This window comes from Silene latifolia, chromosome 2 (assembly GCF_048544455.1).
Source record: "Silene latifolia isolate original U9 population chromosome 2, ASM4854445v1, whole genome shotgun sequence".
Taxonomy (NCBI): domain Eukaryota; kingdom Viridiplantae; phylum Streptophyta; class Magnoliopsida; order Caryophyllales; family Caryophyllaceae; genus Silene; species Silene latifolia.
Window position 1 is genome coordinate 52,934,309 of NC_133527.1, and position 72,089 is coordinate 53,006,397.

The window sequence follows — 72,089 nt, forward strand, 5'->3', positions numbered from 1 at the left end:
AGATAAATAAAAGTGTTACTATCTCAGTTGCCTGAGGTAGTGAATACAAAGGTAAACGAAATTCGCCAGAGTACTTTAAATAAATATAACGTTTATATGGCCTTATTACATAATCCAAAATAAATAACTGTAATTAATTAAAATACAACTGCAACGGAAACTTAAATAAAATGAATAATAAATATTGTTTGACAAATCTAAGTGATCTAGACAGCTAAGTACATGCCATAGCCTCTCGCCCTTCCGCTCCCCTTCTAAGTCAGCTCAACTACCTGAAATCAATTTGCTCCCCAATTATTGGTTCATCACAGGTGTTTAACGAATACACGGTCAACCCAACGGTGAGTAGAAATATCTAAATAATAAGAATAATAAAACAATAAGACAGATCAATTATGTAAATGCTCAATTTCGTTCACAATTCCAACAATCATACATCCTCCGAGACATCCATAAAAATATTGGCAACTCCGAGACACCCTTTTTATAAACCGCCACCCCTGGTCCGGTTTATACAGCCATAAAAAACTCCGAGACACCCTTTTATAACCCGCCACCCCTGGTCCGATTCTTCAAATATAACCCGCCACCCCTGGTCCGGGTACTCAAACAACAACAATACCAATATGCAATACGGATAATAATATTTCAGTGCATAAACAATAACATTAACCATCCAACTACCAACATCCATTTCCAATTATTATTCAACTGATAAATTACCAATACTTATTCAAGTTGAGTAGATAACCTACCTCGGCAGCAAAATCCAATAAAGCAGTCCACGAAAAATAATCAGAAGTATTCCACTTCAAAACCGTCACCTAAAGGAAATATTATAATTTAATTATTAATTATTCAATTCATTATTATAATTTAATTATATTAATTATTTCCCATGTAGATTATTACGTAAAAAACCGTCTTAATAATAAATAAAACCCAACACACAATACCAATGCAGCCCGTGAGAACAACCCACAAAACACACCTCCTACACGGTTTACAAACCGTGACCAACACCCTTCCTAAACCCGCCTTTTCCCGACACCACTAGCCACCAACGACTCCACCCAAGCCTGCCACCTCTAGCTTGCACTACGATGCATCCTGTCATCCTCCTTCCACCTACTAAATCGTCCCCTACAACCCACTAAAACATGCCCTAAACAGTACCCTCAAACCCGACACAAATAAATCAAAAACACACATACTCACCACCATTACCAGCCCCATGACAGCCTGTGGCCACCACCTTGGTCTCTCTTGACCCATGGTGGTCCCACCACCTGCCACGACAACATACGACAACCCACGGGCAAACAAAACGACACATGACCCGTTTAATTACACAAACACCCATACCCGACATCCATCGTACCAACCACCACCTGCAACCACCCCGACAACACCACTAGGACCGCCTATTTCCAACATAATCAACCACCCAGGTCCCACAACCATTCCTCATATACACAACCCATAATTTTCGTCTTAAAGGCACACGACAAACACCTTTTAGATGCCAATTCCGCCACCTAAGGTGGTCAACGACGGTCAACAAAGGTCCTATTGGAATCACGATGGTCAAAGGCAACTACTAAGGTCAACGTCGTTGTTCATGGTGGTCTATACGGTGAATATACGATTAATTAATTGAATAAGACGATATAAACATAAATTACGACGGTCTTACCTTGAGGTGATAATACTTTGATGAATTCCCTTATTTTTCTCCCTTAGATCCTTCTCCCTTACCTTAGATCAATTATTTGTGTTTTTATGTTATATACGATTATGAGTAGGTAGATTAGCTATTTATATAGATGTAGGAAGGAAAGAGGGGGGAAGTTTCCCATTCCAATTCTCTTATTATTTGTTTTTCCTTTTCTTTTAATTACATAATATTAGTAGTAGTATACAAATATAACTCCGACAACACTCCCATCATACACGTCCTACACGTGTGGCCTACACGGCCCAACAAATCCCGTCTCAATCATTATTTAATTATTTTTTCCCGTCTTACCACTTAATTATACAATTAATTAAATTATTAAATATTATTTAAAGCATATTTTAATATAATTATACCGTCTTAAATACGGGGTATTACAACCACAATTGTAGCACCTTAACCCACCTCCTTCACTAGCGGCTCTACCTCCGAAGCCACCCGACCTTCCATAGTCACTTGCTTGTGCTCCACCCGAATAGGACTTAGCTTGATTATAGTTAGACGTATTTGATTGGTATCCCCCGCCTTCACTTCCGGTCTTTCTTTTCTCTCCGGACCTCTCCTTAGCATCCTTGGTCATATTGAGGAGTCTCTCCGCATTTCCGGCCCTAGCATATACTTCCTTCACGCTACACAATTTTCTGGATGGGAGTTTCTCCAAGATCTTGATGGTCAACCCCCCTCCAAATTTGAGAGCCAAATGAGATTGGCTAAGGTGGAGGTCTTCCACATAAGTAGCGAGCTCGGTGAAGCGGATGTAGTAATCTTCCACCGTCATAGCATCGGTTATAATGAATTGGTCGAATTCCGCCCGGAGTTTGCATCTCACGTGTTCGGGAATGAAGTCATTCCTCATTTGCACTTTGAAGTTGGTCCAAGGGATGGCGGACTTGCTTTTCTCTCCATAGAAGTCCCTCATGGCGTCCCTCTCCTTGTACCACCATCCTCCCGCAAGGCGTCCTAGGTAGAAGGCAGCTTGCTCCGCTTTGAGCTCTTCGGGGCGTCTTACCACTTCAAACACATTTTCTATTTACCTTACCCAATCATTAAAGAGACAAGGCTCCCCCATACCAATATACTTGGTGGGGTGGTGACGCGAGATAGCGGTGCTCACGGTCGAGGCATCCATCGCCGCGTCTCTCTCTAGTGACGTTTCTAAGGGCCTCGGTAAGGGCTTCATTTTGAGAAATGATCCTTTCCACCTCTTCTTCGGACATGCGGGGTGGAGGTGAAGGAGTCCTTGTGCGAGGTCTCTGCATTATGTCTCTTCAATAAGCGTAACAAACGTCAATATATGTCCCAAAATAGGAGATAAATAGTATTGACCACTATACAGGTCCACTCGATCGAGTGTAGGATCTCACTCGGTCGAGTGATGAGTTCACTCGGTCGAGTGGTTCTACCATTCGGTCGAGTATCATAACTTACAGCAGGTTCTCAGAGTCTAGAAAGTGATCCACTCGGTCGAGTGGCAGGGGCACTCGGTCAAGTGCCTTCTAATCGGTCGAGTCCCTCTTTTTACTTGGCCGAGTACACCTCTTATGGGGTTATATACTCATTCTGACTCACACAAGTCCATATATAACCCTATTTTCATGTTCCTAAACGTAAGTACGGAGAAAATAGAAACATAGATACAACATACAATTCACATGTGACGATAATTATCATATGATTTACACTCCTATTGGAAATAATTTATCATTTTATACCTCAACATGCTCACACCCACACATCCAACACGTTCTTCTGTAACTCTACCACCATCATTCATGGTACCACAAAAAAATGTCACTAAGCATGCAATAAATTCACAAACACCAAACAAGAAGTATGCAACAACCATATGCACCAAGTACGCCCCATTACCCATGCGTAGTGACCGACTTAATATAAGAGGACAAGAACATAACCTTCGAACGTCTCCCAAGCTTGTCACAAGTTCTCTATTACTCAAACCAGGTTTATTTTAGACTGACACACCCTAGTTCATTGGTTCATTGGTTTAGGCTCCAAAACCGTTGCTTTGATACCACTTTGTAACACGCCCATAAGTCAGGACCCTTCCTCTAGGCATTCCCAAAACATGGAGGCATCACAAGACTTGGTTTCCCAAGCTTGTAGTGCGAACAATCGAGTAAAGAAGTACTTAACATTAAACTTAAATAGATAAGTTGTAGTTAGATAAATAGTTGCAAATTTAGGGAATGCAAATACCATCCCATTTAATAAAACCAAATTGAAAGAAGTGGAGTTTAATTGTCAAAAAACTAAATAAGCACAGGTGATGACATCTAAGGAAGACCGCTCCCAAGCCCTCGAGTCAAATCCAGCTAACCTGTCAAACACTACTCCCCATATGGGCGGAAATCACCATATGGTTCATCACATACATTTAAAACCCAAGTGTTAACTTAATAATATAAATTTTCAATAAGTGCAATGATCAAGCCTACATGCTCATGTGATAAATGATAAGACAACAACCATAATTCCAACTAGCTCTGAAATGCATGAAAATCATTCTCCAACATACTCACCTTCACATACCGGTGGCCGGGACACGCCCAAGACACCACAAACCAACACTAGGTACTTAAAAAACGTATGTGGTACCGGGCCCGAGAGCGACTCGAGTCCCCTTCCAGACGTCGTGCCTCAACCACACGAGTCCCTCCAAAACTCAAGTACTAAATGTGCACATCCTCTTGGAGTGGGAAGCTCCAAGGGGTGACTCAAGTGGAAGACGGTTTTCCAACCACCTTCCGTCTCCATAATCATAACCAAATATCCTCCACCATTCTCCACCATCCTCCATTGTCAACCAAACAACAATCAAGCCAAATAATACCAACCAAGTGTGGACAAGGCCCTCGGGAACTGCGTCCGCGGGATCCACACCTGGCATAATCGACTCGAGGTTCTTTCGAATCGAATTAAGACATATTAGAGTCGCCACCAAGTTTTTTGGGAACTTGGAACCGTTCAAGTCAACTTTACACCTTTCATCGAAAAGCATAAAGCCCATCGACTACGAGTGATTAAAGATAAAGACTTGTACCCTATATCACTCGATTTGAATGACTCTCGTAATCCAATGGTATTTAGACGGATCCACAAACCATAGATCTTGAGTAAGGGGCGAGGGTACGTGTTGGGAAGCCCATAAGGACACCCAACCCCGCCCGTCAATAACGGCCTCTACTAAGTCAAGTGTCGGAGTTCAAACAAGGTCATAGCTACTACGATATATGATATGCAAACGTTGTTTTAACCCTATCATGTGACAATAATTTCTATGTCGTTTTAGATGCAACTAAACTAACTTTGTCAAAGTTGTAATTTAGCATGTGGGTTGATTGATCTAACAACATACAAAACAAAGCAAAAAAGGCTTAACGGGGAATGGGGGAGCCGTTGGGATCTACCTATAACAAACCAGGCATTTCATGCCGACACAACAATAAATTAAAGATACAACTCGATCTAAATACAATTGCTACATACAGAACCGTACACGACACATTACACGGCCATTCGGCCTAGAAAACCGTGCACAAAGGGGGTGACTCACGGCCTACATGACACACGGACCTGGGTCACTCCTCGTAATGCGTGCTTTCACTTAATCTTATCGAATTAGACATAGGGCTACGCACCAAAGCATGCATTAGCATAAACCGGGCCATGTTGCTTTAAACAACATGCGGTTTACTACGCTCCTACAAGCATTGGGGAACAACCGTCTAACCAAACAAGACTAAGGTTTTTTTGAAAGAGGTTTTTTGACTCGATAAAAGAAAACTAACTCGAAAATTACAACTCGATAAACAAACTATAAATTACGAGCTACAAAACAACAAAGAACAAATGATAAACAAGGAAAGAAGAACGAAATGAGAAAGACGGGAGACACGGCCAACTCACGGCCCAAACCAACGGCCACCCTCACGGCCAAGACAAGGCCATCCTAGTTCCTAAGTTAGGTTCATTGGTTAGATCGAATGATTGCAAAACGGATTAGAAAACGAGTTAGAAAACAAGTTATAAAACAGGTTGATCGATTGAGAAGAAACGCGCGAGTGTGTTATTCTACGCGGCCTAAAGGGTCCAATTAGGTCAGATATCATAAGATTAATGCTTACTCGTCGAGTATTAATAGGAAGGTGCTAATCACGCACTCCTATGCTAGCGAGAAATCAAGTGATAAGAAAGATGTATTCAATTAGGTTATAGAATTGTTAATCGATTTTTAAAGCTATGTCGATGTACCCTAATGTGTCTAATTAGGTTATTAAATTGATCTAATGTCATCTAAACGAATTACATGTTAACAATCAGAGGTTAAACTAAAATATAACGGATCCTAGGGTATGTCGAATTGCACGAGAGAAGAGGAGATGTCAAAAGCGAAGAACGAAGTTAAAATCGTTTTATTAATGCCCTACCTTGAACACGAGGATATGTAAATGAGACGGGGGTGTACGACCGACTGATGTAGCGGTTTCTTTTCCCATCTCAAGTCAACGTGGGTGTTCATGGTGGTACTTTAACTCATACTCGGACTAAACTAGTTTCATAGTTAATTTAAACGATAAGTAAAAAGCGATAAACAAACAAAACAAACTATAAAAGAACAAACATAAAAACGAAATAAAAAAAGGAGAAAGAGGAGGATTTGATGCACCCTCAACCTACATGTATCGTTGACACCGTCTTGGGTCGTAATCGATGGTAGATTTTATCTCGAGAGGCCGTCGTCGACGAAGAAACAAAGCAAACACGCGTTTTTGGCAAATCTGGACAGCAACTTTCAAACAGCGATTTCTCCCTCGTTTCACGTTGAAAATTCGATTTAAAAGATGTTTTGGAAACTAGAAAGAGAGAAGAACAGAGATCTTAAAGCAACCCCTGCTCGTTTTGAGTTATTGGGCACGAAAAACGAGCACAAACAGAACTGGACAGACAGGAACAAACCGCGAAAACAGAGTGTATAACACTCTGTTTTTCGAGGGATTTCGTGTACTCTCAAGGGCAATTTGGCTCATAAATCTTTGTCTAATGTGTATATGGATGTTATGTGGTTAATTAGGAACAAGAAAATCGAGTTTTGATGGAGGTTTGAGGGAGGAACGAATTGTTTTTCGAGGAGGACACACAAACAGTTTCAGTTTGTATGTCGGTTTTGTGGAGGGTTTTTGAGAGGCAATTAGGGTTTGTTTCTGAGGTTTAAAGCTTGTGAGTGAAGGTAGTATGTATGGGGAACTTAGAGGCATGAATGTATGGTGAAGGGGTGGTATTTATAAGGAGTTAAAGTAGGGTAAAAGAGAGGGAGAGGCAGTCGGGCCTGCTCACGCATAGCTGCTGTCCAGCAGCTTTTGGGAGGGTTTGAGAGGGGTTTTCTTGGTGATTAAGCTAGGATAATATGGGTAGGATACTAGGGTATGGTTTAGGGTTAATGGGTACGGGTTTTGGTGGTATTTGGAGCGGGTTTTGGGCTCGGGATTGAGCTGGCAAAACAGGGGGGCTGTTTGTATGCGCGGGCTGGTTGGGGGGTGTTTGGGGATGGAATTTGGGCCATGGTTATGGGGGTTCGAACAAGGGTGGATGGGTAGAGGCTTAGGTTGGTTAGTGTACTCGATATTCGTGCCAACTCGTAAAGAAAACGGGCTCAAAAACCGAGCTAAAATCGAGCTCAAAAACATGCTTTTAAAACGAGTTTTCTTCGCTTTTAAAATCGATTTTTCACATCAATTAACACATTAAAATAAATGATTTTTCAAATCAAATATATTCATAAAATGATTTTTCAAATCAAATATTTATTTTATTTTCAATAAAATAAATTTGGGAAAATAAATTCAAAGTAAAATAAAATAAATTGAATTCACCTAAAAAAAACCATAATTTAAATATCATTTAAATAATAAAATGAACTCACTAAAAAACATTAATTTAAATATCATTTAAATTAATAAAATGAATTCACTTAAAAAAAACATTAATTTAAATATAATTTAAATTAATAAAATACTTCATCGACGACGCCCATTCTACATCGTAAAACGAGCTCCAAATAATGACAGTGACAACTAAAGAATACATGTGTCCTATCATCATCGGGTGTTTGTCGGGTTCTCTATAAATTCCAATATCGACGGATACGGGTATCTACAGAGCCCCCACTTTGACTGAGGCTTGGACAAGGCGAAAGTCAAAGTATACCCCAGGTCCCTCTCGACCTGAGGATTCTTCGGGTCGTTTATAGTCCATTAGACTTGCGTATATAAGCTCACTTGACCATAAGAAGAGATCATACCCGAAACTTCGTCGGGGATTAACTCTTCCTTCTGTTGCGTCTAATTATCATCGTTGGTCGTCGACCCATAAATTGCATATATGGTGGATTGAGCCTTATCCTTAGGCGCCTACGTATCCGTTTCTGACGGAATCAAACCCGCGTCGTAGTTCGGCAACTGCTGACACATGCCCAAAGTTTATCATCTGCTGGCATTTGTCCAAAATTCATCATCTGCTGACACTTGCCCAAAATTTATCATCTGCTAGCAGGTGCCAAAATGGGACGGGACTTTCCGAGGAGGTTGCCGCCACTTTCATCATTTGCTTTCACCAAGGAATTCTTCCATTTCATACTCTTGTATTGAATTGAATTCTGAGTGGATGTCATCCTTTTCATCTTGATAATGGTCTCTCGAAGCCAACGGCCTTGAGCCCCCATTTGAATGGCTCTAAAGTCGAAGACTTTAGAGCCCCCAGTTGAAGCATATCCTGCTACATTCGAAACACAAAAACGTACTAGCAATAATCATCACATAAGCACATTTGGATCATCGATCCTAAAATTAGATCATTTGAAAGATTGGGTCATCGACCCAAAAATTGAATTTTAAAATTTTGAATAATTGGGTCATCGACCCGAATTTTGAATTTGACATCACTTGGAATGTTGGGTCATCGACCCGAAATTTGAGTTTGAAAGACTGGGTCATCGACCCGAAATTTGAACATGTTGAAAATTTTGAATAATTGGGCTATCGACCCAAATTTTGAATTTGAAATTAATCACTTGGATGTTGGGTCGTCGACCCAAAATTTGATTTTGAACTTTGAGATTTGAACCTTGACTTGGATCATCTATCCATAATGCGCAAAAAGTTTTTGAAATTTTGAAATTTTGAAATTTTCGGCATTTTGAAATTTTTGAAATCAAACCTTGATGGGTGAGCATGAAATACGACACAGACACTCTGTATGACTCGTAAACAACGTGGGCGTAGCCCGCTACCGTAAAACAAAAAAGGAAAATAAAACCGTAAGTGCGCACGAGTTTAAATTCAAATATTGACTTGTTGGGGGAGAAATGTAAATTAGCCATTCTGGCGCCAAAAGATGGCAAATGGGAATCACAAGGTCGTCGACTTGGCATTAACAAGGTGGATTAAAATCACGGAGCAACAACGTTGGCTTCGCCCAGACACTAAACACAGACTGATTTTATGAGAACACTTAGACATCACACATCACTCTTGTTGGGAACATTCTGTCACTCTTCTCCTCGCCTCCTTTCTTTTCAGCGAGTTTTCATTATTTCTTGCCACCGCCTTCTTTCTTTTCAGCGGGCTTTTACTATTTTTCTTCCACGCCTTCTTTCTTTTCAGCGGGTTTTTCATATTTTATGTTCCCAATACAAACCCACATCTATGTGACTCAGCATCTTTGCCTACACTGTTAGATAAAGCTCATTCTGAGACTTGATACTATTCATCCGAACCTATATCCTTATCCTAGCCTACATCGAGTACTAAGACCAACTCAAACAAAGGTGGCTTCATTTGGACTTGGTTAGGACCCGTAAGAAACCGACAAGATGACAACTTGGTTGATGAGTGGATTGAATCCCTTATTCTGAAGGACTGCCTACGTATTCGCGTGGAGCGAAATCAAATCCGACGTAGTTCGATCAAGGTGCATTAAATTGGTATTTTGATTGTGTGTACACACTCGAAGGTTTCACCTAAGGTATCATGTTATATCCCATCCTAGCTTGTAAGGTACTGTTAAATCCCGTGTCTAGGGTTGGTACAAAAGGTTGTGGTTCTTTGGAATGTGGAGCTTGGTAAAAATAGGTTCGCAAGGTAAACCATCATTCTGAAGGTTCGTTTTGTGGTGCTAAGGCCAAGGGCTATGGCTTATAACGTGGTTGGAAATGGTGTCTCGGGTTTCATGAACCACGAGTGCAAATGGGTTGGAAAATGATGTGGGTTCAAATTTCCATGTCTAGACCCTAAAGGCTAGGTATAACAAAACAAGCGGAAAGATTCTCAAAATTCCCGACTATCCCCTTGTAACTGTCTCAGGAAGGACTTAGGGGTAAAGAGGTTACTACTTACGCTTTTGGGCTTCGCCCATTGAACTTCAACTATGGGTACTTGACTTGACTTCTGGCTTCCGTAACTTCGACATTCAACCAAAAACCTTTTGCAATAACTTCAACATCTTTTTTCTTTTTTTCTTTTTCTTTCATCTTTTTTTCATTTTTCATTTTTTCATTTTTTTTCATTTTTCCAATTTTTCTCTTTTTCTCAATTTTCATTCTTTTTCATCTTTTTTCTCTCTTTGAAAATGATCTTCTATTCATTTTCTTAGTCATAAATGGATACACCTTGAAAACTGGGCTTCGCCAACTAATTTGGGTAAGAACTAACAATTCCTTGTTAGAACGGGTTGATATCTTCTCTCTTCGAGATTGGATGATTTTGTTGGGGAAAAGGCTTGCCTTCCATCATCGATAGGGGAAACAAGGAGCTAGTCCGGGTTTGTCCTAGAATCATCTAAAAGCTTGTTATAAGACTGGTTTTGATGGAGGTTTTCTACCGCCAGACATGGAATAGGTAAAGGAATCAAACACGGAATCATATTGTACCTTACGTTTTGAAACGGGACATATTTCTACCCCAGGGATGCCTTTGAGTGTGTTGTGCATTTTATTATGTTTCCGGAATGATTGAGGATTGGAAACAAGACATATTTGGAAACGAAACTACAACTTTTTATTGGGATGGCAAAAGCTTAACAAACTCGAAAGAACGACTCCTAGGACACACCCTAGGTCATCGCGGGACAAACGACTCATCTTCAAGAAAAGAGAGTCCTAGACTCGACTCGACTAAGAAAAGAAAATAGATCCCGACTCATAATTTTCAAATCTGGTCTTGAGATTTCTCTTGTTCAACTGTCAGCTTAGATGCCCGGCTCTGGTCCTCGATCCCTATGATGGTCTGCCTCCATCCCGAGGTAGTCCTCTGAGGATCTACGCCAGTGATGAAGGTTGGTGAATCAAATTGTCTTTTATTAACTTCGTTAACGAGAGGAGTACATTCTAGAGCAAGACTCCCGATTTGAATTTCATTCTTCGGGTTTGGCAAGAATTCAAAGCAATCCACAAATATTTTCCCGATAAACACCCCTTTCAAGTGACATGGGTGGATAAGATGGGAATAATCGACATTGTCTTCGACAGAAACAAAGTTGGCGTGATCGCCAAATGGATTGGTGATGTTATTGGGTTTAACAGTTGGGATCGGGAGTGTTCCATTCTCGATCATGTCTTGAATTTCGTGCTTCAGTCGATAACACCTTTCAGTATCATGGCCTTTCCCTTGATGAAAGGCACAGTAGGCATTTGGTTTATACCATTTACCTTGTTGATCAGCGGGAGGGTCCGGAGTTGGACCAATAGGCTTCAGCTTTTCTTGGGCTATGAGCCTTTGGAGAGCATATGTATAAGTGCATCCGATATCGGTGAATGCCCTAGGTGTTTGGCGCTGCGACTTATTCGATTGCCCTTCTAAGAGATTGATGGCTTCATCAATATGGGCCGTTGCTGAGGCCTTGCCCTTAGACGATGAGGCCCCTTGGTATCCTTTCGGCCTTTCAGCCTCTGCCCTTATGACATCATCTTCTACCTTTATCCCGATTCTTATCAATTCTTTGAAAGAGCCAAAATTCTGGTATTTCAGAGCATTGAGGTAAATAGGTCGTAGATTCTTTACGAACTTATCTACCATTTCAACTTCGTCAGGCTTCTTGGCTAGTTTCACGCTTTCAGCGCGCCATCTTGCAAGGAATTCAGTAAAGCCTTCTTTGTCTTTCTGTGTCATCACCTCCAACGTTCTTATGTTGGTTTGAATCTCGACATTATCAGCATAGTGCTTGCAGAACTCCACCGTAATATCTTCGAAAGTGGGGAAGTTCTTAAGGTCAAGATTATAGAACCACGCCTTCGGGTGTTCATCCAGAGATTGGGCAAAAATTTCAGAGAGCATGTCCGCAGGTACTCCCTTCAGTACTAAGTACCCTTTATAGGCCTTAACATGGTAGACTGGATCTTCGGTGCCCTTGAACTTTGGGATGTCAGTGAGTACCATGTTCGTGGGCAACTTATCCTGCACCGGGGCATAGGCCCTAGCATTCTCATAGTGAATGTTCTTCCCCTGGGAGAGTTTCAAACGGTCTTCGATGAACTTGAACCGTTTCTCCGGATCGATCGAGGTGGGGTAGATGGAGGGAATCTTCACCCAGCTTAGATTCGATTGCATCCATTCGGGTCATCATGAGGTTCACGGCCTCGGTGAGCTTGTTGACAGCATCTTCCATTGCTTGACGTCGGGTTTTTGGCGGCCTTTCTACAAGAAAACCCCGTACTAAGTCAATATTTAAAGTAAGAGCCCCTGCACACTTAAGGACACGACCCCAACTTGACTCAAACAAAGACTCGACTTGAGATTGACTAAACAAGGGTTCGACTCACGGTTTGATTTAGACCTTGGTTCAATTTAGACTCGACAAAACGACATGACTCAAACTGTCATAAATCGGTTATAAACCGGACTCGGTGTGACTAAACCCGTGATTGGACTAACATAGCCCATAGGTTCGGGTGAAACGCCCTAAATGGCCTAGCTTGGACGTTTTTGTGGACTATCCTAGACCAAAAGGTCGACCAACATGACTCAAGGCCCAAGAGGTGAGCTTGGGTGACCCAACAAGGTCGTGTTCTAGACTCTTAGAATGAAACACACCCGGCCTAACACGGCCATGACCTGGACACGACTCGACGCATTTCATGCTTGGTTGAGGTTCGAGAGGCATTTTGGATTGATTTTGAAAAAAAACGAAAGATTGATTCGAAAATGAGATTTGAAATGGGCGCATGCCTATAAAAAGCTCATTTTGGGCCGAAAATTCTAGTCCTATTTGGGCAGCATTCCGCGTTTTTAAAACCGTGCTAGTTTGAAAGTAAGTTGTTCAAAAGTTCGGTTTTGAAAAGGACATGGAAAAGACTCGGGAAAATAATTTGCACATTGTCATTCTCATGTTACAAGGATGTATGCTCCTAGACATCTCTAAGTCTCGGCAAGTCTTCTACAAGAAGGTCTATGCCCTCCATCCTTTTGCGGTCTTATAGAGCAAGGTGTCTTAAGGTAGAGTACCTAGAAGATCGTCCCCACCATCAAGAACCACGCGAGGTGAAGTGGAAGCGAGCAATGTGCAGCTTCCTAGCATAGTGGGACGTCGCCCCCCACGCATCACGAAGAAACGCTGGGACGGCCCGGGCAAGTCCTTAAGGGTTTATGCATGAATCGTAGCACTATGAGTAATGTTTTACTTTCCAACACTTTCTTTTCAAGTTTCACCTCGGAGGAAAAGACCCTAGAAACAAAGTGTAACTAGTCCACTTTTCCCAAAGGAGTCGCCAAACTGTGGACAAGGCCCTCGGGAATCTGCGTCCGCGGGATCCACACTGCATAATCGACTCGAGGTTCTTTCGAATCGAATTAAGACATATTAGAGTCGCCACCAAGTTTTTGGGAACTTGGAACCGTTCAAGTCAACTTTACACCTTTCATCGAAAAGCATAAAGCCCATCGACTACGAGTGATTAAAGATAAAGACTTGTACCCTATATCACTCGATTTGAATGACTCTCGTAATCCAATGGTATTTAGACGGATCCACAAACCATAGATCTTGAGTAAGGGGTGAGGGTACGTGTTGGGAAGCCCATAAGGACACCCAACCCCGCCCGTCAATAACGGCCTCTACTAAGTCAAGTGTCGGAGTTCAAACAAGGTCATAGCTACTACGATATATGATATGCAAACGTTGTTTTAACCCTATCATGTGACAACAATTTCTATGTCGTTTTAGATGCAACTAAACTAACTTTGTCAAAGTTGTAATTTAGCATGTGGGTTGATTGATCTAACAACATACAAAACAAAGCAAACAAGGCTTAACGGGGAATGGGGGAGCCGTTGGGATCTACCTATTACAAACCAGGCATTTCATGCCGACACAACAATAAATTAAAGAAACAACTCGATCTAAATACAATTGCTACATACAGAACCGTACACGACACATTACACGGCCATTCGGCCTAGAAAACCGTGCACAAAGGGGGTAACTCACGGCCTACATGACACACGGCCTTGGGTCACTCCTCGTAATGCGTGCTTTCACTTAATCTTATCGAATTAGACATAGGGCTACGCACCAAAGCATGCATTAGCATAAACCGGGCCATGTTGCTTTAAACAACATGCGGTTTACTACGCTCCTACAAGCATTGGGGAACAACCGTCTAACCAAACAAGACTAAGGTTTTTTTAAAAGAGGTTTTTTGACTCGATAAAAGAAAACTAACTCGAAAATTACAACTCGATAAACAAACTTTAAATTACGAGCTACAAAACAACAAAGAACAAATGATAAACAAGGAAAGAAGAACGAAATGAGAAAGACGGGAGACACGGCCAACTCACGGCCCAAACCAACGGCCACCCTCACGGCCAAGACAAGGCCATCCTAGTTCCTAAGTTAGGTTCATTGGTTAGATCGAATGATTGCAAAACGGATTAGAAAACGAGTTAGAAAACAAGTTATAAAACAGGTTGATCGATTGAGAAGAAACGCGTGAGTGTGTTATTCTACGCGGCCTAAAGGGTCCAATTAGGTCAGATATCATAAGATTAATGCTTACTCGTCGAGTGTTAATAGGAAGGTGCTAATCACGCACCCTATGCTAGCGAGAAATCAAGTGATAAGAAAGATGTATTCAATTAGGTTATAGAATTGTTAATCGATTTTTAAAGCTATGTCGATGTACCCTAATGTGTCTAATTAGGTTATTAAATTGATCTAATGTCATCTAAATGAATTACATGTTAACAATCAGAGGTTAAACTAAAATATAACGGATCCTAGGGTATGTCGAATTGCACGAGAGAAGAGGAGATGTCAAAAGCGAAGAACGAAGTTAAAATCGTTTTATTAATGCCCTACCTTGAACACGAGGATATGTAAATGAGACGGGGGTGTACGACCGACTGATGTAGCGGTTTCTTTTCCCATCTCAAGTCAACGCGGGTGTTCATGGTGGTACTTTAACTCATACTCGGACTAAACTAGTTTCATAGTTAATTTAAACGATAAGTAAAAAGCGATAAACAAACAAAACAAACTATAAAAGAACAAACATAAAAACGAAATAAAAAAAGGAGAAAGAGGAGGATTTGATGCACCCTCAACCTACATGTATCGTTGACACCGTCTTGGGTCGTAATCGATGGTAGATTTTATCTCGATAGGCCGTCGTCGACGAAGAAACAAAGCAAACACGCGTTTTTGGCAAATCTGGACAGCAACTTTCAAACAGCGATTTCTCCCTCGTTTCACGGTGCAAATTCGATTTAAAAGATGTTTTGGAAACTAGAAAGAGAGGAGAACAGAGATCTTAAAGCAACCCCTGCTCGTTTTGAGTTATTGGGCACGAAAAACGAGCACAAACAGAACTGGACAGACAGGAACAAACCGCGAAAACAGAGTGTATAACACTCTGTTTTTCGAGGGATTTCGTGTACTCTCAAGGGCAATTTGGCTCATAAATCTTTGTCTAATGTGTATATGGATGTTATGTGGTTAATTAGGAACAAGAAAATCGAGTTTTGATGGAGGTTTGAGGGAGGAACGAATTGTTTTTCGAGGAGGACACACAAACAGTTTCAGTTTGTATGTCGGTTTTGTGGAGGGTTTTTGAGAGGCAATTAGGGTTTGTTTCTAAGGGTTAAAGCTTGTGAGTGAAGGTAGTATGTATGGGGAACTTAGAGGCATGAATGTATGGTGAAGGGGTGGTATTTATAAGGAGTTAAAGTAGGGTAAAAGAGAGGGAGAGGCAGTCGGGCCTGCTCACGCATAGCTGCTGTCCAGCAGCTTTTGGGAGGGTTTGAGAGGGGTTTTCTTGGTGATTAAGCTAGGATAATATGGGTAGGATACTAGGGTATGGGTTAGGGTTAATGGGTACGGGTTTTGGTGGTATTTGGAGCGGGTTTTGGGCTCGGGATTGAGCTGGCAAAACAGGGGGGCTGTTTGTATGCGCGGGCTGGTTGGGGGGTGTTTGGGGATGGAATTTGGGCCGTGGTTATGGGGGTTCGAACAAGGGTGGATGGGTAGAGGCTTAGGTTGGTTAGTGTACTCGATATTCGTGCCAACTCGTAAAGAAAACGGGCTCAAAAACCGAGCTAAAATCGAGCTCAAAAACATGCTTTTAAAACGAGTTTTCTTCGCTTTTAAAATCGATTTTTCACATCAATTAACACATTAAAATAAATGATTTTTCAAATCAAATATATTCATAAAATGATTTTTCAAATCAAATATTTATTTTATTTTCAATAAAATAAATTTGGGAAAATAAATTCAAAGTAAAATAAAATAAATTGAATTCACCTAAAAAAAACCATAATTTAAATATCATTTAAATAATAAAATGAACTCACTAAAAAACATTAATTTAAATATCATTTAAATTAATAAAATGAATTCACTTAAAAAAAACATTAATTTAAATATAATTTAAATTAATAAAATACTTCATCGACGACGCCCATTCTACATCGTAAAACGAGCTCCAAATAATGACAGTGACAACTAAAGAATACATGTGTCCTATCATCATCGGGTGTTTGTCGGGTTCTCTATAAATTCCAATATCGACGGATACGGGTATTTACACCAAGACAATTATGTAATCACATTAAACACAACAAGTATCAAAATGCTCAATTCTTCATTAATTCACTTCTTCTCATGTAATTGCTTCTTAACATGTTATAATACATTGTAATCATCATGTGACCATTAACCATACTTATATTTGCATACTTATCATGAAACCATATTATGTCATAAACCCTAATTACCAAGAACATGTTATAATGCAACTACCATGAGACAAGTGCAATTAATGACAATAAATGCATAACCAAACACCCATATCATAACAGCTAAGTAGTTAAACTCTACCTCAAGTTTATCTTCACAAATCCTCAAGCTAGCCACTAGAAATGCTCCTCAATGAAGCTTCCTACACAAATAATTACTACATTCATTACCATAATCCACTACAACAATTATACTAATTAAACCCCTTAATTACCCATCTTAATTTCACATAACCTAATTAATTAGGAGATAATCTACTAAAACAAATTAAGGTTACTAATGTAAGATTAAGGAAATAAGACATAAATCGACTTACCAACAAGGTGGATGAATAAGAAAGGAAAGATGGTAAGAATCCTTCACTTGTGGATGCTAGGTTTTGAGAGGATAAGTTGGTGGATGTTTTAGAGAGATTTTAGGGAGTTTAGAGAGTGGTGTGAATAAGGTTGAGGAGTGTATTTAGGTGAGAAATATAAAAGATAAGGTTCGAAAGCGACATTACACCAACCAAGTTTCTCGCGTAATCTGAACTCGGCCGGCACTCGGTCGAGTGGGCGGTCCACTCGATCGAGTGGGGGCTCCACTCAGTCGAGTGGATGGTCACTCAGTCGAGTGACCAATTTCCAAAACTTCCAGCCTTCAACCAAAGTGCACTCGGTCCTCCACTCAATCGAGTGAGGCTCCACTCGATCGAGTGGGTCGTCTACTCGGTCTCTATAAATGCGAGGTATTACAATGTCACATGCTTATAAGTACAATTTTTTTTTTAAAAAAAACTATTAGTTTCAAACGCAAAAAAATAAATTATTACAAACCTTTTATTTTCCTCTCATAATTTTGGTTATCAATCTATCATATTTATTTAACCAATAATTTTTTTATTTAATGAGATGGCCTTTTTATTTCACTCACCATTATTATACTTTGATTTATGTTATTATAGTAGTAACTTTAACCCCTAAACACATTGAATATGGTCATTAACAACCTTTTTCCGACTCTTCAAATACTCCTATTAATAATATCATTTCATTGTTAGGTACCTTATAAATACTCCGTACTCATCATCGTAAAATACTAAGAAAATTAAAGAGGTAAGAGGTAACTATTTTTATAAGAATTTTTTGTTTTGTGATTTTTGTGTAAGGCGGTCTTTCACCTGAAGTTTGTAAAATGAATCTTTCAAATAATTATTTGTTTTATATTGAGTTATGAAGTATTATTTGTATTTTTAAAGATTTCTTTTACATAATTGTATAGGGAGCGTATAGAAAAATAACAATAAATTTGCACCCTCCGTTGAACTACTGAAAGTATGATCCCTTACTTATTCTTTTCTTTTGCAGAGTATTTTATAATATTACATCTTTGATCTTATTTATTATATAGTTTGTAATTTTTAATTCGATCAATTCATTATTATTTTCTATTATCATTTTATGTTTCTTTATTTCAATTCCTTATTGTAATATAGCTGGTGATGGAGTGACGGTATTAACCCCCTCAATGATAATTTTAATTGTGAATCAACTTTATAATAATGATTGTAGTAGGGGGGCTAGAATTTGAAGGTTTATTATATACTCCTCATATCACCATGTAAGCTATTTTTTTATCTATGTTGGTTTTGTTGTGCATAGTGTAAAAGATTAAATATGATTATGATTAATGTGTTGATGAGATGGTTACAAAGTGAGGTATTTATATAATAAAATGTTGCTAATATTAAGCTAACCAACAGCTAAACCTAGCTAACTAAACTCTAGATATTAGGCGATACATTAGGAGATACATTTGACTATTATTAACAACTAATGTAAACTAGGAGATAAATAAGGAGGAGAAGTAGGCTTCGGTTGAGCGTTTTAACTGTGAGAGCTTGACTCGGTTTTCGATGATATTATATTCTTAACAGGCTGCCGCAATATGGACGGCCGAAGGGTGAGTCCAATCTTGGAAGTTAATAAATTGAATCGAGGACGGGCTAAAGGCTTCGTAAGTGTGTCCGCTAGTTGATCATCGCCATTAATATGTTGAACCCGTATAACACCCATTTGAATTTGTTCTCGGACGAAATGAAAGGCCAATGCTAAATGTTTCATACAAGAATGAAAGACCCGATTGGCCGAGTAATTTGTAGCACCGAGATTATCACAGAAAATAACATGAGTAGTGGTCAAGGGAATGCATAGTTCAGTAAATAGCGACTTTAACCAATGCATTTCAGCAGTTGTGTCCGCAACTGTAATACTACGGTTTTATGAGTCTTTGGGTACTCTATCGAGTGGGGCTTACTCTGTCGAGCAAGTATGTTTTGGTATACGAAACAGTGTTCTGTCTGTAGGGTACTCGATCGAGTAGCCTTGGCACTCGATCGAGTAAGCGGAACTCGATCGAGTATGTTACTTACTCGATCGAGTAAGTTGGTTATCGGGTAATATTTTGACGGGTTTTGTTAATAATGCGAATTAGTATATATAATACGCCGTTATCTTTCATAAACACTTTTATAAACCTTATACACTCAAAAAGAGATTGCAAACTACGTTGTTCTCCCCATTCGCATTATTGGCAAATCTCGGAGCTACAGAGGTCGGATTTCGTTGTTCTTTGCATCATAGTGATCCTTGCGTCAAGGGTAAGATCCACGTTCCATTTTTTTATAGCATTTGGTTGACTTTGTTTAAACCCTAATTTTGGGAAATGGGGGTTTTTATGATTTATTGTGTTGTTAGTAATTGTATGATTATGTGTTAGGAGGAGGATTCGTAGAAGAAATATTTTGAGACAGCTGCTAGATCGTCTGTTGTTGGTGTTGCATTCCAGGTAGGGTTTTCCCTACTCAGTATTAGTTACATGATATGTGTGGTGATTGTGCTGTAGTTAGTGATTGTTGATTGATTCAGACGGTTGTAATTGTATACTGTTGATTGATTCAGACGGCTGTTGATTTTGGTGTTATGGTTATTGTTTATCTGTCTGTGTTCTTCGGGGTGCGTCCCTGGATGAGTGGAGTCACTTGCGGGAGTGGCTTCACGCCCATGATTCGCCTTCTGTGGAACCCGCCACAGAAGGGATGTGCACATTAATGGACTTGGGTTTATCGCTCGATGGAGATGAGCGGGGCTTAGGTGGGAACGGCTGCGGTCCCCCACTTGCGGCGAGGAGTAACCTGTTGCGATGGGGTACTCTGGCAGGGCTACATACTTTAGTGTGTAGTCGGTTATGAGGAGTTGATAATGGAGACTGGGGTTGATGTGACGATTGAGCTGTTTCTGTACTTGTTCCATTGTGGCATTGTTATTGTGTAATTAGTACTGACCCCGTTAAATGTTTTAAAAAATGTGGTGATCCACTCGGGGGTGGTGAGCAGTTATTGAGCAGGTATGAGCTGATGCGTATGGGATAACTGGGAGGAGTCACCACGATGCAGTTTAGAAGTCTTCCGCTGTGTTTGATAGTTTTATAGTCTTGGGATAGTAGACAGTTTTGGAGAACTTGTATCTCTTTATCAGTTTTGGTTTTTGGCATGTAATCACATTAAACGTTATTTACTATTTAAATATGTTTCTTTATTGTCTGATGATTATCATTGCCTTGGGTAACCGAGATGGCAGCACTTCCATGCCTTAAGTGGTCCTGGTAAGGCACTTGGAGTATGGGGTATTACAAAATGGTATCAAAGCGACGATCCTGAAACCTGTAACTAATGAATCTAACGAACATAGGGAGTCAATTAAAATGAACCCGGGGTAAAGGTTGTAGGAGCTAATGCAAAGGCTTGGGAGACGTCCTAAAGTCGCGAACTCGCCCTACAATTTTGAACCGGTCACGTGGGGTATATGTCGGGATCGTTATGTGATTATTGTTTACTTTGTGTATCTATAGAGTAGTATGTTGTGTGAATTTATGGATGCATGCATGTGGAGGATGGGAGATCTGAGTTGAAAGATGATGATGACGTGAATTATATGTTGGTTGATTATAAAGCATGAAAGTATAATGATTGATATATATATATATATATATATATATATATATATATATATATATATATATATATATATATATATATATATATATATATATATATATATATATATAATGTGGCATGTTAGAATTATGAAAGGAAAATTGTATTGTTTTTATATATAAAGCAATGCGTAAGTATGTATGTTGTTGTCGTTTTGTGTAAGAGTATATAAAGTTGGCAGTGTGAATTGAACATGTGTTGGGTGAATAAGTTGAACGAATATGGTGGATAAATATGAGGTATGATGGATGAATTGGTGGAAAAAGATGAATAATCGTTGTATGATAATATGATTTCTGATAAAGCATGTTATATGATGGAAGAGATTTTATAATGTTGATTATGCTAGTAACATGTGAATAGGAGACTTGATGTTATATATTTGTGATTTTGTTTACGTAAAGTTATAGAATAAAAACATGTAGGCAATACATGCTTGGTAAGTTGAATGATGTATATGCATAATGGATGTTGTTGCTTGGCTTTTGAAGATAGTAACATGTGGTTAGGGATACTAAGTTTATGAGTATTGAGTTGTTTTTGTCTATCTTGTTGTTGTTTAAGTTGTTTGGAAGTAAAAATCGAATAGTTATGTCGTCTGATTACAGCAAAGTTGTCTTTAAACTATTATAACTTGAGATGTATATATGATTTTGATGTGATTCCAATTGGAAGTGATAGCTTGTTCTTTTACGATTCTAACGATAGGTCACACGCCCAAAACGACCAAAAACGAGTGAGTTATGACCGTTTTACGAAAACTGGACAGTGCTGAGAAATGCGTAGGGTACTCGATCGAGTGGCCCTCACTCGATCGAGTGCACCTATTGGTACTCGATCGAGTAGCCCTTACTCGATCGAGTAGTCCTGGTAATTTGTTTTACGTGCTTCTGACCTTCACCTACTCGATCGAGTAAGTCACTTACTCGATCGAGTGGCCAGTACTCGATCTAGTGACCCATGTTTCGGGTCATATGCTTATCTTTTGAATTCGTTGCATATTATGTTTAATTCAAAGGTGTTATTTTGCTTCTTTATGCATTATTTTACATGTATGTTGGTCCTGATGCGTAAGTTACCCAATCTTATGATATAAGGAGTGGCTCTTGTGGTGAGTATGAGTTTGGTGGGGAGGACATGAGTTATATGTGGTTGTGATAGATAGTGGAAAAAGAAAAGAAAGATTGTTAAGGCTTATTGAGGCATGGAGCATGTTTTGAGATGAGATGAGTGATATGATTTTGTGTTGAGTAATGTAAAAGTAAGTAAATATGGGCAAGGGATGATGTGAGTCTAAGGAACGTGAGAATGAAAAGATCGAAAGGAAGGATGTGGATGGTGGCAACTTGAGATGTGTAAGGAATTATGGGGGGAGAAGGTTAGGAATCGTGTGGGTTAAGAATATATGTAGTGAAAGGTCGTTTTAGAGGAATTGAGAAGAGTGGTATATAGTGAACTTAATGGAGACATGTCGCGACGTGGATTTGCAGATAGGGAGTGGGTTCGGGAATTTGTGTTATCAAGAGGTGAAACTAATGTGTGATTTCCTTGGGCAAGTAAAGTTATGAAATGAGTTTTGGAAAAAAAAAAAGAAAAAAAAAATGAGATCAGTGTGAGTGATAGCATGAGACGGTCTGGACTGGTTGGTGATAAGTGTGAGTGACGGCATGATAAGAGAGGATCCGTGGTAAGAAAGAGAGAGATGATACTGATATGAAATAATGAGAGGGGAGTTTTGGAGCAATGAGAAGATAACCGGGGCACTAAAGAGTTAGGTAGAAGTAATAAGGAGTTGAATGGTTAATTAATTTTGTCGAGTGTAAAAGAAAAGAATGAGGGGAGTAAAACTAGGAAAATGTTCACCGAGTTTATGTGATATAAAAGCAAGGAATTGTCGAGATGTATGATACTATCGTGAGGATTTGAGTTTACAGTTATATTCCAGGACAACATGAAAATCAAGGGTTTCGAGGAATTAAAGAAAGTAAAAGTTGGGTAAAGAATTTGCACGATATGAGATTTTGGTGGAGAGTTAGATGACGATACATTTAAGGATAGTATTGGGAAGAATGTTGAGGTAATTTTGTTGATAGGTTGATGTTCATTATTTGGGAAATTAACCGAAGATAGGAAAGAAACCGTGATGTTTAGAGATGAGTGTAAGAGGTTTGATGTCCGAACGAAGGTAGTGTTGAGGTGTTGTCACTATTGGTTAAGGGTGATGATAGATAAGAAAGATAGCATTTATAATGAGGTTGATTTTGTAGAGGACGGATTGAAATGTATGGTGGTAAGGAAGTATAAGATGTGGTTAGATGAGGCGCATTGTTGTCAGAATCCCGATTCGATCCTATGATTCTACGACTTTACGATCTAAAAACGCTTGACCGATCCTAGATCTTACGATTCTATTAGGGTTGTAGAATCTTATGATCCTATTCTTTTGAAAATTTCTAGAGGTAGGATCATAATACGATCCTACGATTTTACGATCCTACGATCTGATTTTATGATAAAAAGAATAAATATATATTTCATTTAATGACATTGTAAAATATGAATCTTGTATAAGTTATAGAAATATGCCCATAACAATGACATAAAAATTATTAATCATCAAAAATTTATGGATAAATATGAAAAAAATATGTATTTTAATCTTCAATTTTATATATTTACCAATTAAAAAACTATATTTATTTAGTTGTAGAATCTTACGATCGTACGATCCGATTCTACCGATTTGATTCTACCTACTTCATCGATCCAAAGTAGAATCCCGATCCTGACAACATTGATGAGGCGGGTGCTAATAGTTGAATAGTAATGGTATGGTTATACTTGGCAGGAGGTGATGGTTATGCGAATGGGGGAATATGTTGTGAGGGGCATATGAGTTAAGATCGGGCGACAGGTAACCTTTATCGAGTGGTAACTTACGTGATCAGGACTGACTAGTTGGATGTATTACGGGTCTATGATGTGTTTAAATGTTTGTGTGAGGTTATGACCTCACGGGAAGTGGTATGGTGTGATAGTTATAAAGCTGTTATCTGAATGTTCTATAATATATGTTGGATGCGGTAATCTAATTGAATGATATTCAAAAAGGTAATAATTTGATTGATCTGGCATGGCTAGTTATAATTTTATGTGTATTGATAACACATGTGTATTCTGTGAAATGGTAGGGATGATGTTCATGAGGTGCTTATCTGTTTATTCCATATAATATGTTGCGTTGTGATCTAGTAAAGCGGTTTTGAGTAAGTTCTATTGTCCGGGAAGTTGTGCTGAGTCAGTGCTTATGGGAATTGTATGTGGTTGTGATGTTTCTCGATGTGGTTGTTGTGCCTCGGGTGGTGATCCTTCTGATGCTTTCGTGTTGTGATGCGGGTATTTTCGCACCGCGTGTGGTGGTCTTGTTGTGGCGTGTTGCGATGTCGTCACCGGTTATGGTGGAGTAGGCGAGATGATTATGATACGAGTTTTCGAAAGTACGTACCAGTTAAACATAGATTGTTGTTTTGTTTGCTGCTGTTCCTTGTGAGTTTTGGTTGAACTTGTAGACTGTTGTTTTGTTTTTTGATGTTTCTTACCAGTTTCAGTTTGGGAATGAGGGTAGAGTACGATATGAAAGAGAGTTGTATATGTTTTCGTTGTTGACATGGTATAGTGATATTCTGTTGATGGGACACAGTTGTGAGAAGTTGTTACAGTAATTTTGATCTTGTTTTAACATGAGGCATCGGTAGTCATGGTCATGGCAAGTGATTCGTGGAACATGTGTTGTAATGATCTGAAAGCGGCAGGTGGTTCATAATCTTTTGTTGAGATAGTGAGTGCAGGGAATTGGGAATTAGTGTCATGTTAAGTTATGTATGAGTTTTGCGGTAATGAAAGAAAAGAACTTGAGGATCTAGTGTGAGTGTACGTAACAAGTGTGGATCGTGAGTTATGCTTTTGGCGATAGAAGTTTTATATAGTTTATATAGAGAGGTATGTCATGTTGCGGTAATGTGGAAGAGTTGAAGTTTTGGGTTAAGCTAAAGATTTTGAGGTATAGGTTAGGTGGTGTGATGAGTGAATTGAAGTATGAGAATTGTTTAAGTAAGAGAGCCTTAGATATATGCATGACGAGTGTTTAGATTATAGGTGGTTATCTTTGACATGCGGTGGTGATGAGGATAATGAGAAGATATAGCTAGGATTTAGTATTAGTGAGTTACGAGGACGTAACATTTATCTTAAGAGCAGAAGGATGCGGCAAAGAGAGTTTTATGGTTGTAGATGTTGTAGTATATTTGGAAGTTTGAGTCTTAATGGAGAATAAAGGATGGTTTTCTGTTGTGGTTGATTTTGTTAAAGGTCATGACCGTGCTTGTAGTAGTGTGATGTCTAGGAGTGCGAGAATATTTCAATAGTGTTGACAGTTGAATGATGATGATTATGAGTTCGATAGTTTTGACAGTTGGAAGATGATGTTATGAGTGTGAGTAAACTTCGAGGACGAAGTTCCATTTAAGGGTGGTAGAATGTAACATTCCGTTTGATGTTTATGAGTGTCTTGATATTGGATTTTCTAGTGGATTATATGTTACGGAGCTAGTAGCGTGTGGACGGTAGTTGGTTATGTGTGCAGTTGGTGTCGTGAGAGATATAATGTGGTAGATACGATATCGTGACTCATGTTGTGGAAGTAAACATAGTTGGTGGAGTGGGTGTTAAGAGTTCATGTTTTATAGGTTGGGTTTTCGTCTGAGTTCTTAGCTATGTTGTTGTGTCTTGGTCGAGTTAGTATGTTTGTTTTTATGTATGGGTTGAACTTCGGGGACGAAGTTCTTTTTAAGGAGGGAAGACTGTAATACTACGGTTTTATGAGTCTCTGGGTACTCTATCGAGTGGGGCTTACTCTGTCCAGTAAGTATGTTTTGGTATATGAAACAGTGTTCTGTCTGTAGGATACTCGATCGAGTAGCCTTGGCACTCGATCGAGTAAGCGGCACTCGATCGAGTATGTTACTTACTCGATCGAGTAAGTTGGTTATCGGGTAATATTTTGACGGGTTTTGTTAATAATGTGAATTAGTATATATAATACGCCGTTATCTTTCATAAACACTTTTATAAACCTTATACACTCAAAAAGAGATTGCAAACTACGTTGTTCTCCCCATTCGCATTATTGGCAAATCCCGGAGCTAGAGAGGTCGTATTTCGTTGTTCTTTGCATCATAGTGATCCTTGCGTCAAGGGTAAGATCCACGTACCATTTTTTATAGCATTTGGTTGACTTTGTTTAAACCCTAATTTTGGGAATTGGGGGTTTATATGATTTATTGTGTTGTTAGTAATTGTATGATTATGTGTCAGGAGGAGGATTCATAGAAGAAAGATTTTGAGACAGCTGCTAGATCGTCTGTTGTTGGTGTTGCATTCCAGGTAGGGTTTTCCCTACTCAGTATTAGTTATATGATATGTGTGGTGATTGTGCTGTAGTTAGTGATTGTTGATTGATTCAGACGGTTGTGATTGTATATTGTTGATTGATTCAGATGGCTGTTGATTTTGGTGTTATGGTTATTATTTATCTGTCTGTGTTCTTTGGGGTGCGTCCCTGGCTGAGTGGAGTCACTTGCGGGAGTGGCTTCACGCCCATGATTCGCCTTCTGTGGAACCCGCCACAGAAGGGATGTGCACATTAATGGACTTGGGTTTATCGCTCGATGGAGATGAGCGGGGCTTAGGTGGGAACGGCTGCGGTCCTCCACTGGCGGCGTGGAGTAACCTGTTGCGATGGATACTCTGGCAGGGCTACACACTTTAGTGTGTAGTCAGTTATGAGGAGTTGATTATGGAGACTGGGGTTGATGTGACGATTGAGTTGTTTGTGTACTTGTTCCATTGTGGCATTGTTATTGTGTAATTAGTACTGACCCCGTTAAATGTTTTAAAAACTGTGGTGATCCACTCGGGGGTGGTGAGCAGTTATTGAGCAGGTATGAGCTGATGCGTATGGGATAACTGGGAGGAGTCACCACGATGCAGTTTAGAAGTCTTCCGCTGTGTTTGATAGTTTTATAGTCTTGTGATAGTAGACAGTTTTGGAGAACTTGTATCTCTTTATCAGTTTTGGCTTTTGGCATGTAATCACATTAAACGTTATTTACTATTTAAATATGTTTCTTTATTGTCTAATGATTATCATTGCCTCGGGTAACCGAGATGGTAGCACTTTCATGCCTTAAGTGGTCCTGGTAAGGCACTTGGAGTATGGGAGTGTTACAGCAACAGCGCGGAATTCAACCTCGGTTGAGGACCGTGAGAGAGCTCGCTGCTTTTTAGATGACCATGAGATAGGATGTTGACTAATGAACACAATATAATCGGTTGTAGATAAATAATCAGTGTGGTCGCTGGCTAAATCCGCATCACAATAAGCATGAGGATTAAAGGAATTGTGTGTGCGAAAAAGAAGACCATGATGTATAGTACCTTTAAGGAATCGCAGGAGACGTTTTAGAGCACACCAGTGAACGGAAGTCGGATGGGTGAGAAATTGTGCCAATTTGTTTACCGGGAAGGCTATGTCGGGACGGTAAGGGATAGGTACTATAAGCTTCCGACGATAGCACGATAATTAGTGGCATTTCGACAGGCATATCATCTTGACGAATTAGGGGCGGATGAGAGAGCATCGGTGTCGTAGACGGACTACATTCTAACATGTCAAACCGAGCTAGAATATCGGAAATATATTTAGACTGGTTGATATGAATGCCGGATGATGTGGGCGTGACCTCCAAACCAAGAAAGTACGACAATGGACCCAAATCCTTTAACGAAAATTGTTGGGAAATAGCTGCAAAAAACTTGTTAACTTCATGAGAATTCGGTCCTGGGATAACAATATTGTCAACATAAACTAGAGCAAATAATCGGACATTAGTGTGATCATAAATAAACAGAGAGGAATCAGAAATTGAGTTGCGAAAACCGTAGGAGATAAAGTATCATTTCAGCTCAGTATACCAAGCATAAGGTGCTTGTTTTAAACCATAAATCGCTTTGCTCAATTTACAAATAAAATTAGGTGACTCAGTGTAATACCCCGTATTTTATATTGTTTATTGAGTCGAGTAATTGTCTGGTCGTATTGATATCGTAGGATCGAGTTATTCGTAAGCTTGTCAAGACGGGTTTAACTGTATGAGATCACGTTAACTAATACTTTTACCAACCACGCGGACCCATAATATTTACCCACTTACCCAATCACGTTTACCCATGACCCATTTACCATCTAACCTAAAATTTAACCTAATTCTACCCTAACATTACAAACCCTACTCCCTCACCCGCCTACCTCTTTTCTTCAGCATCAAACATCAGCCTTCACGCAATTCGAGAGAGAGGGAGAGATCGTGGGCATTGACGGCGCAGCAGGGAAGAGCTTAGGGTGGTTGTCGACGTGGTGAGGCGGCCCTGGTGGTGGTTTTCGTGGCGGTTTAGGTAAGCAGTCACCATTCCTTTTCTCTTTTGTTGGTTGTCAGGTTGTGGTTGTTGTCTCGGTGTGTCGCAGGGAGGTAGTAAGGGTGGTTGGTGTCGGGGTAATAGTGTTGGGTGGTCTGAGTCACCCCTGTTGGTGGCGGTCAGGTGGGCTTTAGGTGGTGGTGGTGGCAGAGATGGGCGGCATCGACATGGGGGGTAGCAAACGAGTTTATTTATGTTTTCAGGCGAGTTGAGATGCTAGGCTTGGGGCGGCGCCACCGTGGACTCGGGGGAGGTCGAAACGGCGGCGCCACGGCGACTGTGTGCGTGGATAGACGGTGAGCAGAGTGGTGGTGATAAGGTGGAGTGCTGTGGACAACAGCGGAGACTGTGGGGTTGTGTTGTGGGCTGCTGTGGTGGCAACCATGGGAGGTGGAGTGAACCAGGGGGAAGTTCGTGGCCACGGTCTGACTCACCGGTGGGAGTCGAACCCGGTGAGGGCATTGGGGGGTGCTCAGGTCAGACCCGGTGTCTGACCTGGCGGCTGTCACGGTGGAAGGGGGCGCGTGGGAGTTCGGGAAACGGGTTGGAAGTAGTGGATTTGGGCGCGTATTTAGTCGGCTTTGATTCGTTTCTTTATTGTTTAAATTATCATATTTTGTAGTTAATTTAATTCTCGAGTCTTTTAAATAATTTATTTAATTTAAATTCCCGAGTCTTTTAAAATAATTAGAGACGGATTTTGAGTCGGGTTTGTTAAAGAGAAAAGTTATTATATCGGGAAAGTTTCCATTTTAAGAGATTCTATTTTTAGTAACTTCTATTTTGGGAACGGGAATAGTTAAGTGATTGTTTATCATTTAATTATCTTTCAGAGGGAGCATTGTTGTGTAATATTACTGGACACCCGACTATTTGATTGCGGTATTGAGGTAGGGAAATACACTTGACTTCTTATCGTGTTATTGAATTGTGTTGACTTGTTTGTGTTTCACATGACCAAGTTGTGTACGTGACTTGATTCGTGGTTGTTGATTACGCTATGATATGGTTGACTGAATTGTTCGTGTTGAGTGTGTTATCAGGACATTTGGTAGCTGGCATGATTTCATTCATTGTTATACATTTGTATTGCATTGTTTACTGTTGAGCATTCATATGCATTGGAGATGGAGGATGATGAGGTGATATGGTGTGGTGATGATGAGGTTGTGATAAGGCCCAGGGCGGGTTCTGGGACTTGCCCTGGTGTCCTCAACAAGCGAAATGCGGATCGGCTACGGTCGATATATATAGTCTACCGGGGATCGGTATGGCTGGGTTGTCCGGGTTATGAGTTATGAGATATGAGTTATGATATATGAGTTGAGGTGGAGATGGAGGTGACGGAGGAGCATGCATATCATATTTTTGTTGTTTCATTGTTTTCCCTACTCAACCTCGTGGTTGACCCCGTGTATTCGTGAACACCCGTGATGACCCAAATATTGGCGAGCGGACTTGACAGTTAAGAGATAGAACGGGAGCTGGATGGGCGTGAGACACTGGATCAGACGACTTAGTAGCTAGATCATCATCTAGAAGACCTTCACTGTTATTTATGTTAGTTCTTGTAATTTGATGTAAACGAGGTTTGTAAAAGTTAAGTTAAAAATAATCATATAATTTGCCTTGGAGTTTAATTTGTTATTCACTACCTCGAAAACCGAGATGGTAACGATTCGGTTTATCGGGAATGTCTTGCTAAAGGCTCCTTCGTAAACCGGGGTGTTACAAAGTGGTATCAGAGCGAACGATCCTCAGGCCTAAACCAATGAACCCAATGAACGTAGGATGTGTCTAAATAAAATGAACCCCTTGGAATAAACTGCTAGGAGCTCACAAAGGTGCGGTTAAGAAGGCGCCCTTAATACGTGCTCTTTTGCCCTCTCGCAACCGGGTAACCCGAGAGAAAATTGAGTGAATGGGGTAGTTAGAAGGAAAACCTTGGATATAATCGAGTTGATGTATACCTTGAGACCCATATATTCTAACCATTCTACAGGACAACGTTACGGTAAGTATTTTGTATGAATGATGACGTGATCATATGATGTTGTGGAAATGAGAAATAAATTTTCGTGTTCAGATTGATAATCAATGAAGTGTTGGGTTGTGGTAACCGTGAGCGTGAAAATAATTGCGAATTGATAATATTTATCTGGATGGATGTGAATGACGTGTTGATAGTGCTATTATGTCTAGTGATATATGGTTATGTGATCCGGAAGCCATGCTAGTATAGTATTGTGATAGTAATTAGAAACACTATTGACTTGCTTGTTTCTATTCATAGCAATCGTGATTTAGATGTAAGGAGTAGGTCGAGATGCGAAGGGATTCTATGGGATAGACGTTTACGTAAGTGCAAAGTGTGAGATTTAAGTTAGGATGGGTTAGTGTACATAGTGGGTTCATAAGAGCTTGTAACATAGTAAAGAATGACCTAGTGCTGAAACACGTTTGTTTGATTTTACTCCCTAATTGATCTTGCTGCCATTTCTTTTCTGTTAATTTAATATGGATAAAAATTTTATGAGAGATAGCCTCGTTAGTTAGTGTTCATTTGGCGTTGGTTTCATGTTTATAGGATATACGGATTAGGAGTAATAAATATTTTAGTGGGCTGTGGTCAGGAAGTTCCTGTGCAGTGATGTTTTGACCAACGATTTTGTAAAAATCCTCATTTAATTTGTATAAACGATTTTTGCATAATTCCAACTCCATCGACTAGAAGGTTCGCATACGTTTTCAAATTGATAAGCCACGAAAATTTTTGATGTTTCTATATTAAATGGTAAGTTTTGCAAACTGACCCAAATTTCGGACCAATTGCTGCCACATACTTGTTTGGACCAACTGAGTTGTAAAATTCTTTAAAAATTGAATTCTTGAACTTTGGACCTCATTCTTTTTATCACGAATTATTAACTCTCTGTATGTTATGAAAAGTAATATAACTCAAGTTTTCGTTGAACGGCTATTTATTCGTGATTTTTGAAAGTTACAACGTGAATCATGACCTGTAAAATGTACGTTCTATGTTAAGTTTTCATACAGTTGTTTGATTAATTCATGAGCCTTAGTAATGTGAAATTATAATGTTTTTATATGAAGATAGTCGCACGCATGTTCAGTATTTATGTATCTTAACAAGTGATAAAAAATTAAAACTTAGTTGATAACATTGCTGGCATGATAGTATGAGTAAAATTGAATAGCTTAATTTGATTCTTAATCGAGGGTGAAATATGTTGTACGAGTCCAGTTGTTTGCATATTTTGTGGCATGTTGTAATATCTCTGGTGTGTTCATCATATTTGTATAGTGGTCGGGTATACATAAATATAAAACTATATTATCATATCTTGGTAAAATTGGTGGCGTTAAACGTCCTAATGTACTCGCATGAATATTTACAATAATTATGTTAAATGTTTACACATGAATGGTAGTGATGATTATGTCTAAATGTTCCCACATGTAGGATGTCGTCTGAGTTCTAAGGTCCTCTATGTGAGTCTGTGTGCCTATAGTTATACTTATTGCTTTCATTGCATTAAATTATTTCAGTTGAACCTAAAACCTATAACATGATAATAAACAGTGTCGTATCCCTTATTGAATATGTTCGTTATTATATAGTCATAAAACGCTAAAGTGATCCTTGCAATTGTAGCACGACATTTGACATACCTATATTTTTGAGTCGTTGCTATCAATTATAATCTAACGAATATTGTTTATGATAACTATGTTGACAATTATGATGGGATAACCCTTTGATGGTCCACATGTTATGTGTATGTTTAAATGATAGTCGTTATAGTTACGTTTAATTGAGCCGCGAGTTGCCTATTTGTTCAAACCGTGCAAACCAGAGAACTTGTTCACCTTGCTAATCTTTTGTCATAGATCATGTGTTACAAATCATATGATGGTATATGTACATGTTTAGGCTAATTATGCAATATCTTTGTTTTGCTGAAAAAGGGTTATACTAAGTTGCTGGAAAAGATTGAATGATGTGGTTGCTAAAATGTCAAACACATGTGTGATATGGAAGTAATGTTGTTGTTGTCATGGATCATATGTTGTTACTTTTATTGGGAAATATGTTTCAGAATTTATATCAAACAAATTGACTAATTCGTGTTGTATGTCTGATGAGTCAAAAGGTTTTGATTACGTGTTATGTTTTCTATGGTTTCAAGGTGTTTCAGCAGTGCTTATGTACCACATGTTTTAATACTCCTGGTGACTTATTAGTATTAGGGCGGAATGAATGCACATATGGTTCAATTGTTCGGAATTGGTAATAGTTTTGGACTTGGGAGAGGAATTTGGTGGGGTCAATGTTAGATTGTATGCTGGTTTACGTGTATTCTTGCGGTTGATATTTCTAAAGTGGTTGTTCTCTGGTAGATAATGCGAACTGTGATGACCTTGAACTTTCGCACACTTAAACCTCGTGAATGTATCCCCTACCTTAACACTCTTCTACGGTAGCATCCTTGTGCCTTAATTTGTTTAACTTTCCACTTTGTAGGATGGATCCCTACAATGCACACCCGTGAGACTGTTACATGTCACTTGATGCTGACTTTAATGAGCATTGTGAGAAACTTTGTGCTGCCATGGACAAGTATGGTCATAATGGACACCCTGAGTACTTAACTAATACTCAGTTAAGAGCGTATACCCTTATCGATACTATCCCTGACTGGCATACTAAAGGACAAAGCAAACGCTTCTATATGAGAGAGTTGTCCACCCATTACATGAGGCTATGCCGTAACCCCAATTACTGCGGCGGGGCCAGATACCCGCCCGAGCATACCTTTGACTTTATAGCAGGCGACCTGAGATACGAATTTTACGCTAATGTATCTGATGCCGAAAGTACGACTGAACCACCCATTCCAGACTTCGGGGAAGAGGTGAACCAGGAAGGGAATGACATAGAATTCACCAAAATCAAAGGAAGCGCGACCTAAGGACCGTTAGGTTAGGGTTAGTAACACTATGATCGGTCTGTTGTGGAGCCGTGTAAACCTTTGGCTCCTTTCTTGTTGTTCTTTAGTTTGATGTTGTATTTTAAGTCAAGCATGGGCTAAGTAATAAGTGTTACTTGATGACAATCAGTTAATTCCATAATAAAACCTTGTTTTCGACTTTAATTTTACTGCGCAATCTCTTATCATGTGTTCTTTTCTGTTACATGTTGTTGACAGTGATTTTGTTGCATAGGGATATGAAATTTGAAAAGAGGTTACGAAGACGTAACCATGTTTTTAGTTGGGTAGGATTGTAAAATCTTAATGTTTATGTTGCACTTGTTTATAGATTGTGGTTTTGATCAAGTTGTAGATCGTGGTTTTGATCAAGCTGATGTTTCGTTGCGTGGTACCCATACAAATGAGTTCTCTATGTTGTGTAATTAAACTGCTGCTGTTATGGTGCTCTGATAGTTTGCATGAGTTCGTGAGTGGTGATGGGTTTGCATGAAGTAAGTTCTGGGATGTAACTTTCTTTTTAGGAGGGTAGAATGTAACATTCCGTTTCACCCGCTTAAGTTCATGAGTTCTTGTACTAGAAAATCTGTTTTGGTAACCACGACGATGCTTGGAGGTTTGGTAGATGAGCGAACTTCGGGACGAAGTTCATTTTAAGGGGGGAAGACTGTAATACCCCGTATTTTATATTGTTTATTGAGTCGAGTAATTGTCTGGTCGTAATGATATCGTAGGATCGAGTTATTCGTAAGCTTGTCAAGACGGGTTTAACTGTATGAGATCACGTTAACTAATTCTTTTACCAACCACGCGGACCCATAATATTTACCCACTTACCCAATCACGTTTACCCATGACCCATTTACCATCTAACCTAAAATTTAACCTAATTCTACCCTAACATTACAAACCCTACTCCCTCACCCGCCTACCTCTTTTCTTCAGCATCAAACATCAGTCTTCACGCAATTCGAGAGAGAGGGAGAGATCGTGGGCATTGACGGCGCAGCAGGGAAGAGCTTAGGGTGGTTGTCGTCGTGGTGAGGTGGCCCTGGTGGTGGTTTTCGTGGCGGTTTAGGTAAGCAGTCACCATTCCTTTTCTCTTTTGTTGGTTGTCAGGTTGTGGTTGTTGTCTCGGTGTGTCGCAGGGAGGTAGTAAGGGTGGTTGGTGTCGGGGTAATAGTGTTGGGTGGTCTGAGTCGCCCCTGTTGGTGGCGGTCAGGTGGGCTTTAGGTGGTGGTGGTGGCAGAGATGGGCGGCATCGACATGGGGGGGTAGCAAACGAGTTTATTTATGTTTTCAGGCGAGTTGAGATGCTAGGCTTGGGGTGGCGCCACCGTGGACTCGGGGGAGGTCGAAACGGCGGCGCCACGGCGACTGTGTGCGTGGCTAGACGGTGAGCAGAGTGGTGGTGATAGGGTGGAGTGCTGTTGACAACAGCGGCGACTGTGGGGTTGTGTTGTGGGCTGCTGTGGTGGCAACCATGGGAGGTGGAGTGAACCAGGGGGAAGTTCGTGGCCACGGTCTGACTCACCGGCGGGAGTCGAACCCGGTGAGGGTGTTGGGGGGTGCTCAGGTCAGACCCGGTGTCTGACCTGGCGGCTGTCACGGTGGAAGGGGGCGCGTGGGAGTTCGGGAAACGGGTTGGAAGTCGTGGATTTGGGCGCGTATTTATTCGGCTTTGATTCGTTTCTTTATTGTTTAAATTATCATATTTTGTAGTTAATTTAATTCTCGAGTCTTTTAAATAATTTATTTAATTTAAATTCCCGAGTCTTTTAAAATAATTAGAGACGGATTTTGAGTCGGGTTTGTTAAAGAGAAAAGTTATTATATCGGGAAAGTTTCCATTTTAAGAGATTCTATTTTTAGTAACTTCTATTTTGGGAACGGGAATAGTTAAGTGATTGTTTATCATTTAATTATCTTTCAGAGGGAGCATTGTTGTGGAATATTACTGGACACCCGACTATTTGATTGCGGTATTGAGGTAGGGAAATACACTTGACTTCTTATCGTGTTATTGAATTGTGTTGACTTGTTTGTGTTTCACATGACCAAGTTGTGTACGTGACTTGATTCGTGGTTGTTGATTACGCTATGATATGGTTGACTGAATTGTTCGTGTTGAGTGTGTTATCACGACATTTGGTAGCTGGCATTATTTCATTCATTGTTATACATTTGTATTGCATTGTTTACTGTTGAGCATTCATATGCATTGGAGATGGAGGATGATGAGGTGATATGGTGTGGTGATGATGAGGTTGTGATAAGGCCCAGGCGGGTTCTGCAGGACTTGCCCTGGTGTCCTCAACAAGGAAATGGGCGATCGGCTATGGTCGATATATATAGTCTACCGGGGATCGGTATGGCTGGGTTGTCTGGGTTATGAGTTATGAGATATGAGTTATGAGATATGAGTTATGATATATGAGTTGAGGTGGAGATGGAGGTGACGGAGGAGCATGCATATCATATTTTTGTTGTTTCATTGTTGTCCCTACTCAACCTCGTGGTTGACCCTGTGTATTCGTGAACACCTGTGATGACCCAAATATTGGCGAGCAGACTTGACAGGTTAAGAGATAGAACGGGAGCTGGATGGGCGTGAGACACTGGATCAGACGACTTAGTAGCTAGATCATCATCTAGAAGACCTTCACTGTTATTTATGTTAGTTCTTGTAATTTGATGTAAACGAGGTTTGTAAAAGTTAAGTTAAAAATAATCATATAATTTGCCTTGGAGTTTAATTTGTTATTCACTACCTCGGGAAACCGAGATGGTAACAGTTCGGTTTATCAGGGAATGTCTTGCTAAAGGCTCCTTCGTAAACCGGGGTGTTACACTCAGTATTAATGAAACCTGGTGGTTGTACCACGTATACGGACTCAGTCAATGTTCCTTGAAGGAATGCATTGTTGACGTCAATTTGACGCATAGACCAACCATTAGAAACGACAAGGGACAGGATAAGACAGATGGTAGTGGGTTTTATAACTGGACTAAAAGTTTCGGAATAATCTAAACCGAGTCGCTGATGGAAGCCCTTTGCAACAAGGCGGCCCTTATGTTGCTTAAGAGAACCGTCAGGGTTATACTTTATGCGGAGGACCCATTTACACCCAACAATATTTCGGGCTTGAGCAGGAGGTACAAGCGTCCAAGTCGAATTACGAATGAGAGCATCATATTCCTCCTGCATAGCCGCTCTCCAACGAGGATCAATGAGAGCTTGCTTAACAGTGTTTGGGGTAACATAGGTGTAGGGAACAGTGGAAAGCTTGGCGTATTTTGGGTTAGGCTTCCGAATATTATTGGAAAGACGGGTGACATGGAGAGGAGGAGGATTAGATAAGGAAGCAGTAGCGGTAGTAGTAGGAGCAGATTCATTTGGTGAAGGGGCGGTGGTTACGGCTGAAGGGGACTCGGTGGAGGGTTGAGCAGCCGGGGAGCAAGCAGGGGACGAGGTGGGCAGAAAGGATGGTGAAGGGGAGGAGATGACGGGAACGACTAGAGGACACCAATCAGACGGAGTAGGAAGTGAAGTTGAGGAGGAATTTTTAATGAGGTCAGGATACGGGAATTGATCATCTAGAAACCGAACATGGCGAGACATATAAATACGGGAGGTAAGTCGGTCTAAACACAAGTATGCACTCTGTGTGTGAGAATAGCCGAGAAATACACACTGACGGGATTGGGATTCGAGCTTATGGGAGGTATATGGACATAACCAAGGAAAACAGAGACACCTGAAACTATGTAATGTATTTATATTAGGTTCTGTGTGAAAAAGAGTAAAGTAAGGGGAATTTTTTTGTAGAGTTGGTGTTGGAAGACGATTAATAATATAGACTGCGGTAGAAAAGGCGTGAGGCCAAAAGGAGACTAGGACACGAGCATGAGTAAGCAGAGAGAGACCCGTTTCGACAATATGATGGTGTCGTCTCTCGGCAAAACCGTTATCCTCCGGAGTATGAGGAGGAGAAGTAAGATGAGTAATTCCGTTAATGTGGAGATGTTGTGTCATTTTAACAAATTCGCCACCATTGTCGGAGTAAAATTGTCGAATTGATTTATTAAAGTATTTTTCGACAATAGCACGAAACTTGACGAATGTGGAAGCGGTATCGGATTTCCATTTGAGAAGATAAAACCATATATAATGGGTAAAATGATCAACAAATACCACATAATATTTAAATGAATCGGATAAAATAACAGGTGATGTCCATAAATCGGAAAAAATTAAATCTAGAGGTGCGGAAGACTTAAGGGACGACGCAACAAACGGGAGTTTATGGCTCTTATTCAAGTGACACGAAATACAAGAGTCGGAATGGGAAATACTTAATTGAAACCTAGAATTTAAAAGCTGCATAATTTTATTGGATGGATGTCCTAAGCGGTGATGCCACGACAAATGACCAAGAGCAATAGCTAGTTGTGCGTGAGGCAAAGTAGGAGTCCAGACATACATGCCGTCAAGGAGATGCCCTTGAAGAAGAACCGCTTCCGTCTGTATGTCATGGATAGAAAAAGAATTAGGTGAGAATTTAGCAAAGGCATTGTTATCATGGCAGAATTGAGAAACAGAAAATAAGCGACGAGAAATTTTTGAAACGACAAGAACATTAGAAAAAAGAAGGGAACGAGAAGACAGAGGAAGAGGAAATGAACCAGTATGGTTGATTTCGAGTGGAGAACCATTAGCAATTAGAAGATCATCTGGTCCATCATAAGCTTGATGAATAGATAACGTATTAAGGTCATCTCTAATATGATGCGTTGCTCCACTGTCAACAACCCAAGAGCGAGGAGGTGGGGCAATGGTAGGGGTGACGGTGTTGGCTTAAGGACGAGGGCCATGATACCCGTCGTTGTGAGTACCAAAGATAAAATTTATAATCTCCTATTAAGACTAACCTAGGCTAGTGGTAACAGGGTCGAACCACAAGGAGGCAGTTGTAAACTTTAGTTGATTTATGATCAGTCAAAGGTAACAATTATGGGGGTTGGTTTGAATTGGTCTATAGCTAGAAGTGAACAGAGACAATAAACTAAAAATACGATTTAAACAGATAAAAGAAGGGTACTAGGATGATCGGTTCATTATAGCTTCGGCGGCAGCAAACTAAGTCGGTCTAAATCGAACACAGGTAAGGCGGGAAATAAGAGGTCCTCTCGGTCCACTCCTAACATATAGCATCTCTCGATCTCGCTATAGGTCCCTAATGTCAGTAATACTAACTTTCGTCCTGAAAAGCGACTAATGGTCTAAACTATACCTATCTTTCGATCTTAGCACAGTTTAGTCGATTTAATTGATGGTCTAATAACCTACCCTATCTTTCGATCTAATGGGTCGGTCACAAAATAGGTATCTAACTGGTCGCATGCATTCGATTTGCTAAATACAAGATTAAGAACAATTAAAACGAAGGATAACCTTACAAGGTCAGTCGATCGACCAACTATGTCAGTCGATCGACTGACACGCGGGTTCAGTCCGTGTTCAATCTAATGCCGCCTATGCTACAACTCCCCTACATCCTAGCACTAAAGATTTAGCTACTCATGGTGAAGGTAAAAACAACAAATAAACTAACAACGATTCATCGTATTCATGCTTAATGTAAATCACAACAACGAAAATATGATAATCGGCTTTGGGGCACTAACTATCAATTCTATACTAATAATGAAAGCGAAGCAATAAACTAAGATTAGGGCAGAATAAATACCGAGAATTCCAGAGGAAAGATTTAGAACAAAGGGGCAGAAATTCCAATGCTAAAGTCGATATATCAAACCCTAATTACTCGGAATATAAACTAAACTATTGTGATGTGAAACCTAATGTATTCTCTGATGCCAAAACTGGATGTTGGTGTTACGTTATATAGCAATAAACGCCACAACTTATTTCTAAAACCTAAACTTCACGGGCTTTGAGATTCACGACTTTCTAATTCTCGTCTGGTAAAGAAATCTGGTCGATCGACTAATCAGGCTGGTCGATCGATCGCTCCTCAAAGAACGAATAGCTTCGAACCCGAGCATTGGTCGATCGATCCGAAAAGGCTGGTCGATCGATCGGTGAGCTGCTACTTGATTTCTTTTAACTCGTGGACTTGTCTTTTGGGCCTTGAATTGCGCACCAAGCTCATTCTTTAAGCAATTCCTTTGCGTCATTTGCAATGCAGATTACTCGGGGGCGGATTCGGCTTGATTTCCCGTCGAATTCTTCACATTTCTGCAATAAAGTACAAAAACGCGAAAGTAGAGGAAAATAGGGGAATATAGGCATATATCGCACATTTGAGCTCTGAAATGCGTGTAGAAAAGAGTGTGAAACATCGTATTTTAGACACGCATCAAATCTCCCCAAACCAAACCTTGCTTGTCCCCAAGCAAGAACTAGACTCGATCTAATGACCTAATGGAACGAGTTCAATCTCAGAGCGAGATGCACAAGTAGAGCCTAAACCAAATTAATGCACAACTAACAATCAATCAGTAATGTGAATCATGCAAACGAATTATGAAGTCGTTGAAATATTGCTGAACCGTTGACTATAGAGACTTATCAAATTGGACTCTCGCGGGTCGCTCAAATCACTCAAGTGAGCACAGGTGATATAAATGTAAGATAGAAAGAATTACTTTGTAAAGACTCTCACCTAACTACGACCTATGAAAACATGCCAGCAATGAAATATGAAAGTGATCTCTACGACCGTACATACGCATTCCAACCAAACAGATGACCAATGACACATGCCGAGGTATATATGGGATATGTGAGGTATGGGTAAGAAGAGGCAAAACATTTCATGGTAAAGTGGGGGTACATGTGATCAAGCTAGTACCAAAATGGAGCCAAGTGGCAACATCCAACTTCTTGCTCAATATCAAACGAAACGGTGCTATAACAAGCACAAACTCACAATCTCCAGATGTAAAAGTAATCAACTAACTCCCCATAAAATAAGAATAAAACATGGGAGCAAAAATCGCCAAGAGATAAGGATTAAAGTATGCGAATTGACCTTTTTTTTTCTTTTTCTCTTCGAACTTCAGTCGATCGACTATATTGGGCAGTCGATCGACTGCCTTGAACAGTACAGAACTCTTTTTTTTTTTCTTCGAATCATTTTTTCATCTTTTTTCATTTTTCTTTTCTTTTTATTTCTTTCTTTCCTTCTTTTCATTCTCCCAACTTCATCTCAAAAGAGCAATGGCTACCAAAAACGAGTAACAATCCCAAAAACCAGACTACTAGCTTGACAGAGGTAGGCTATGTGTAGGATGTAGCAAATGGGACAAAAAAGGATATTTTTGGCAGTGTGGAGCTTATGGGCAAAATGAGAAAAGGAGACCTCTACTACATGTGTCAACAAACCACAAACCGAATGCATACAGGTATTAAGCAGATCAAGTTCATATTCATGCAAATTAAGGAAACATGTCTCATAAGGAGTACTACTCACATTCCTAAATGAACTGGTCATGAATGTCACCAGTTATAGGCTCTAAAACTCAGAAATATGATGTAGGTTGCCAATTTTCAAAGTCAAGTCTCAAGATTCAGCGAGTAAATTAACAAAAACTCGTAGATATGCATTTACGATTCTACTAATAACATGTTAATCTAGCAAGGCTCAGGCAAAACAGGTGCAATAGCAAAATCATCATAGAAATACTACCGTTCCGACTCGACCTATATGCTAAAATAAACGTGCATTTTATGGAATTTTTTGAAATTTTTCAATTTTTTGGAATTTTGTATATATAAGAGAAATGAAATGAAACAATGCAAAACAAAATTAAACGTGAATGCAAGCAAATGATATGCGACGCAAAACCCTTCCCCAAACCAAATCGCACAATGTCCCCATTGTGCAAAATCATGTAATGAAGCAAAAGAGAAATGGGAATTTGCGAGAGATTAAATAAGCAAGACATAAAGGAAAGATATGGAACTCACAAGACTTTAAGCGCAGCAAAGGAAACCTCCCCAAACAAGCGTGAGCTAGGAGGTTTCAGTAGCCAGCAGTGCTACCAATAAGAGTGCCTGAAAGACAATCAAAACCACGCATAAGACCGAAGGAGACAATTTGGAAGGGTAAAATTGTGCACAATTGAGAAAATGGAAGAAATAAATAATTGTGACGGAAAATAAAGTGGAGTAGAAGACTCCCTTAGGTCCGCATATCGACCAAACACAGCAGGGGAGAGGTCGTGAACGAATATAGCAGCAGCAGTGGTCGATCGACTAAGAAGATCAGTCGATCGACCAGGTGGGCGTGAACAGTAGCTCCTGTAATCCTGCAATTCAGTCGATCGACCAATGGTGCCAGTCGATCGACTGAAAACACTGCTGCAGCGTCTTATTTCTTCGTAATTGCTCAATGATTTGAGCTAACAAGCTTTAAATACCTGCAAATGCACAATAGTACGCGCCAAAATTGCGCAAAACCCAGAACGAGGGCTAAAGTACTTAAAAATTCTAAGCAAAAAGAATAAAAGCGAAGTTTTCGCGCACACAAAAGCAATAAAAATGTCTTAACAAAGCAAAAAGAATGAAGTTTATAACGAGCATGATCAACTAATAGTTGATCAAGAAGGACCACGGTATGGCCCATTTCGTCGGCTTCTGGCTACTAGAGGTAGCCTCAATGGTGCTCATCTCATCAGCTGCACCCTTCTTAGCTTCAACAGTTGGAGAACTCAGCTGATCAGCTTCGGCATCTCCCCAATTAAGGACTTCCTTGGGATCGTTAGACTCCAAATCAGACCATCTCACCTTGGCTGGCTCATTTTCCACTTCCTCATCGGTCCCATAGCTTAGGCATCCAAGACCTCCTCTTTGAATGATCGGCTCTCTTGCGGCTGGAATAACTTGCAGCTTGCTCTTCCCCAAACCAGCTCCTGCATTATTTAAAATAACAGATTCTTCCTCCTTCTTGCTCCCAATCCGGGGCGGAGGGGTTACGACAGGAGTAGAAATAGGCATATCGGGAAGTACAAAGTACGATCTCTTTTCAGAGACCGTATTACATGTAACATGCCACATGGGATCCTTTTTCTTAGCCGGCTGGGCGAAGACAATAGAGTGCTTTCCCACTTTAAAAGTCAAAGTTCCTAGACCGACATCTATAATCGCACCAAAGAAGTGCGAAATGGCCTACCCAAAATGATGGGAATATGGTCATCCTCAGGCATGTCAAGGACAACAAAGTCAACAGGAAAGAAAAACTTCCCTATTTGGACGGGTATGTCCCCTAGGACTCCTATAGGCTCGACCGCAGATCGGTCAGCCATCTGAACTGTCATCTCAGTTATTGCAAACCTGGTCAACTTAAGCTTTCTAGCTAGACTCAAGGGCATGACACTTATGCTTGCTCCTAAGTCACATAAAGCCTTTTCGATAGAAAAGGTACCTATGCTACAAGGAACGGAAAAACTGCCCGGGTCTTCTAACTTATGGGGCGCAGTGTGAGACAAGTAGGAGCAAGACTCTTTAGTTAACGCAACAGTGTGAACATGTTCAAGCGATTTTTTCTTTGACAACAACTGTTTCATGAACTTAGTATATGCTGGCACTTGGTTAACTAACTCAAGGAAGGGTACCTGAACATTCAAGCTACGAATAACTTTCTCAAATTTACTAAAGGATACCTGTTCCTTCGTCGGCATGAGTCTCTCCGGATATGGGGCTGTAAGGAGTACCTTAGCCCTCTCCTCTAAGTCGCGTGTGCCGGCGTCCTTGGACTTTGGCTGGAAGTCCGTCACCTTTTCTTTGTTGAAGCTAGACCCCTCCTCAGACCATCTCAAATGAGAACCATTGACCGTCATTGATCGAACTTGAGCCGGATCGACCCATCAAGACTCGGTCCGCCCCAAAATTTTCGGGACCGTGGTACCCCGAAACAAGTGGTCTCGTAGATTAGTTGGCATTAAAGGACGAAACTCTTCAACATCAGCAGTGATATTGGTCGATCGACCACCCTCCTCAGTCGATCGACTGGGATGTACAGTTCCAGAATGTCCTGGAACCCGAGTTTCAGTCGATCGACTAGGTACTTCAGTCGATCGACTGAAATCCCTGGTAGACGTCTTTTTCTTTGATTTGTTCGTTGAAGCTTTCTCTTGACTTATTTCTGGCTCATCTTTCTCGACCGCATCCTCAACCATGGCAGGACCATCAAGGGTGGACCCGCTCCTCAAGGTGATGGCATTTAGGGTCTCTTTTTGTTCGGGTTGAGTGGGTAAGTGTCCGGGAGCTCGAGTGTTGCTTTTACTAGCCAGTTGAGCAATTTGGCTCTCTAGTAACTTCATCCCGGCCTCTCTTGCTTGGGACTCCTTTAGCAACAGATTCTTAAGCTCGGAGAACTCAGAGTTTTGTGATTGTTGTTGTTGCGGCACATAAGGAGGCTTCGGTATTCTTTGTTGCTTTTGATGAGGCGGCACATATGGTTGTTGCTGCTGCGGGTGTTGGGTTGGATTTTGGACATTTTGGCTTCTCCAACTCAAGTTCGGATGTGGTGGCTCGTAGTAGGTGTTTGTCTGCCTATAGTGTTGAAAGGCAGCACAAGATTCAAAGGGGCTAGGGCAATTTTTCGAGACATGGCCCTCAACTCCACACCTTTCACAGACGAAGGGACCGTCTGACACGGCATTAACTTGGTATATCCCACCTTTAGAAGCTCCCCCTAGCTCATACTTGTCAAATCTTGCGGTGAGAGCCTCAAGCGCAGCAATAGAAGAGGATTCAGCAGCTCTTCTCTGGTTTCCCCTTGAATTCCCATACTCGGCCTTGTGGGTAGCTAGATCGTCAATGATCTTCCACCCCTTGGTTGCTCCCAAATTTTCAAAGAAATCTCCCGTTGGTCGCATCCAAAATGGCCCTCTGATCGTCGTACAACCCATTGTAGAAATGATTGCACAAACTCCACTTTTCGAACCCATGATGCGGTATGGTTCGCACCAACTTCTTGAATCGGACCCATGCCTCGTGGAAATTCTCATCTGGCCCTTGTTTAAAGCCCGTGATTTGAGCTCTAATAGCGATCGTCCTTGAAGCAGAAAAGTACTTCTTGTAGAACGCCAATGCCAATGTATTCCAATCAGTGATCTCCAGACCGGTCCGGTCCAACTCTCTATACCATTCCCTTGCAGCATCACGAAGGGAGAAGATGAACATGGTCTCTTTGATTTGATCCTGGGTCACGCCACCGGTGGGGGAATGGAGCAAAGATAGTCAATAAAGGTCTCCATATGCCTTGCCGCATCTTCATTTGCAGCTCCCCCAAACTGATTTCTCTCGACCATGGTAATGTAGGCAGGCTTTGGTTCGAATTTCCTGGCATCTCCTGGTAATTCGAACCCCTTATATAAGTTGTCGGCTGTCGGCTCAGAAAAACTAGCTATACTTGCTTCCTCGGCCATGACTGGGATTTCCGGAGAAGTAACTGTCTCGGCTGAAGAAGTGGATACAGGTGAAGACTGCGGGTCTTCTTCGAACAGATCGTTCTCGTAATAGCTTGACAGAGTACTCAGCTCTTCCTCTGTCGGTAATACTCTTTGTGTTCGCCTCAACTCGCGCAGGGATCTTTCAAGCTCAGTGTTAAACGGTACTAATTCTCCACCCTGTGACCTGCGCATAAGATGAAACTACAACAAGAATATAAGAAAAGTTTAAGGAACAAAAGTCCCTTAAACTGAGAAAGACTGAAAATAAAAACAACTAAAATTAGGACTATTGCCTCCCCGGCAACGGCGCCAAAATTTGATACCCGTCGTTGTGAGTACCAAAGATAAAATTTATAATCTCCTATTAAGACTAACCTAGGCTAGTGGTAACAGGGTCGAACCACAAGGAGGCGATTGTAAACTTTAGTTGATTTATGATCACCAAAGGTAACAATTATGGGGGTTGGTTTGAATTGGTCTATAGCTAGAAGTGAACAGAGACAATAAACTAAAAATACGATTTAAACAGATAAAAGAAGGGTACTAGGATGATCGGTTCATTATAGCTTCAAGCGGCAAAGAAACTAAGTCGGTCTAAATCGAACACAGGTAAGGCGGGAAATAAGAGGTCCTCTCGGTCCACTCCTAACATATAGCATCTCTCGATCTCGCTATAGGTCCCTAATGTCAGTAATACTAACTTTCGTCCTGAAAAGCGACTAATGGTCTAAACTATACCTATCTTTCGATCTTAGCACAGTTTAGTCGATTTAATTGATGGTCTAATAACCTACCCTATCTTTCGATCTAATGGGTCGGTCACAAAATAGGTATCTAACTGGTCGCATGCATTCGATTTGCTAAATACAAGATTAAGAACAATTAAAACGAAGGATAACCTTACAAGGTCGGGCGATCGACCAACTATGTCGATCGATCGACACGCTGTTCAGTTCAATCCGTGTTCAATCTAATGCCGCCTATGCTACAACTCCCCTACATCCTAGCACTAAAGATTTAGCTACTCATGGTGAAGGTAAAAACAACAAATAAACTAACAACGATTCATCGTATTCATGCTTAATGTAAATCACAACAACGAAAATATGATAATCGGCTTTGGGGCACTAACTATCAATTCTATACTAATAATGAAAGCGAAGCAATAAACTAAGATTAGGGCAGAATAAATACCGAGAATTCCAGAGGAAAGATTTAGAACAAAGGGGCAGAAATTCCAATGCTAAAGTCGATATATCAAACCCTAATTACTCGGAATATAAACTAAACTATTGTGATGTGAAACCTAATGTATTCTCTGATGCCAAAACTGGATGTTGGTGTTACGTTATATAGCAATAAACGCCACAACTTATTTCTAAAACCTAAACTTCACGGGCTTTGAGATTCACGACTTTCTAATTCTCGTCTGGTAAAGAAATCTGGTCGATCGACTAATCAGGTGGTCGATCGATCGCTCCTCGAACAACAGAGCTTCGAACCCGAGCATTGGTCGATCGACTGAAAAGGCTGGTCGATCGACTGGCTGAGCTGCTACTTGATTTCTTTTAACTCGTGGACTTGTCTTTTGGGCCTTGAATTGCGCACCAAGCTCGTTCTTTAAGCAATTCCTTTGCGTCATTTGCAATGCAGATTACTCGGGGGCGGATTCGGCTTGATTTCCCGTCGAATTCTTCACATTTCTGCAATAAAGTACAAAAACGCGAAAGTAGAGGAAAATAGGGGAATATAGGCATATATCGCACATTTGAGCTCTGAAATGCGTGTAGAAAAGAGTGTGAAACATCGTATTTTAGACACGCATCAGGCCACGAGGTTGACGGGTAGGGAAGATGACATTCAGATAGAGCTTCTGAAGGAGATGGCGACAATTGGAAGAAACATGGCCAACAGAATCGCAAAAGTGACAGCAGCCACGATAGGGTTTGCCATAAGAGGTATTATGATTTTTGGGAGGAGGGTTATTAGTGGTGTTTTTATGGGTGATGTCGTCGGGTCACATTCAATCAAACACATTTATAATACTCAATATACAACTAGTTAGTGGTAAGTCGAGGTCGATCCATAGGACGGTGGTTACTCAAATTATTCAATCTAATTATGGTTGTGCTTGGGGTTATCACAATTATAATGGGTTGATGATTCTAATCTAATAAAAGCAATAAACAAGCAACAAAAGGAAAGATGTAAACAATTGATTAAAAATGTTAGGATATCATGGGTTCATAAGGGATTCATGGGAGTTGATCATACAAACATGTTTCCTACTAGATGCAAGCAATTATTGTTGTGATAGATCGAGTTGGTTTATATCTTACAATCCTAGGAAGGTTTGGGTCCCGGAGCCGAATCGATTAGATTGTACAACACCTACAAGTCGACTTAATCCTCCCTATCCAACTATATGCATGGTCTAATGAGACTCGAGTTGGTTTATGTCTTACAAGTCTCATTGAAAAGATAAGTGATGGGTAAAAAATGCAAGGATTCATAGGCTTAACATTTCATCAAACATAACATGTGCATAAGTTGAAATCACAACAAGCAAGCAAATTAATTATGGAAGCATATTAGATTAAGCATGAATCATTCCCCATGTTTATTTCCCCTAATTACCTATTAATCCTAGCTAAGTAACTACTCACTCATGGTCAAGTTTAACATGTTAATAAGGTTGTCAATCATACTAACAAAGCCAAACATGATGAACAAATAAGAAAGATTAACAATAATTAAAACAAGGATTAAGAGAATTATACCTATGGAGATTCCAAAATAATAATGCAAAGAATAATAGAAGAACTTGACGATTGATGGAAGGTTATCAATCTCCCAATAAACCCAAATGATCTTCTAATTACCCAATAATAAACTTGAATTACTCAATAATAAACTTGAACAATAATTAAGGAAAGATTAATGTGTAATTTGTGGAAAGATTAAATGATAATCTATTCTAATCTACTCCTAATATAATCTAAGGAAGGATTGATTTAACCTAATGAAAACTTGATTATAATCTAATGAAAACTTGATGGTTTGATTATTACAAATGGGGTATATATAATAGAGCATCATTAGGTTAAGCAAGGGTAAAATAGTAATTTAACAATGCTAATTGTTGGGTAGGGAATCGCCGGTCTCAAGAGAGACTCCGGTCTCCTTTTCGCCGGTCTTTGAAAAATATGTGCATCCTTCATGGAACAAGAAGAACACGAAAGTTGCTGTAAGGGAATCCGAGCGGATTGGTCTCGGGACGCTCCGATTCTGGGCTGTGTATTTATTTTTTCTTTCTGTCTAACAATCCGAGCGTCTTGAGGGGAAGACGGGCGGATTGGGTGAATCCGAGTGTCTTGAGGAGAAGACGGGCGGATTGGGTCTCAGGAATCCGAGCGTCTTGAGTCACGGGACGAGCGGATTTGCGGACAGCTTCTTTGTTTGACCTCGGATTGTAAAACGGACGTCATTTTCTCATCCGGACTCCTATTAGAGTGATTCAAAAGCCTAGATCACTTGTTTTTTCGACGCCGTTCCACCTAGCATATTTTCAGAGCCAAAGGAGCAACCCTTGGTTCGGTTGTCGAGCGATTGCTTCATGCAATGCCTTCCTTCTCGTCATCCTTGCTTTTAACCTTATGAGCCTTCTATATACTCTTTATTCCTACATACTTGGCCATCATTCTTGCCTCCTCTTCATACTAGTCCATCCAATATCATCAAAAAGCTTCCAAATATGCACGAAAGACTGAAATTTCCGCCTTATTATCTTCTTTCCTACAAAACATACGAAATGCACTAAGAAAGCAAAATAGGAAGGAACTGACGGATAAAATGGCTATGGAATGTTATAATAGTATGCAAAATAGGCTCAATTAGGGGACTAAATGTGCGCAAATAATGTTCACATCAAATATCCTCAAACCGAACCTTTACTCGTCCCGAGTAAAGAGGTGACAAAAACTAGACCGTTATTTAAACTATCCTAATAATATAACCGATGGTCTCACTCGGCCCCTTCAACTCACAACAAGACAACCATGAGGTAGGATGCCTTCTTGCAAGGCAAGGTGGGTCTTGCCAAAATGGCGACACATCCAATCAATAAAGCACAACAAAATCAAGTAATGGATGCATCTATAAAAAGAATAGCCACTTTCCTCATCTAAGTGGCGGAAATTATTTACAAGGGAAGCAATTCATGGGTACACACTCCTTCATAGATGCAATTTCTTCAAACTACTAAGCCTAGAAGGATACCAACAAATCACCTCCAAGTTGTGTCAAGCTAGGGTACCTTTGTCCTCAATCGTTAAATGCTTTTGTCAAGAATAGACTCCCTATGGTGTTAGAAACACTGGAGGATCGCGGAATTCCCCCTCTTTCCTAGACAAGAAGAAGGGTCGTCCCCTCTCTACCATGCACAAAAATGGATACGATGGATAAAGGGATCGATAGTATTTGAGTTTCATTTGGGGGTTTGCTTTTGTTGTTGTTTTTCCCCCCAATTTCTTGTGGCATATGACATTTTGAGAACATTTTCCTTTTGCCATTTCTTTTGATTTTTGGCATTTCAATACTTGACAACTTTCAACTTTTGCATTTTCTTTTGAACATTTTCAAAGTCACCCCATATGTAGTGAGGGTGCCTTATATTTGAAACTTTAGGAGTTTTTATTTTTGTTACTCCTCTTTTCTTTTGATGCAATTTGCAAACTTTCTTTCACTTTTCATTTCATTTATTGAATTCAAATCAATTTCTTTTTGTGCCCATTCCCTTTGATGACAAAAATGTGGTAGAACATGGATGATGGATGCATGATTTCAAGGGTCACCTTGGAATAAACGGTAGCCAAGGAGTTATCACACCACAAGGTACTCTTGACTAGGCCTTAATCCATGGGTCAAAGGATACTAGCATGACACATCTTAGGGTGTTTTACAAGTATTCTAACAAGCAAAGTCTTAAGAAGAAAAAGCATCTACTAGGGCCTTATATACACTTGTCAAGCTTCCCAAGTAGACGGTTTCACAAAATTTTTCTAACATGCAAACTACATGCCATGATGCAACTAACATACATACATCCTAATGCATATGATTCTACCAACTAATATGCCAAATAATCTAAATGCAATCCTAAATTCACATTGTTTATACCACATCAATCAAAGTAAAGCCACATAGTCATTAGCATAAAGAGGAAAAAGGAGATTGGAAAGATCATACCATGCGGTCTTCAATATTCTCATGTCTCGGATGTGGCGTAGTCAATCAATGTGAACAAGGATGAACAACCACAATATATACAAACAATATATACAAGACTACACTACAAAGGAAATGAACATGTTTTTGGATTTTCAATTTTTTAAATTTTTATGGATTTTGTTTTTGAAACAAAAATACATGTTTTTGTATTTTTCAAAAAATTTCAATTTTTATGTGTTTTTGGAATATAAATTCTCATCCCCCACTTTATTTTGGACATTGTCCCCAATGTACATGTAGGAGTAGGAATGAAAAAGAAAAACATGTTTTTGGATTTTTTGATTAAATGCAATGATATGAATGCATGCTCTAACTAAATGCAATTCTATATGACATATATAACAAATGAATGCAATCTACATTACACTAAATGATGCATGATTTCTAATGAACTAGGGTCATCTATGATCAAACCTCCCCAAACCGATTTAAACACTATCTCTAGTGTAGAAAAGAATAGGATTGGTCATTAGTGATTATGCATGAATTCTAGTCTATATGCAACTAACTACATGAATCATGTGAGATATATTACAATGCAAACTATACTAAATGCATATATACAAATTAATGGTTATTGAGGAACTCCATTAAACCAAAGATTATTAATGAATAATTTCATAGAAGATTATCACTAGCACTCAAAGCACGTAGAAGTCGGTCAAATTCTTGGGAGTGAGAAATAAATAGGCATGGATAACAACACAAAATTATGCAATGAAATAATGCCCAAGTAAGAGACCGAATAAGCATGTCAAGAACATTATGACAAAAATTATAAGAGAAATGATGGATGGAAGGAACATGAAATGGGTAGTTGGTTGGCAATTCACTCAACTCATCCTCCAAATAGTCAAAATCACCACATTCAATGCAAGTACTCTCATTATCATCCAAGGTGATTTTAAGGGTGTCTATTTGGGGTTCCCAAATGTCCTCATCATACTCCTCATCCCAACAAGGTCCATTATGAAAGGGGTTGTCGTAACAAGGGTCACCAAGTTCAACACAATTGTCTCCCTCAAATATGTCATCCTCAAAGGGTGAGTTTTCACTCAAGCTCACATCCATATCATTCTCACTTTGCCCATTAACATCAAATTCCATGGAGGTTGATTTCATTGAAACACAAGAAGAGTAGGATGACGGCATCAAAGTATTAGTTTCACAATCAAGAATGTACTTCTCCTCATTATCACTCTCCTCATCTAGCATTCCATCTTCCCAAGGTGGGGTAATTTTGTGGGCATAGTAGGTTGACTCAAGGTTATAGGAAGGTTTCTCAACCTCACAAATATCATTTTCATCATAGTTTTCCTCAATGAATTTTTGAAATGTGGTTTTTATCGCTTCTATACCTTCCTTGGCACTTTCAAATATGTCATGTATAGTTTGCTTGAGACAATGAATGGTCATGAACTCAAAAAATTCCAAAAATTCCTCACAACTCATCTCACATATCCTACCACCACTCAAGTGAAAGGCCAAGTTGCGGGTTTCAAGGTTCATGCCATTATAGACAACACAACATGCTTCAAAATTTGAAAGAGTAAAACCATGATGCCAAGCATGAGTCATATAATCTTTAAATCTTGCAACATATTTATCAAATGATTCATTTTCATATTGCCAAAAAGTGAATGTAGACATGTTGAGCATATGAAATAGAACAAGTACAATAAAACTCAAGAAAAAGAAGCACAACTAAAACTAGACAAAAGAACAATTCAAATAAACAACACCGTCCCCGGCAACGGCGCCATTTTGATGGGTGATGTCGTCGGGTCACATCCAATCAAACACATTTATAATACTCAACATACAACTAGTTAGTAGTAAGTCGAGGTCGATCCATGGGACGGTGGTTACTCAAATTATTCAATCTAATTATGGTTGTGCTTGGGGTTGTCACAATTATAATGGATTGATGATTCTAATCTAATAAAAGCAATAAACAAGCAACAAAAGGAAAGATGTAAACAATTGATTAAAAATGCTAGGATATCATGGGTTCATAAGGATTCATGGGAGTTGATCATACAAACATGTTTCCTACTAGATGCAAGCAATTATTGTTGTGATAGATCGAGTTGGTTTATATCTTACAATCCTAGGAAGGTTTGGGTCCCGGAGCCGAATCGATTAGATTGTACAACACCTACAAGTCGAATTAATCCTCCCTATCCAACTATATGCATGGTCTAATGAGACTCGAGTTGGTTTATGTCTTACAAGTCTCATTGAAAAGATAAGTAATGGGTAAAAAATGCAAGGATTCATAGGCTTAGCATTTCATCAAACATAACATGTGCATAAGTTGAAATCACAACAAGCAAGCAAATTAATTATGGAAGCATATTAGATTAAGCATGAATCATTCCCCATGTTTATTTCCCCTAATTACCCATTAATGCTAGCTAAGTAACTACTCACTCATGATCAAGTTTAACATGTTAATAAGGTTGTCAATCATACTAACAAAGCCAAACATGATGAAAAATAAGAAAGATTAACAATAATTAAAACAAGGATTAAGAGAATTATACCTATGGAGATTCCAAAATAATAATGCAAAGAATAATAGAAGTACTTGATGATTGATGGAAGGTTGTCAATCTCCCAATAAACCCAAATGATCTTCTAATTACCCAATAATAAACTTGAATTACTCAATAATAAACTTGAATAATAATTAAGGAAAGATTAATGTGTAATTTGTGGAAAGATTAAATGATAATCTATTCTAATCTACTCCTAATCTAATCTAAGGAAGGATTGATTTAACCTAATGAAAACTTGATTCTAATCTAATGAAAACTTAATGGTTTGATTATTACAAATGAGGTATATATAATAGAGCATCATTAGGTTAAGCAAGGGCAAAATAGTAATTTAACAATGCTAATTGTTGGGTAGGGAATCGCCGGTCTCAAGAGAGACTCCGGTCTCCTTTTCGCCAGTCTTTGAAAAATATGCGCATCCTTCATAGAACAAGAAGAACACGAAAGTTGATGTAAGGGAATCCGGGCGGATTGGTCTCGGGACGCTCGGATTCTGGGCTGTGTATTTATTTTTTCTTTTTGTCTAACAATCCGAGCGTCTTGAGGGGAAGACGGGCGGATTGGGTGAATCCGAGCGTCTTGAGGGAAAGACGGGTGGATTGGGTGAATTCGAGTGTCTTGAGGAGAAGACGGGTGGATTGGGTCTCAGGAATCCGAGCGTCTTGAGTCTCGGGACGAGCGGATTGGCGGACAGCTTCTTTGTTTGACCTCGGATTGTAAAACGGACGTCATTTTCTCATCCGGACTCCTATTGGAGTGATTAAAAAGCCTAGATCAATTGTTTTTTCGACGCCGTTCCATCTAGCATATTTTCAGAGCCAAAGGAGCAACCCTTAGCTTGGTTCGGTTTTCAAGCGATTTCTTCATGCAATGCCTTCCTTCTCGTCATCCTTGCTTTTAACCTTATGAGCCTTCTATATACTCTTTATTCCTACATACTTGGCCATCATTCTTGCCTCCTCTTCATACTAGTCCATCCAATATCATCAAAAAGCTTACAAATATGCACGAAAGACGGGAATTTCCGCCTTATTATCTTCTTTCCTACAAAACATACGAAATGCACTAGGAAAGCAAAATAGGAAGGAATTGACGGATAAAATGGCTATGGAATGTTATAATAGTATGCAAAATAGGCTCAATTAGGGGACTAAATGTGCGCAAATAATGTTCACATCATGTTTGATGCGGGTTTCTGATAGTAAGTGGAAGACCGGTTCTGATATGAAGGGTGAGAGTGGGTGGCGGCATGAGCCGAGGGTTGGAAATTGGAAGGGGTGGGTGGTGGGTTATTTTTGAGACGGAGTTCATGTTGAATTAGTTTTTCGTGAAGGGTTTCAAAGGTTATCGGAGTGTCACGAGCACGAACGGCATCAATGACAGAGCCATACTTAGTCGGTTTAAAGCCATTGAGAATTTTGGCAGTAATGTCATCAATATCCATGGGATGATCAAGTTAACCAAGGTCATCGGTGCAAGCCTTAATAGCAGTCATATATTCAGTAATAGTCATATCATCGGTATCGGAGATATTATCAAGACGGTCTTTGATTTGTAAATGATGACCACGGGAAGAATTGGCAAAGGTACTTAGCAAGGTAGACCACGCCTTATGAGACGTAGTGTCATTAACAAAAAGCCCAGCTATAGGGGAGGACAGGGTACCCCTGAGGGCACCGGGGATGAGTTGATCTTGGGGATACCAAGTCATGTAAGCAGGGTTTGGTTGAGTACTGACTTTGGTGGCAGGGGCAACGGGTTGAAAAGTGATCATTTGGGCAGGGGCAAGGTTCGTACCATCAAGATACGAGAATAGTTGAAGACCGTTCATGATGGCACGTACTTGGAAGCGCCATTGTCGAAAGGACATCGTATCTTTGAGTTGGACACAATTGGAGAAAGTGACAAGGGTAAGAGGAGAGTTCGGGTCAGTGGTGTTGGCAAGTTGAAGGTGATGGTTGGCCATAGGGACGGATAGGAGAAGGAAAGGAAATGGATTGACTCAGACACTAACATGAGCAAACAAAAACCAGGAATCGTTTTATGATCGTGAGGATCGACGGATTCGTGATACCATGTAAAAGACTAAATATGATTATGATCAATGTGTTGATGAGATGGTTACAAAGTGAGGTATTTATACAATAAGATGTTGCTAATGTTAAGCTAACCAACAACTAAACCTAGCTAACTAAACTCTAGATATTAGGAGATACATTAGGAGATACATTTGACTATTATTAACAACTAAGCTAATAACTAGGACATAAATAACGAGAAGAAGTAGGCTTCGGTTGACCGTTTGAACTGTGAGAGCTTGACTCGGTTTTCGATGATATTATATTCTGATGCGTAAAGAGGTGGGGTGGAAATTACAATAAAATTTACTGGAATTTCGAATAAAATTGAATTAAAGTGATCCCGAAATAAAATATAATAAGTAATAATTAATGGGTTGACGATATAAAGTAAGCACGCAAAACAAGGAAGAACGAAACAGCAGCACACGGTTGGAGCAGCCGTGAAGGGTCTTTGGGACGTGAATTCAAGGCTTCAATTGATTATTTTTCAAACCTTGTAATCTATGTTGTCAATTCTTATTTTTCTCCACAATTTAATTTGTTGATTGTTGTAGAATCTAGGCAACACTAGTTAATGCTTCCTTGGAGCCCAAGTACATCCTAGGCTATATAAGCCAACTTTGTAATTCATTTTAACATCTATGAAACTGAAATTGTTTTGAGAAGTTTTCTCTAAAACCCGTCAGAAGCATTTTGTATTGTGTTAAACACGAGTGTCGAAACAAACAGAGAATCGACGTGTTCGATCCTTGACTTAGACCGAGGACGTGTTCCAAAGTTTAAGAGGAATTCTTGTCGCGTTACGAGAATTTCACCCATTATCAAACTATAGGTCCAGTTTGATAAATATCCCTAATTTCACACGAACAAAAACATACAAAAAAACATTCTATCCGTTCAATCCGTCCAGAATGTCGACCAAAACCGATCAAATGCAAACAATCGACCAAAACGCTTCCGCACCCGAACCCGTCACGTTGCAAGTGGTATCAGAGCTTTGGCTCTTGATTTCCTTAAACCAAGACGATCCTATGGGGAAGAAAAAAGTGTTCGATCCTAGTTTACCACCTGTTTTTGATGTGTACGAAGATGACGTTACATCGCTCTTTCACGATGGTTTTACAAACGAGGGTAAACTTGCCGTCAATTTCGATTTGCCTCCTATATTCGATGGCACTATCAATTGCAATGATGCAGCGTCGGAAACAAAATGGACAGCCCAGGAGAATCGTGAAGTTAATTTTGAACCTCTGTGTTTATTCGGTTCGGTATACTATTTGAAGGCCATGGTGAATGACAACTTTAATTTTCACGGTTCTAACGATGCTCCAACATCAGTTCGTGGGTTAAAGCATTTCGGACAGAAGTTGTTTCAAGGCTGTAGAGTTTGTGGGTGGAATCAGCAACAATAATCGAAGATGTTTAACCCAGGCATTGGGCAGCAAAGGATGAACGCAATGCAGCATCTCACCTCGGCACTTGAAGGCACAAGAATCGGGATGATTCTTTTTGTAGAGGGAGAGTGTTGATGCGTAAACAGGGGGGTGGAAATTACAATAAAACTTATGGGAATTTCGAATAAAATTGAATTAAAATGATCCCGAAATAAAATATAATAAGTAATAATTAATGGGTTGATGATATAAAGCAAGCACGCAAAACAAGGAAGTAAGAAACAGCAGCACATGGTTGGAGCAGCCGTGAATGGTCTTTGGGACGTGTATTCGAGGCTTCAATTAATTATTTTTCAAACCTTGTAATCTATGTTGTCAATTCTTATTTTTCTCCACAATTTAATTTGTTGATTGTTGTAGAATCTAGGCAAGACTAGTTAATGCTTCCTTGGAGCCCAAGTAATCCTAGGCTATATAAGCCAACTTTGTAATTCATTTTAACATCTATGAAATTGAAATTATTTTGAGAAGTTTTCTCTAAAACCCGTCAGAAGCATTTTGTGTTGTGTTAAACACGAGTGTCGAGACAAACAGAGAATCGACGTGTTTGATCCTTGACTTAGACCGAGGACGAGTTCCAAAGTTTAAGAGAAATTCTTGTCGCGTTACGAGAATTTCACCCATTATCAAACTATAGGTCCAGTTTGATAAATATCCCTAATTTCACACAAACAAAAACATATAAAAAAAAACATTCTATCCGTTCAATCCATCCAGAATGTCGACCAAAACCGATCAAATACAAACAATCAACCAAAACGCTTCCGCACCCGAACCCTTCACGTTGCAAGTGGTATCAGAGCTTCGGCTCTTGATTTCCTTAAACCAAGACGATCCTATGGGGAAGAAAAAAGTGTTCGATCCTAGTTTACCACCTGTTTTGATGTGTACGAAGATGACGTTACATCGCTCTTTCACGATGGTTTTACAAACGAGGGTAAACTTGCTGTCAATTTCGATTTGCCTTCTATATTCGATGGCACTATCAATTGCAATGATGCAACGTCGGAAACAAAATGGACAGCCCAGGTGAATCGTGAAGTTAATTTTGAACATGTGTGTTTATACGGTTCGGTATACTATTGTGTACATTTAAAGGCCATGGTGAATGACACCTTTAATTTTCACGGTTCTAACGATGCTCCAAGATCAGTTCGTGGGTTAAAGCATTTCAGACAGAAGTTGTTTCAATGCTGTAGAGTTTGTGGGTGGAATCAGCAACAATCATCGAAGATGTTCAACCCAGGCATTGGGCAGCAAAGGATGAACGCAATGCAGCATCTCACCTCGGCAGTTGAAGGCACAAGAATAGGGACGATTCTTTTTGAAGAGGGAGAGTGTTAATGCGTAAACAGGGGGGTGGAAATTACAATAAAACTTACGGGAATTTCGAATAAAATTGAATTAAAATGATCCCGAAATAAAATATAATAAGTAATAATTAATGGGTTGACGATATAAAGCAAGCACGTAAAACAAGGAAGTACGAAACAGCAGCACACGGTTGGAGCAGCCGTGAAGGGTCTTTGGGACGTGAATTCGAGGCTTCAATTAATTATTTTTCAAACCTTGTAATCTATGTTGTCAATTCTTATTTTTCTCCACAATTTAATTTGTTGATTGTTGTAGAATCTAGGCAAGACTAGTTAATGCTTCCTTGGAGCCCAAGTACATCCTAGGCTATACAAGCCAACTTTGTAATTCATTTTAACATCTATGAAATTGATAATTGTATTGAGAAGTTTTTTCTAAAACCCGTCAGAAGCATTTTGTGTTGTGTTAAACACGAGTGTCGAGACAAACAGAGAATCGACGTGTTCGATCCTTGACTTAGACCGAGGACAAGTTCCAAAGTTTAAGAGGAATTCTTGTCGCGTTACGAGAATTTCACCCATTATCAAACTATAGGTCCAGTTTGATAAATATCCCTAATTTCACACGAACAAAAACATACAAAAAAAAACATTCTATCCGTTCAATCTGTCCAGAATGTCAACCAAAACCGATCAAATGCAAACAATCAACCAAAACGCTTCCGCACCCGAACCCTTCACGTTGCAAGTGGTATCAGAGCTTCGGCTCTTGATTTCCTTAAACCAAGACGGTACTATGGGGAAGAAAAAAGTATTCGATCCTAGTTTACCACCTGTTTTTTTATGTGTACGAAGATGACGTTACATCGCTCTTTCACGATGGTTTTACAAACGAGGGTAAACTTGCTGTCAATTTTGATTTGCCTCCTATATTCGATGGCACTATCAATTGCAATGATGCAGCGTCGGAAACAAAATAGACAGCCCAGGAGAATCGTGAAGTTAATTTTGAACCTGTGTGTTTATTCGGTTCGGTATACTATTGTGTACATTTGAAGGCCATGGTGAATGACACCTTTAATTTTCACGGTTCTAACGATGCTCCAAGATCAGTTCGTGGGTTAAAGCATTTCGGACAGAAGTTGTTTCAAGGCTGTAGAGTTTGTGGGTGGAATCAACACCAATCATCGAAGATGTTTAACCCAGGCATTGGGCAGCAAAGGATGAACGCAATGCAGCATCTCACCTCGGCACTTGAAGGCACAAGAATAGGGACGATTCCTTTTGAAGAGGGAGAGTGTTGATGCGTAAACAGGGGGGTGGAAATTACAATAAAACTTACGGGAATTTCGAATAAAATTGAATTAAAATAATCCCGAAATAAAATATAATAAGTAGTAATTAATGGGTTGACGATATAAAGCAAGCACACAAAACAAGGAAGTACGAAATAGCAGCACACGGTTGGAGCAGCCGTGAAGGGTCTTTGGGACGTGAATTCGAGGCTTCAATTAATTATTTTTCAAACCTTGTAATCTATGTTGTCAATTCTTATTTTTCTCCACAATTTAATTTGTTGATTGTTGTAGAATCTAGGCAAGACTAGTTAATGCTTCCTTGGAGCCCAAGTACATCCTAGGCTATACAAGCCAACTTTGTAATTCATTTTAACATCTATGAAATTGATAATTGTTTTGAGAAGTTTTTCTAAAACCCGTCAGAAGCATTTTGTGTCGTGTTAAACACGAGTGTCGAGACAAACAGAGAATCGACGTGTTCGATCTTTGTCTTAGACCGAGGACGTGTTCCAAAGTTTAAGAGGAATTCTTGTCGCGTTACGAGAATTTCACCCATTATCAAACTATAGGTCCAGTTTCATAAATATCCCTAATTTCACACAAACAAAAACATACAAAAAAAAAAATTCTATCCGCTCAATCCGTCCAGAATGTCGACCAAAACTGATCAAATGCAAACAATCAACCAAAACGCTTCCGCGCCCGAACCCTTCACGTTGCAAGTGGTATCAGAGCTTTGGCTCTTGACTTCCTTAAACCAAGACGATCCGATGGGGAAGAAAAAAGTATTCGATCCTAGTTTACCACCTGTTTTTGATGTGTACGAAGATGACGTTACATCGCTCTTTCACGATGGTTTTACAAACGAGGGTAAACTTCCCGTCAATTTCGATTTGCCTCCTATATTCGATAACACTATCAATTGCAATGATGCAGCGTCGGAAACAAAATGGACAGCCCAGGAGAATCGTGAAGTTAATTTTGAACCTCTGTGTTTATTCGGTTCGGTATACTATTTGAAGGCCATGGTGAATGACACCTTTAATTTTCACGGTTCTAACGATGCTCCAAAATCAGTTCGTGGGTTAAAGCATTTCGGACCGAAGTTGTTTCAAGGCTGTAGAGTTTGTGGGTGGAATCAGCAACAATCATCGAAGATGTTTAACCCAGGCATTGGGCAGCAAAGGATGAACGCAATGCAGCATCTCACCTCGGCACTTGAAGGTAGGAGAATCGGGATGATTCTTTTTGAAGAGGGAGAGTGTTGATGCGTAAACAGGGGGGTGGAAATTACAATAAAACTTAAGGGAATTTCGAATAAAATTGAATTAAAATGATCCCGAAATAAAATATAATAAGTAGAAATTAATGGGTTGATGATATAAAGCAAGCACGCAAAACAAGGAAGTATGAAACAACAGCACATGGTTGGAGCAGCCGTGAAGGGTCTTTGGGACGTGAATTCGAGGCTTCAATTAATTATTTTTCAAACCTTGTAATCTATGTTGTCAATTCTTATTTTTCTCCACAATTTAATTTGTTGATTGTTGTAGATCTAGGCAAGACTAGTTAATGCTTCCTTGGAGCCCAAGTAAATCCTAGGCTATATAAGCCAACTTTGTAATTCATTTTAACATCTATGAAATTGAAATTATTTTGAGAAGTTTTCTCTAAAACCCGTCAGAAGCATTTTGTGTTGTGTTAAACACGAGTGTCGAGACAAACAGAGAATCGACGTGTTTGATCCTTGACTTAGACCGAGGACGAGTTCCAAAGTTTAAGAGGAATTCTTGTCGCGTTACGAGAATTTCACCCATTATCAAACTATAGGTCCAGTTTGATAAATATCCCTAATTTTACACAAACAAAAACATATAAAAAAAACATTCTATCCGTTCAATCTTTCCAGAATGTCGACCAAAAGCGATCAAATACAAACAATCAACCAAAACGCTTCCGCACCCGAACCCTTCACGTTGCAAGTGGTATCAGAGCTTCGGCTCTTGATTTCCTTAAACCAAGACGATCCTATGGGGAAGAAAAAAGTGTTCGATCCTAGTTTACCACCTGTTTTCGATGTGTACGAAGATGACGTTACATCGCTCTTTCATGATGGTTTTACAAACGAGGGTAAACTTGCTGTCAATTTCGATTTGCCTCCTATATTCGATGGCACTATCTATTGAAATGATGCAACGTCGGAAACAAAATGGACAGCCCAGGAGAATCGTGAAGTTAATTTTGAACCTGTGTGTTTATTCGGTTCGGTATACTATTGTGTACATTTGAAGGCCATGGTGAATGACACCTTTAATTTTCACGGTTCTAACGATGCTCCAAGATCAGTTCGTGGGTTAAAGCATTTCGGACAGAAGTTGTTTCAAGGCTGTAGCGTTTGTGGGTGGAATCAATAACAATCATTGAAGATGTTCAACCCAGGCATTGGGCAGCAAAGGATGAACGCAATGCAGCATCTCACCTCGGCACTTGAAGGCACAAGAATAGGGACGATTCTTTTTGAAGAGGGAGAGTGTTGATGCGTAAACAGGGGGGTGGAAATCACAATAAAACTTACGGGAATTTCGAATAAAATTGAATTAAAATGATCCCGAAATAAAATATAATAAGTAATAATTAATGGGTTGATGGTATAAAGCAAGCACGCAAAACAAGGAAGTACGAAACAGCAGCACATGGTTGGAGCAGCCGTGAAGGGTCTTTGGGACGTGAATTCGAGGCTTCAATTAATTATTTTTCAAACCTTGTAATCTATGTTTTCAATTCTTATTTTTCTCCACAATTTAATTTGTTGATTGTTGTAGAATCTAGGCAAGACTAGTTAATGCTTCATTGGAGCCCAAGTACATCCTAGGCTATATAAGCCAACTTTGTAATTCATTTTAACATCTATGAAATTGAAATTATTTTGAGAAGTTTTCTCTAAAACCCGTCAGAAGCATTTTGTGTTGTGTTAAACACGAGTGTCGAGACAAACAGAGAATCGACGTGTTTGATCCTTGACTTAGACCGAGGACGAGTTCCAAAGTTTAAGAGAAATTCTTGTCGCGTTACGAGAATTTCACCCATTATCAAACTATAGGTCCAGTTTGATAAATATCCCTAATTTCACACAAACAAAAACATATAAAAAAAACATTCTATCCGTTCAATTCGTCCAGAATGTCGACCAAAATCGATCAAATACAAACAATCAACCAAAACGCTTCCGCACCCGAACCCTTCACGTTGCAAGTGGTATCAGAGCTTCGGCTCTTGATTTCCTTAAACCAAGACGATCCTATGGGGAAGAAAAAAGTGTTCGATCCTAGTTTACCACCTGTTTTCGATGTGTACGAAGATGACGTTACATCGCTCTTTCATGATGGTTTTACAAACGAGGGTAAACTTGCTGTCAATTTCGATTTGCCTCCTATATTCGATGGCACTATCTATTGAAATGATGCAACGTCGGAAACAAAATGGACAGCCCAGGAGAATCGTGAAGTTAATTTTGAACCTGTGTGTTTATTCGGTTCGGTATACTATTGTGTACATTTGAAGGCCATGGTGAATGACACCTTTAATTTTCACGGTTCTAACGATGCTCCAAGATCAGTTCGTGGGTTAAAGCATTTCGGACAGAAGTTGTTTCAAGGCTGTAGCGTTTGTGGGTGGAATCAATAACAATCATTGAAGATGTTCAACCCAGGCATTGGGCAGCAAAGGATGAACGCAATGCAGCATCTCACCTCGGCACTTGAAGGCACAAGAATAGGGACGATTCTTTTTGAAGAGGGAGAGTGTTGATGCGTAAACAGGGGGGTGGAAATCACAATAAAACTTACGGGAATTTCGAATAAAATTGAATTAAAATGATCCCGAAATAAAATATAATAAGTAATAATTAATGGGTTGATGGTATAAAGCAAGCACGCAAAACAAGGAAGTACGAAACACAAGAAAGACATGGTTGGAGCGTACCGTGAAGGGTCTTTGGGACGTGAATTCGAGGCTTCAATTAATTATTTTTCAAACCTTGTAATCTATGTTTTCAATTCTTATTTTTCTCCACAATTTAATTTGTTGATTGTTGTAGAATCTAGGCAAGACTAGTTAATGCTTCATTGGAGCCCAAGTACATCCTAGGCTATATAAGCCAACTTTGTAATTCATTTTAACATCTATGAAATTGAAATTATTTTGAGAAGTTTTCTCTAAAACTCGTCAGAAGCATTTTGTGTTGTGTTAAACACGAGTGTCGAGACAAACAAAGAATCGACGTGTTTGATCCTTGACTTAGACCGAGGACGAGTTCCAAAGTTTAAGAGAAATTCTTGTCGCGTTACGAGAATTTCACCCATTATCAAACTATAGGTCCAGTTTGATAAATATCCCTAATTTCACACAAACAAAAACATATAAAAAAAACATTCTATCCGTTCAATCCGTCCAGAATGTCGACCAAAACCGATCAAATACAAACAATCAACCAAAACGCTTCCGCACCCGAACCCTTCACGTTGCAAGTGGTATCAGAGCTTCGGCTCTTGATTTCCTTAAACCAAGACGATCCTATGGGGAAGAAAAAAGTGTTCGATCCTAGTTTACCACCTGTTTTCGATGTGTACGAAGATGACGTTACATCGCTCTTTCACGATGGTTTTACAAACGAGGGTAAACTTGCTGTCAATTTCGATTTGCCTCCTGTATTCGATGGCACTATCAATTGAAATGATGCAACGTCGGAAACAAAATGGACAGCCCAGGAGAATCGTGAAGTTAATTTTGAACCTGTGTGTTTATTCGGTTCGGTATACTATTGTGTACATTTGAAGGCCATGGTGAATGACACCTTTAATTTTCACGGTTCTAACGATGCTCCAAGATCAGTTCGTGGGTTAAAGCATTTCGGACAGAAGTTGTTTCAATGCTGTAGAGTTTGTGGGTGGAATCAGCAACAATCATCGAAGATGTTCAACCCAGGCATTGGGCAGCAAAGGATGAACGCAATGCAGCATCTCACCTCGGCAGTTGAAGGCACAAGAATAGGGACGATTCTTTTTGAAGAGGGAGAGTGTTAATGCGTAAACAGGGGGTGGAAATTACAATAAAACTTACGGGAATTTTGAATAAAATTGAATAAAAATGATCCCGAAATAAAAGATAATAAGTAATAATTAATGGGTTGACGATATAAAGGAAGCACACAAAACAAGGAAGTACGAAATAGCAGCACACGGTTGGAGCAGCCGTGAAGGGTCTTTGGGACGTGAATTCGAGGCTTCAATTAATTATTTTTCAAACCTTGTAATCTATGTTGTCAATTCTTATTTTTCTCCACAATTTAATTTGTTGATTGTTGTAGAATCTAGGCAAGACTTGTTAATGCTTCCTTGGAGCCCAAGTACATCCTAGGCTATATAAGCCAACTTTGTAATTCATTTTAACATCTATGAAATTGAAATTGTTTTGAGAAGTTTTCTCTAAAACCCGTCAGAAGCATTTTGTATTGTGTTAAACACTAGTGTCGAGACAAACAGAGAATCGACGTGTTCGATCCTTGACTTAGACTGAGGACGTGTTCCAAAGTTTAAGAGGAATTCTTGTCGCGTTACGAAAATTTCACCCATTATCAAACTATAGGTCTAGTTTGATAAATATCTCTAATTTCACACAAACAAAAACATACAAAAAAAACATTCTATCCGTTCAATTCGTCCTGAATGTCGACCAAAACCGATCAAATGCAAACAATCGACCAAAACGCTTCTGCACCTGAACCCTTGACGTTGCATATTCTTAACACATAGTACTTAGTGCTTATTAGCCGTTTTTAGAATTAATTTTATTTTAAATTGAGTTCCTCATAGGTATCTTGTAAAGCAACGACATAATGTAGATATATTTAATATTTTACATGTACTTTATTGATATATCAGTTTATTTTTGGCTAAAAATGATTACGTTGTTATCACATTCACTTGGTAGAAGAGTGATACGTGTATTTTATATATGGTTTTTACCCTATATTTACACGCATTTCTGTGTTATTTATGTGACATCTATCTACAAATGTCCCCCGAATAGTCTACCTTGGTCTATCTTGTATTAATTGCAGGAATGAGCCAGAAGGAGCATGATCAAGCCTAAACTTGCCCCATTTGCATGCATCTTAAAGAAAGAAGAATCGGAGCCAGGATATTGTTGCTTAAGGATGCGTGAAGTGGTCTCGGAAGATCTTCGGAGTTGATCTACGCTGATATAATGTTGTTATGCTCGATCGCCCAAGATTGGTTGTCAAAACCAATCGATCGAGTACGTTGGAGGCTAAAAGACCTCGATCGAGTCTTCTCTTTACTCGATCGAGATGGGTGTTTATTGAGTTCCTCGATCGAGTACTTTTGTTACGCGATCGAGAGGTCTGTTGCTTATTGTCCTCGATCGAGGAGTTCAGTTCTACTCGATCGAGAGGTTTAACTTATTACGCAATCTTTTAGTTAAATTTCGGATATTATTTTTTGTATCTAGGATTAAATAAGAGAAACGACGGCAGTTAGCTCTCTCATCTCCTCTCTCTCTCTCTCTCTCTCTCTCTCTCTCTCTCTCTCTCTCTCTCTCTCTCTCTCTCTCTCTCTCATCTCCTCTCTTAGAACTTTATTCTTGAAACCTAAAACTCTCTCTATTGCTTGGAACCCTCTTGTATCGGTATTTTCGAATCTTTAATCCAATTGATTACAATTACATTTATTATTCTTGTTTCATTCATCTCTTTTCTCTTTTAGTTCCTTCCCTTGTTTTGTTTAGCAATTTATCACTATGTTTAATTCTCTTGTTTTATGATTTGTTATTGATTCTTTAATAATTATGCATAGCTAATCTTCTATGCTAGGATATAGGGGAGCCATGGTAATTAGGGAGATTATGAATAGGTGATTAGGGCTTGGTGCGAATTAGGTCTATGTTGTTAATCATTGCATTTAATAGCGATTAGTTGCTTGAGTCGACGCATTTAACTAATTGATTCGGTACACCTTGACCTAGATCGAGAGATTGGAAGGGGTAAGGCTTGCAATGAACATTAGAGCATTCTAATGAGGGTGAAAGCTAAGTTAGTAATGTTTTAGGGCGAATAGCAGACCGAGAGGACCTTTTTACTACCCTGCAGACCGAGTTTATGCTGACCTATGACCCTAGATTGGACTCCTAGGAAACCATGGTGAACCGATTGTCTTAGCTATTTCTCTCTTTTTGCTAATCTCTTTAAAGCTTATTTGTTTTTCCTCTTTTGTTCTCTTTCCTTTACATCTTCGTAGTTTAGAATAAACAATCAAACCCCCAAGAAACAGTTACTCAGACGGACTTAGTCTAGCATACATTTTCCCATCTCCCTGTGGATTCGATACCCGACTGCCTCTACTACATTTTATAGAGACCAGTTGGTTTTATTTTTGATAGGGTTGCGACAGCCGTGTCAAATTTTGGCGCCGTTGCCGGAGAGGTGGTGTCATTTTGTTGTTTTATTTTAAGTCTGTCTCTCGTCTCAAGGAATTTATTCCTTGAGCTGATCTCATATTTTTCTCTAGTGTTATAATTGTGTTGCAGGTAATCTGTCCTAGAAGAGGGCAATGCTATACCTGCTGTTCTTACAACTCCGTTTGTTAAAATGTCGAACATCGCCAGCCACTCAGAACCTACTGTGGATTCTCTGCCCAAAGGTTTCTTCCTTCCTACTACAGAATCAGGTACCTTTGGAATTCATCCATCATGCATCCAGTTGGTTGAGAGGAATCTCTTCAAGGGGGCAGCTGGCGAAGATCCATGTAAGCAAATAGAGTTGTTTACTGAGTATTGCTCCACCATTCCTTTAGCTGCTAGGGTGACACAAGATAGGGTCAAGGGAGTTCTTTTTCCTTTTTCTTTGACTGATGACGCCCGGGAATGGTTGAGAGATTTGGATAGGGAAGCTACTGGTGTTACTAACTGGAATTCCCTAGCTTTAGCCTTCTACAGAAGGTATTTTCCACCACAGCGCACCAATGCGCTAAGAGGCCAAATCACTACTTTTACGCAATTGGCTACTGAAGATTTGAGTGAAGCTTAGGCTAGGTTCAAGAAGCTTGTTCGCTCTGTACCTCATCATGGTTTCCAACGATGGTTCTTATGCACCCAATTTTACAATGGGTTATATGCCGACCAAAGAGCCATATTGGATAATGCAGCAAAAGGGAGATTCCAGAAAAATATTGAGGATGATAAGGGATGGCATCTGATTGAAGACATGGTCATTCATGTAGCTGAGTATGGGAATCCCAGAGGAGGTAGGCTAGTGAACGAAAGAGCTGGTAAATTTCTTGTAGCTGAGGTGAAAACTCCTAATGAGGGGTACGTCAATTCGGGGATTTTACAAATTGCAGGCGACCATGAGCAAGTCTATGGTATGATTGAGCAAGAGGTGATTTATGGCAGATGTGTCACAGAACTACATGATCCTATTACTTGTATGGCGGACGTAGAGCGAGTCCATGCTTACCAACAATATAAGCAAGGAGTTCCGTTCTCTAAACTTTATGAAGACTTAACCATGCCAAGTACCTCTAGTCCTCCTAATCCGACGCCACAACAAGTTAATTCATCTTCTACAAATACAGAGATTGCGGAGTTGAAGTCCTTGGTGCTATCTTTAGCACTTCAACTCGAGAGAGATTCGGACAAAGCTGAGAATTCTATAGAGAAGTTGAAAGACCAAGTCGCACAACTCGCAACCGAGCAAATAAATCAAGTGAATAGATTACCTCCTTGCGACCTGATTAATGCAATTAATCTCCATAGTGGTCTTACATATGATGGACCAAAAATGCCGGAAAATGCTGATATAACTATTGATGAAAGTCCTAAAACTGTTTTGGAAGAACAAATTGACGACGTCGCTGCTGAACATCGTCCAAGTCCTCGATCGAGTGAAGTTGGTACTCGATCAAGAGGTTTTTCCTCCAAAAGTCCTCAATCGAGTGATCAATGTACTCGATCGAGGAGTGCCAAGATTGATGATCTCGATCGAGAGGTATGTATCCCTTGATCGACCGAATTTCGAAAGAAAAGTGCTCGATCAAGCACTATTACTTCTCGATCGAGTACTTGCAAAGGCGAGGATACTGTTTTGAAGTCTAAACATGCTACTGTGTCATCTTCCCCTACTACGGAGATGCCATGTTTAGACAAAGGTAAAGAGAAAGTCACAGACCCACTTATTATTACCAGAATTCCTTATCCACGACGTCTGAAAGATGCTAAGGTTGAGCGATAGTACGATAAATTCGTGGATGTGGTCAAGAATCTTCAGGTGACCGTTCCTTTTACTGAACTAAATACCCAGGTACCTTCTTATGCAAAATTTATGAAAGATATTTTGACGCGTAAAAGAGAGATGAGTGAGTTTGAGACTGTTGCATTTATGGAGGAGTCTAGTAACTTAATTCTTAACAAAGCTCCACCTAAAATGAAGGACCCGGGTAGATTCTCTATTACCCGTACCATATAAAATGAAGTGGTAGATAAGGCTCTCTGTGATTTGGGAGCCAGTGTCAGTGTCATGCCCTACTCTGTCTACAAGAAGCTTAATATAGGTCCGTTGAATTAGAGAATTCCGAGGGCGAAAGATTTAAAGTGAATGGCCAATATGTGAAGCATTACTATGAAGCAAACGGCTTGGTTGGCAAGGTTGAAGTTTTCTACTTCGACAATCCTGATGAGCCATATAATTGAAGCCAAAAGGTCGTGCGGGACCTCTTAAACCAGCGCTATCTGGGAGGCAACCCGGCTTGTAATTTGTTGTAATTTTGTTAAAACTTTTGGTTAATTTTGTGTGCCTTAATTGTTAGTTTTCTAAACAATAGAATAAACTTTGAACTTGTTTTATCAGTTCCATGGGTTGTTTATTGTATTTTTGCAGGAACCTCACGTGAATGGCTCGATCGAACACCTCATCTCCTTGATCGAGCACTTTTGCTGCTCAGATTACTCGATCGAAAGCCTGCATTCCTTGATCGAGTACCTACAAAAGAAGACATCTCGATCGAGAGCCTTACTTCCTCGATTGAGTACTTTCTCCAGTCCCATCCACTCCATCGAATGCCATACATTCCTCGATCGAGTACTGCTGCTTTGCCTCCCATGCTGCGATGTTACGGGGCTATTTGCGACCTCCCATGTTGCTGGTCGGTTTCGGGAGGTCCCTACTTCACGATTATCTTGTAAGTTTTCCAAGCTCACAATCTTATTTTCTCTTCAGTTTGCATTTCCTTTCCCTATTTTTGGTACAATGAGGGCATTGTACGGTTTGGTTTGGGGAGGGTATGCATCCATATCTGTAACTGCATATTGTTTTATTGCATTTCAGTTTGCACGTTTTTTTTCGCATGCATTGTTTATTTTAATTTCAAATTAGAAAAAATCATTTTAAAAATCAAAAAAAAAAATCATAAAATTCAAAATTTCACGTTTACTTTTGCATTTAGGTTGAGTCGGAACGATGGAACTTTTATGCTACTTTGAGTTTTTTACCCTTGCCTTCACATTCTTAACATTCTGTTGGCATGGTAATGTGCATAATCTACGAGTTTTTGATTTGAACTTATCTGAACGAATAGACTTGACTCTAATATTGGCAAGCTACATATACATTCTAAGATTTAGAGCTTGATAAACTGGTGACATTCATGACCAGTTTCATATAGGATGTGAGTAGTACTCTCCATAAGACATGTAACATCAATTTGCACGTGCATGACGCTCTTTTCTCGGTACCTGTATGCATTTGGTTTGCGGTGGTGACACACGTGGAGAGGTAACTTGCAACCCTTCTTTCATTACTACCCATAAACTTCACATTAGCCAAATTTGCCTTCTGACCCCCCTAACTACATCCAAATTTAGCCTGCCTTGTCAAGCTAGTTGAGTTATTTTTATGGGTATGATGTTATCCATGTCAGATTTGGTTCGTTTTGAAAGATTTGAAGTTGGTGGTGTGAATTGAAGAAGAAGAAAAAAGAAATGAAAAAGATTGAAAAAGAAATATGAAAGAAAGAAAAAATGATGAAGAAAAAGAAAAAAAAATATGAAAAAGATTGTTGAATAATACTCCCATGCTTATCATTACTTTTCATGGGGAGTCTCTCGTTAGTGTGAGTGGCGATTTGCCACAATGGCACGGTTTTAAGTTTTGTATTGAGTAGTGAAGCGGAATGAGTTTACTATTTGGTTATGGTTGTACTAGCTTGGTTTTACCTCCACTTGTCCAAATTTATTTTGCCCCTTCTTACCCAATTGCCTCACTTCACACTACATGTAAGTCCTCGGCATATGTCACGGTCCTGATTGGTTGGAATGCATATGCACGGTCGGTAGAAATCGGTTTCATGTTAGCTGCATGCATGTTCTTATAGGTCGAGTTAGGTGAGCGTCTTTATTTTTTTCTATCTTGCACAATTATACTCACCCTGTGCTTAAATTGTGCGATGAGCGATCCACGAGAGTTCGATATATATGAGTCTTGCAAGATCGACGGTTCAATAGTTTAAAGCATTGATTTAATTCGTTTGCACATGCCATTCGCCACTTTGTTAGTTGTTGCATTAAATTGGCTTCAGTAGACAATTTGTAGCTGGTAAGTTGGTCCCGTTCTACTAGTTGTCTTTAGTTGCATTTGTAGTTTGCTTGGGGCTAAGCAAAGGTTTGGTTTGGGGAGATTTGATGCGTGTATTTTATATAAGGTTTTTACCCTCTATTTACACATATTTCTGTGTTATTTATGTGGCATCTAGCTACAAATGTCCCCCGAATAGTCTACTTTGGTCTATCTTGTATTAATTGCAGGAATGAGCCGGAAGGAGCATAATCGAGCCTAAACTTGCCCCATTTGCATGAATCTTGAAGAAAGAAGAATCGGAGCCCGGATATTGTTGCCTAAGGATGTGTGAAGTGGTCTCGGAATATCTTCGGAGTTGAGCTACGCTGATATAATGCTGTTATGCTCGATCGACCAAGATTGGTTGTCAAAACCAATCGATCGAGTACGTTGGAGGCTAAAAGACCACGATCGAGTCTTCTCTTTACTCGATCGAGATGGGTGTTTATTGAGTTCCTCGATCGAGTACTTTTGTTACCCAATCGAGAGGTCTGTTGCTTATTGTCCTCGATCGAGGAGTTCAGTTCTACTCGATAGAGAGGTTTAACTTATTACGCAATCTTTTAGTTAAATTTCGGATATTATTTTTTGTATCTAGGAATAAATAAGAGAAACGACGGCAGTCAGCTCTCTCTTCTCCTCTCTCTCTCTCTCTCTCTCTCATCTCCTCTCTTAGAACTTTAATCTTGAAACCTAAAACTCTCTCTATTGCTTGGAACTCTCTTGTATCGGTATTTTCAAATCTTTAATCCAATTTATTACTATTGCATTTATTATTCTTGTTTCATGCATCTCTTTTCTCTGTTAGTTCCTTCCCTTGTTTTGTTTAGTAATTTATCACTATGTTTAATTCTCTTGTTTTATGATTTGTTATTGATTCTTTAATAATTATGCATAGCTAATCTTCTATGCTAGGACATAAGGGAGCCATGGTAATTAGGGAGATTATGAATAGGTGATTAGGGCTTGGTGCGAATTGGGTCTATGTTGTTAATCATTGCATTTAATAGCGATTAGTTGCTTGAGTCGACGCATTTAACTAATTGATTCGGTACACCTTGACCTAGATCGAGAGATTGGAAGGGGTAAGGCTTGCAATGAACATTAGAGCATTCTAATGAGGGTGAAAGCTAAGTTAGTAATGTTTTAGGGCGAATAGCGGACCTAGAGGACCTTTTCACTACCCTACAGACCGAGTTTATGCTGACCTATGACCCTAGATTGGACTCCTAGGAAACCATGGTGAATCGATTATCCTAGCTATTTCTCTCTTTTTGCTAATCTCTTTAAAGCTTATTTATTTT